At 39.2% G+C, this 72,089-nt stretch overlaps 1 protein-coding gene across 4 annotated transcripts; it reads right to left on the bottom strand.

Annotated features, from left to right (window-relative positions):
• Positions 1-14,674: 14,674 nt before the first annotated feature.
• On the bottom strand, positions 14,675-51,476 carry PARP11 (poly(ADP-ribose) polymerase family member 11). 4 transcript variants are annotated; one of them, XM_019756928.3, is made up of 9 exons: positions 51,297-51,476; positions 32,561-32,675; positions 30,240-30,362; positions 29,269-29,389; positions 26,895-26,970; positions 23,742-23,814; positions 23,532-23,662; positions 16,951-17,102; positions 14,675-15,431 (listed from the first exon to the last, which is right to left on the bottom strand). In XM_019756928.3, exons 3-9 carry the CDS (start codon positions 30,357-30,359, stop codon positions 15,115-15,117), a joined length of 990 nt encoding a protein of 329 aa, XP_019612487.2. In that variant the 5' UTR covers positions 30,360-30,362; positions 32,561-32,675; positions 51,297-51,476; the 3' UTR covers positions 14,675-15,114. The 4 variants fall into 4 exon arrangements, with proteins under 4 accessions (XP_019612487.2, XP_019612488.2, XP_019612486.2 ...); XM_019756929.3 differs by having other exon boundaries at positions 32,561-32,672; positions 51,297-51,475; XM_019756927.3 differs by lacking the exon at positions 32,561-32,675.
• Positions 51,477-72,089: the final 20,613 nt, after the last annotated feature.

The following is a 72,089-nucleotide window of genomic DNA, read 5'->3' as shown; positions in this document are numbered from 1 at the left end:
AATGGGAGATGGTTGGGGGGGCAGGATGAAAAAGGTAAAGGAATTAAGAAGTACAAATTTGTAATTACAAAATAGTCATGGGGATGTAAAGTAAAGCATAGAGAATACAGTCAATGATATGGTAATAAATATTGATAGTACTAGGTGGGTACCAGTCAAGGGGATCACTTCTGAAATTATATAAATGTCTAACCCTATGCTGTACACCTGAAATTAATGTAAAATAATATTGAATATCAACTGTAATTGAAAAATTTTGAAGGGGGGGGAAGTGAAGGTGAATAAGAGGTCCAAATTTCCAGGCATAGAACAAATAAGTCATGGGGATGTAATGTACAGCATGGGGAATATAGTCAATAATATTGATAGTATGGTAGAGTGTCAGATGGTTGCTGGACTTATCCTGGTGATCACTTCTTCAGATATATAAATGTTGACTAAATATGGGGTACCCCTGAAACTAATATAATATTGTCTGTTAGCTATATATTTAATAAAAATCTTTTAAAAAATAAAGAAGGCATCTCCATAACATAAAAGTGCAAGGTGAAGCATCAAATGCAGCAAGTTATTCACAAACATAGCTGAGATAATTAATGAAGGTGGCTACCTTCATTAAACAATTAAACAACAGATTTTCAATATAGGTGAAACAACCTTACATTGGAAGAAGATGCCATCGAGGACTTTCATGGCTGGAGAGAAGTCAATGCCTGGCTTCAAAGCTTCAAAGGACAGGCTGACTCTCTTGTTCAGAGCTAATGCAGCTGGTGACTTTGAGCCAATGCTCCTTTACCATTCTCAAAATCCTAGGGCCCTTAAGATTTATGCTACACCTACTCTGCCTGTGCTTTGTAAATGGAAAAGCAAAGCTGGATGACAGCACATCTGTTTACAACATGGTTTACTGAATATTTTAAGCCTATTGTTGAGGACTGTTGCTTGGAAAAAAAGATTTCCTTCAAAATATGACTGCTCATTGACAATGCACCTGGTCACCCAAGAGCTCTGATGGAGATGTACGAGGTTAGTGTTGTCTTCATGCCTGCTAACACAACATCCATTCTGCAGCCCATGGCTCAAGGAGTAATTTTGACTTTCAAGTCTTAATATTTAAGAAATACATTTCGTAAGACTATACCTGCCATAGACAGTGATTCCTCTGATAGATCTGGGCAAAGTAAATTGAAAACCTGCTGGAAAGGATTCACCATTCTGATGCCATTAAGAACGTTTATGATTCATGGAAAGACGTCAAAATAGGAACATTAACAGGAGTTTGAAAGAAGTAAATTTCAACCTTCATGGATGACTTTGAGGGGTTTAAGACTTCAGTGGAGGAAGTAATTGCAGATGTGGTAGAAATAGCAAGAGAGCTAGAATTAGAAGTAAAGCTGAAGATGTGGCTGACTTGCTGCAGTCTCCTGGTAAAACTTTAACAGATGAGGAGTTGTCTCTTATGGGAGCAAAGAAAATGGTTTCTTGAGATGGAATCTACTCCTGGTGAAGATGCTGTGAAAATTGTTGAAATGCCAACACAGGCTTGAGAATATTACATAAACTTAAACAAAGCAGCAGCAAGATTTGAGAGGACTGACTCCAATTTTGAAAGAACTTCTACTGTGGGTAAAATGTTACCAAGTAGCGTTGCATGCTACAGAGAATTCCTGAAAGGAAGAGTCAATCTATGCAGCAAACTTCATTGTTGTCTTATTTTAAGAAATTGCCACAGGCCCCCCACCCCGACCTTCTGCAACCACCACCCTGGTCAGCCATCAACATCGAGGCAAGACCCTCCATCAGCAAAAAGATTATGTATACATAAAGTATACATGTTAATAAACTTGTTTCCCTCTTGTTAATCTGTCTTTCATTACCAGAGTCTCAGCCAAGAACTCAGAAGGTAGAGGGGAAATTATTTTTACTTCCCCTACACTGACCATTAAACTTCGCTGTGTTTTGTTATTCTCTCTCAGTAGTTCAAATATCATATAGACATCAGATTTAAAGAGGTATTCATAAGGTAGATCATTAATTATTTCCCTGTCTAATGTTGTTAAGATAGATGGGTCTCTTCTCTCCTTCAAGAACTCTGAAAGAAAACTGGACTTTTGTTAAGTATATACAGTATTTACATGGTATGCAAATGTATCATCTTTTGCTATCATCAAAATGAAAAACATCCATGAACATGTATTGTGATTTCTCTGTCAGAATTTCCACTTTTCCTATTTTGTTTTTTTCTCTTACTGTCCATATTGTGTTGTCAGTGTTCCTCAACTTCCTTCTGAGGTTCTTTAAGATGAAAACATCTTTGTTCTAATCGACTTTCCTTCTGCTGCAGCTGAATCCAACAGTCCCTTGTTTGAATTACATCTTGTCTCCTGAGACTAGACTAACATGAGGAACTTCACATAAAGCAAATTCCATTTTCTAGACAGGGAAAGCAAGAGCCTTGGTTAAGTCATTTGGTCAAAATCACGTAATGAGTCACAAACTGAATTCAGAACGTTTGATTTCCACGCATCCAGTGGAAATCCTGGGCTATCAGATTCTTCCCAAAAGGTTTAATCCCAAGTCTGCCTAGATGGAAAGATGGATGAAACGATCTTTTAAGAAGCCTTCCAATCTGAATGTATTTTCTAATAATATATTGTTAGAGATTAACATAGTGATTAAATCATATATCCAGGTGGGTCTGGGTTACTGTGATTAAAAAATTCAGTGCATTCCTGGATATTTACTATAGCCCCCTATTGTTGCCCAACAGTACAAACACTTTCATCTCCTCTCTGGCAGATCAACTTTTGGATGACAAAAATTGTTGGGCAACAGAATTAGGATCGAAAATATTTCTTGAAGTTGGAAGGTAAATTAATACCAACCAGATTAAACTGAACAGAGACACGCCCCCCCGCCCCCTGAGTCCCAGTCCCTTTCCTAGTGGAAGGACTTTTAACAATTTATTACATATGGTTTCAATCCTGTGTTTTCCTGAACATATGCCATAAACACTTTCCTACATCATTAAATATGCTTTAGAAAGATCATTTTCACAGACACATGATATTCCATCTTATGTATGTACTATATTTAACATTTCCCCTATTTTTGACCAGGTATATTGTTTCCAATTATTTAACCTTATAAATAATGTTTATAATGATCATCCTTTCATATTAAAAATAATTTAACAGGGACAAATGTAACAGGCCTTTATTTAGGCTCAAATACAATCACATAATTATAGATTCTATTTGTCTAGTTTCCCAGCAATTTCTAGGGAAAAAGAAAAAAAGACCTAGGATGTTTTGGTTGTTCACAAGTGCAATGTGTCCCAACAGTGCAACCAGTATGGTGTTCGGATCAGGGAGGTATTTGTTCCACTCTGCTTTCTGCTAGGCACATTATATCTGAAATAATGTATCTGTCACAGATACCATCCTTCGCCCTTCCACAACACGGACCAACATTTAGAAGAGTTCAATAAAACCTGATAATTATCAGATGAGTAATAGCTGACAGATGTGAGAGATTTAACCCTGAAGAAGAGAAGCCCTAAGGTTCTGAGATCAGATTTCGAATGTAGGAAAGAGCATTTGGGGAAAGGAGAATTACTCCCATGCCTGAAAGCTACAGAGGCAGATTTCAGTAGATGTGGCCTAGAGCAGCTAAAGAAGAAAAAGTCAGCTAGTGACACCTTAATGGACTGTAACAGATTTCCTTCTCCCCACTGAAGACCATGGAATTGGAAGAGCTGGGTGAAATCAGAAAGGGCCTGACTGTGGAACAACAGCTGGCTCCTCCTCCTGTATACACTCTTAGATGCTGTCATTCTTCAAGGTTCCCTGCTTGGCCTTTAGTCACTTGTGACACGTTGGGCAAGCTCACCCACTTGCAGGGCTTTTACAACCACTTATCCAAACGTGGCTTTCAAATCTGTCTCTAGTCCTCACCTTTAAACTGTAATCCTTTAAACTGTAACGTATCGAGATCACAATTAATTATCCTCCTGTCTTCATTAGTCAGGACTCTTGGTTGCAAGTGTCAGAAACTCAACAATAACTATCTTAGGCAAAAATGATTCATTTATTGGTTCATGGTCACCAAACCATAGGATAGGCAAGAATTAAAGTAGCTTCAGGGGTACCTGGGGGGGAATTCCTCAAAATCTAGGTTCCCTATGAGGATGTTTCCTGCCTGTGGCTGTCAGGTAACCTGTGAGGCAGCAGAGGGAATACCTGAGAAGTGACATGCTAGATCTCATGGCCCCCAAATTCCTCTTATTAGAATAGACTAGATTCTCAAAGGTCATCTGGCAAGAGGATCAGCTTTCTCTAAAAGACCTCTGGCTGCACTAAAAATACCCCCAAGCTGCTGCTATTTTATCGTTTTTTATTTTAGTATGTTTTACTTATAATTTAGTTTTCTATCTACCATCCATTTTATGGTCCAAGTCTATTCTAAGATGGGAGAAGTTCAGAATTCATGTTATTTTCATTTATGGGAGCTTTGAGAGAGTAAAAGCTGTGTATTACGGGGAATGAGAGCTACAAGGGGCCACCCTCTCATTTTAGAGATGTGCAACTGAGGTCCAGAAGAAAGAAGCGACTTGCCAAGTTGGTGGAAGAGCCATAATTAGAGTCAGGTTAATGCAATTAATTATAAAACCAACAAATATAAATGTGGGTATTCACGGCATTGAGCTAGGTGCTGCCAGGAGAAAAGAGCAAATCACGACCTGTCCCTGAGGACTTGGCAGTCGATGATGGCAGGTTACTTAACTGCCTTCCGTGACAATCGAGGTATCGCCAAAGCTTTAGGTGCTATTGTTGCTATTTTTGACGGTGAAACGTACAAAAGGATTCTCAACAGAAAGTCATCAGATTGGAAGGGGTATTCAAAATCATGTTACGCTTATCTACAACCCTGCTCTACCCCAGCCCACCAGGGCCATTTGGAATAGACAAAACACAAATCTGTCTGGAAACCAGCGGATGGACGGTAAAAAATCCAACTCACAGATCTATTCTTATTTATGTTGCTTGCCTTTCTGTGCCTTGGTTTTTCTCTCCTTCATCCTGTTTCCTCTGCTTCCTGAGAGGTGATCTGTCATGCTGTGATCTGACACCTTATGACTTCTCCCAGACCATCCGGGCCTTGTACCATGACCTGCCTCTTAGAACAATTCAATTAATAATAATAATTGTATCTAAGTGTGGAGCAACTAGTATATGTCAGACCCTACGCTAAGTGCTTTTCATACTCACACAGTCTCAGGTAATTCTCACAACAGCTTTAAAATACAAGGAAATAGCAGTTCAGAAAAGTTGGGCAACTTCCCAAAGGCTACATGGCTAGAAAGTGGCAAAGCTGAGTCTGTAACCTAGGATGGCCTAACTCTAACACCTACGCTTTTCAAATGCAAAATGTTAAATCCATGACACATATGTTTTTAAAATGCTGATCCCAATATGTATGTGTATATATATGTAGATATATATGTATGCTAAAAAAATGTATACACGTTTTAAGAAAGGAAAAAGCTGTATTACAGTTGTAATACAATGAATGACGCTAGCTTTCATTGGATTAACGCCATCATTTGAGCGAACATCATACTACACATTGCTACCATAATTCAATTCAACTTCGAAAATACATAGATAACATCTCTTAAAATGTATACATTTTTTGGCACCCCCAGTGTGCGTGTGTGTGTGTGTGTGTGTGTGTGTGTGTGTGTGTGTAAATAACGGGTATCACTGCTAAGATCAGGCAAATACAGCCATATTGCAACAACGCTACAATAAAAGATAAATCACTGAACTGGACATTACAATGCCTGGAGTCCACGTCAGCACCGATGTTGAAACAGGATCTGAGGGAGTCAACTCTTGCTGTCCTCCACAGGGGCAAATTATTAGCTGACCCCACCTCAGTTTCATAGGAACAGTATGAAATTATACCTTTAAAAATTCTGTAGTGTACCAAGTACAACTCCTCAGATTTTGAGAGAAGTATTTCAGAAACATGTGTGTTGATATATCACAGATTTTAAGCTAAGTTTATGGCCCATCTTTTCTGACACACATTTTGTAAAGAGCATAGAATATGCTTGCTGTGTTCTAAGGTACTGTAGGAAACTCTTATCTGTGTCAAGGCGGATGGCGAAATTTTGGGTCCATGGCTTGAGAATGACAGAGCTACATAGATAGTTAAGAAACTGAAGAGTAAGGCAAGAAAGAAGTTAGAACATTAGAGATTTTTATTTTATTTTATGTCTGAAGAGATAAGGTTTAGAGAGCAACTACTTTGTGTTTATAGATTCAGAAAGTACCCAATATTTATTTGCTGGGTCAAATAAAACTTTCTATGAAAAAAGGAAAGAAAACAATATTAAATGATAGTAAATGAAAGAGTTGTTTAGGAAGAACTTTCAGACGGGCAAGATTCTAAAATGTCAGATGAGGTTACTACTGGAAAGGGACCCATTTTTCCTAGCAATTACTACAAATGGGATAAACACATAGCCAGGTGGATTTAACCAGGGCTGTCCCACCTGGTGGAAAATAAAATAATTAGACAATTTTGTCCTTTTATCCTGTTCTGTAAAATTTGGAGCGATGAACTCGGCTCCGGATTTGGTTATGCCAGTTCAGAAGGAAGATGCTGCCATCTAGTGTTTGCTGCTCTCACCCTCAATAGCATCTAATTGCCTGTACAGTTAGGTAAGCCCCCCAAAACGTGGTCTGTCATCTAGTCAGACAAAATAGACCTAAATAGCAAAGCCACATAGAAAACAGAATCAAAATTATTTGAGTTACAATATTTTTGAGAAAAATATGAGTAGTCAGTATGGCACTGAGACGTGAGGATCCCGAGTTCACTTCCACCTTCCACGTGTTGACTCTAGAGGTGCTACAGGGAACACGCAGAAACTGTGTGTGCCTCGCGGGGGTGGACAGAGGTCCACGTGGTAGAATATATGGGGACTACAGATCCAGGTAAGGGTGGGTTTTCCAACACTGAATCTCTAATACTGCCTAGTGGGGGCAGGGTTTGTTGTCATTGGGAGTCCAGACGTAGGCTGGAATACTCTTTGTGAGAAAACTGAAAAAGGCATTTAAACCAGAAAAATGGTTGACTGAAGCAGACAATCTTTAAATCTCTTCTTATGCTAGACTTCGAGCTCCTTGCAGGCAGGATTTTTACTGTTAGATCCTGTGTTTAGCATAGTGCCAGGTATGTAGTACACACGTACAGATACTTGGTGTTTTGTTGAATGAATGAATATATATTCACTTACCATTGCCCTGAAGGAAGAAAACTAGCCCAGATAAAACACTTACTTAACAAGTTAAGAAAGTAAAAATAAATAAATAAATAAACAAACAAATAAATAAATAAATAAAAAGCAGCCCCTGGCCTGGCACTCATGTTGTTCTCCTGTGGAACATAAATTCACAGAGTACCAACCTCAGACAAAGCTCCTTGGAGACTATGATAAAATGAGACAAAACAAGGCCACTTCATAATTTTGTCTAAGCACAGCCAAGAATCGGCTTACTGTGCCACCTACAGAATGCCAAGCACTCCAGCTCTTGGCCAAAACGAGCAACTGTTGCTTCCTTACAAACGACAGCTTATGCTCCAGTCTTTCCTTCCTATAGGTAAGATTCATTGAGATACCCAATAATAGCCTCGCTCTGCTTTCTGACCGCACCTAATCTAGGCAAAACCCCATTTCCTTAGACGCTACCCCAAATCACCCACCCAAAGCCCAATCCTATAGTAAGTTCTTTCTAACACCCTCTTACTAAGGCACTCCAGAGTTCCTGGCCTTTGCACTCCCTCACTATAACCCAGCTTGTTTAACTAGAGAGCTGCTACTGGTGGTCTTGGACTAAAGGGCATGGACCAGGTAAATGCTAAGGAAATAAAAAAAGGTACGCCCTGAACTGCAAGTGCAGTGTGAATCCTGCAAGAGGCTCAGATCTGTGAGGTTCGTATTAGGTACAGAACACTGCCTAAAAGGGCTCTTACATATTAATGCCCTGACATTTACGGAGGCTCACTCTGTGTCTTTCACAAGCATGATTTCATCACATGAGGTAGGCATTATCATCATCCCTCTTTACAGATGAGGGAACTGAAGCACAGAGAGAGTAAGTAATCTCTCAAGTTCAGACAGCTGGTTAGCAGGCGGGGGGGGGGGGGGGGAGGATTCAACCTGGTCACCTGACTGCCAAGCCCATACTTCAGAGAAACAGGACTTTGAAGGTACAAGGGAGGCATGTGAGTACGTGTTACGAGAGCAGGCAGCAAAGCATGAGCAAATGCACGGGGGTAGGAATGACCCCCTCCGTGTAACAAGCATCTTAATTCTTAGTAAGCTGTATAAACATCTCCACGATCCATGCTCCTCTCTCCACACACACCTTAGCGCTGGTCCTGGTTCCCTTCAGGCTGACCCCCAGGGCCAGGTGCAAGGGTTGGGGGTAACACATTCTAGTTCTTTCAGGGGCTTTGATTCTGTCACTTTCATTTTAATGATGAAAATATGCTCCAGCCTGCCTCCACACCACACCTAGCTTTCTTCATCTCCCCAAAACCTGATGTCGCATCTGGGTGTGGCCAGGGGGACTAAATTCAATCCTAATTAACATGTACTCATCTTTTAGGTCTCCACATTCACATGTCACTTCTGAGGGAGGCCTTCTCTAATTCCTAGGATGGATTAGATCCCTTCATCACAGGCGCTCACAGTGGCCTGAACATCCCCTTTGGTAAAGCCCATCACGCTTGTTCTGGTTCACTATGTGTCCTCCCTGCCTGCCTCTCAGTTCCATGGGGATGGAGGCCATGTCTGCCTTGTTCACTGCCTGGCACACTGTGGAAACTCAGAGTTGTGAACATGAAGGGGAAAGAGGGACTGAATGGTGGTAGAGATTTGGGAGGACCAGGTCAATTCCTTTCCCTTCCTACTCGAAACTCTCGCTTCATAATGCATCATGATCCCTGCTACTGTATTTCTTGACCCAAAATCAAAACCTATCCTCAGTCAGGTCAGATGTTACCTAGAGAAACAAAGCGAGCATGCTCTAGCACGTATTTTTCTTTTAACAAGAGTCTGATCAGTCTTTCATAAACTTCACCTTCGGGAAAGGAAACCGTACGCCTCTGGCAAGTTATCGAAGCTCACACTGAATCAAACAGCAAAGCCAGAAGTAAAACTCACATGCAGCAGTTCCAAGAAGGTAGTTGGTCTTAGAGGAATAAACAAGAGGAAACGGGCTTGAACACTGATTCCCTAAGAATGTCAATCAAATGTGGACTTATAATGCCTGCATCTAACAAGTGTTATCTAGGAGACATTAAAGCAGGAGCGCTTCAGGAAAAGGTCTTTTTAAAAAGGAACAGGAAAACACAAGTACAATCTGGATTTATAATTTATATTGCAAAAATAATTTGAATTAAATTCTGGATTGTGACTGGATTACCACAGTGAAGTGAGTTTAAGGCAGAGTCAGAATCGGCTTATTGTATAACGACTTCTTGGTAGAGGGCACAGCAAAGCCTTTTAGCTGCAGAAAACACAAATGTCTTTGGCATAACCCTGTTTAAGTCTCACTTAAAAATGAGTAAGACCTGCTAAATTCTTAGGGGCACAGCCACACAGTGAGAAAGTGCAAACAGAAGCCAAGTTCTTACCTGCTGCGCTGAAGAATGAAAGCCAAGCAATTAGAATTGAGAAAATGGATGACGTGATCTTACAGCAGGAGACTCCGATCAGTCAGAGCAAGGAAATGACCGTCTGGGTTTGGGAACAACCAAGACATCTTTTTACCTGGGATGGTTCAAGTACAGTTCAGTATCGCAAGGGTGGGTGAAGAGAGACTACATAAACCCCCAAAGCACCCCCCAGCCTGGGGTCTCTGAAAACATAAGAAGTAAACTATCTCTGCGAAGAAGTGAAGATTAATGGATGAACTGTGAGTGTTTTTTCTAAATATTTAGGGCTCACCTCACCGGGCAGTTACCAAATAATCATATACTTCCTATTTCTTTGAAATGTTCATTTTTTTCCACAAGTGTTGTCCCAAGCAACTTCATAAAATTATTACAGGAAGTGAGGCAGAGCAGCTTGTCTCACCAAACCTCTTCCTGCATATTAGGACAAAGGCGTAAACCTAAGTAAAATCACTTGGCTAAAATTTCTAATCAAAAATAGTTGTTGACAAGGCTTTTGTTTTTCCCTCCCTGCTATTTTCTCATTCCCTTTCACTTTTCACTTTTACAAGTACCGAATGTGTCATTTCTTCTAGAAATGGACTATCTCAGTTTTAAGGAAAACAAAATGAACTGACAAACATCCTTCCCCAAGGAGAGAGGACACTCCAGGAAGAAAGCACCACCAGGACCACTACTAGATTGTCTCCAGCGTCACTCCTGCAACCTGGCAGGTGACTTCCCATACCTCAGTGGGTTAGGAACAAAATTTGTAACAATGTCACATATCTCTATCATCAATCAGAGCCCTGTCGAATTTTCATCACAGTGAACCAAGAGCCCAACATTTAGACAGACTGGGACATGATTTCGGTGGATGAAATACTTGACTTGTTTTCACAGGTAAGCCTTAATCAATCATTCTGTCGCTCACTTCTCTCAGCTCTAAAATTAAGATATCTTTTGATACCTTCCTTTTTTGCTAATAGAAGCTTAAAGATTAAATGAAATGTCTCACTTGCTTCAAAAGGAACTGCTGTAGCCACGGCGGGCGGGGCTGGCTGGACGGGAAACACACTCCCCCGCAGAGCTGCTGCTCCGGGCCAGGGGACCACACCGAGAGCCAAGGATGCTGTCTGTGCACCAGGCCTTGACCTGCCTGGGAACTTTCAATGGCACAGAATAAATAATTTTCCTCACATGTTATCTACTAGGTTTGTTCAGGATCATTCAAACAGAACAAGAGACTTTCCCCATGTGCAAGTAGATTACATTAAGAGTTACAAGCAACAAACTCCTGAAGAGTCCATTAAGTTTGACCAGAAAACTTAGGTTTAAATAATGCAACGGGGAGGAGATAAGACACAGAAATCACAGAAACACAGAAACAAATATATGGCATACGCAGACAACCAAGACCTGCTACGGAAAGCTTTAATCACCACATGTAAAAATAATATTTTCATATTATCAAAAATGGGTCCAAATTCTTTATCATCATCACCATAGCAGTCTGGAAATGAAAGCTGCACTAATACAAAACCTCCCTGCTCATAACTGCAAGATTTATGAAACTGTTTCTCATAAACACATTTTCTTTTTCCTGAGGCTGATAACACCAAAGTGAAAAGGAAAAATTACTATCAGCTGGAATTGATTCAGCGCAGAATGTTTAAAATCATTTATTCTTTCATCTGGAATGTCTTCTCTTCACTCTTCCACCCATACCGTGTGATTACAAGAGGAAAAGATGAGAAATGGTTGTGTCCAGTCCAGTATATATACTGATTTTATGGTTCTCAACTCAATCTACTGATCAAAACAAAGAAATCGACTTTTAACATCAACTTGACACTATCACATCACAGCAAACTATTAAAATTCTTGTAACAGGAGAGTTAGTAGTAGATTCTCAGACAAGAACAACAGTACAGTTCTTTCTTACAATGTTTATTGCAGTGCACTCTACTTACATAGGAACCAACTGGTTAAGTTCGGGATTCCCTGCAAATCTCAGCTCTGGGCTCTTAGTCACCTTGAGATAAGATCTGCACATGTCTAAAAGAAAAATAACCCCCAAATACTACAACAGTTATTCCGCTCAACTGATGGAAGAGGCAATCAGGTTAAATTGGAAAAAAAGACAGTCATGTTGAAGTGGGGATTATTTTAACATTTTGGGCATGTAAATAAGAAATAAATAACACACACAGATTTTCAAAATCTGAATCCCTAATGCGTCTGACATTGTGTTTTGTGAATGAGGCTACAGCAAAGCTGTGCTATCTCCCAGAAGGAGGCCGAGGGACTTTCCCTCCAATGATTTCCATGATGATCTCTGCATATTTCTAAAATGTGTTCTTTTGGAATATTCACAGCACTTCATCAAAACCTGTGCAGGCTGTTAGTCGGCACCTCTGAGTCAGGAAATCTCTGTTGTCGCTTGGTTTCAAAGTATTAAAGGTGCAATTTCCTGTGTACTACTTACTTACTTTAAACGGCGCAATTAGGAGTATTCTGGGCTATAATAAACATGTGGGGATACATGGCAGTGGGAGAATTACCACTTCTAATCTTGTTCCACACTCTTCCTATTATTTCTCTAGATGCCTTCCCAATTCAAATGATTGAGCTGAACAACCCAGCCACGGGCATCTACTGGACTTTTCTCGAGAAGTTACCTTTCAGCCCAAACTAGGTCAGGATAACAGAGAGAGAATTCAGTATTAGACTGAATTAGAAAAAGGTTTTCTGGAAAGGCTTGATCTAAGTGCTCTTTTTTTCCTCAAGTAGAATCATGGAAAATCAAGGTTAGAAAAACTCTCCACGAATTGGATAGCCACGTGCAAAAGAATGAAACTGGACTGCTATTTGTCACCATGTACCAAAGTTAATTCAAAATGGATCAAAGACTTAAGCATAAGACCTGACACAATAAACTGCATAGAAGAAAACATAGGTACTAAACTTAATGGATCTTGGGTTCAAAGAGCATTTTATGAATTTGACTCCAAAGGCAATGGAAGTAAAAGCTAAAATAAACGAATGGGACTATATGAAACTTAAAAGCTTCTGCACAGCAAAAGAAACCATTGACAAAATAAAGAGGCCACCAACTGAATGGGAGAAGATTTTTGCAAACAGTGCCTCCGATAAGGGGCTAGTATCCAGAATATACAAGGAACTCATGCAACTCAACAACAAAAAAACAAACAACCCAATTGAAAAATGGGCAGAGGACTTGAAGAGACATTTCTCCAAAGAGGACATACAAATGGCAAATAGACATATGAAAAAATGCTCAACATCACTAATCATCAGAGAAATGCAAATAAAAACCACAATGAGATATCACCTCACCCCAGTTAGAATGGCTATCGTCAACAAGACAAATAGTAACAAGTGTTGGAGAGGCTGTGGAGAAAAAGGAACCCTCATACACTGTTGGTGGGAATGCAGACTGGTGCAGCCGTTACGGAAGGCGGTGTGGAGGTTCCTCAAAAAATTACGAATAGAATTGCCATATGACCCAGCAATCCCTCTCCTGGGTATCTACCCAAAAAATCTGAAAACATTTAGAGATAAAGACACGTGTGCTCCAATGTTCATTGCAGCTTTGTTTACGGTGGCCAAGACATGGAAACAACCAAAATGTCCTTCGATAGATGAATGGATAAAGAAGTTGTGGTATATATACACAATGGAATACTATTCGGCGGTAAGAAAAGATGATATAGGAACATTTGTGACAACATGGATGGATCTTGAGAGTGTAATGCTGAGCGAAATAAGTCAGACAGAAAAAGCAGAGAACCATGTGATTTCACTGATATGTGGTATATAAACCAAAAGCAACAAAAGAACAAGACAAACAAATGAGAAACAGAAACTCATAGACACAGACAATGGTTTGGTGGTTGCCAGAGGGTAAGGGGGGAGGGGGGTGGGGGGTGGGAGATGAGGGTAAGGGGGATCGAATATATGGTGATGGAAGGAGAACTGACTCTGGGTGATGAACACACAATGGGATTTATAGATGATGTAATACAGAATTGTACACCTGAAATCTGTGTAATTTTACTAACAATTGTCACCTCAATAAATTTAATAATAATAAAATAAAATAAAAAAAAGAAAAACTCTCCACAATCATCCGGCCAATTCCCCCAGCTAAGGCCTGAACTCCTACACAACGTCTCTGTCAAGCCGTAGTCCAGCATCTCTACCTTTAACGGCAGGAAACTGTTAAAGTTACGGCAGGATACTTGCTCCTCCTTAGAAGAGAACAGCAAACAAGATGGGACAGGTAAACAAATATCCACTAAGTATGATTATGAATTGTATCCAACTTTTCAAGAGAGTAGTAGATTGTCAATTGCTACTCAAAGGAATAAACCAGATTTGCTCCACGCAGCCTCCTGCTTTCTGCAATGATTCAAAATGGGGAGCTACAACTTAGAAATGTGAATTTTATAAATCACTGTTGAATAGCTGTGTGTGGTAGTGGGCAAGCACATAAAAATAGCTTAGAAGTAATCATTTTAGGGACCCGTAAACAAAGGGAAAATAAATGTTCTAATAAATAAAAGTTTCATTTTGAAGATGCAATAAATACTTTGGGCAGCAAGTCTCGGTACAAGAACTCTCAAGAGCCCTGGTGGATGAACCGTAGGCAAATTACAGTCTGAAGCATTTTGTCAATTCAGATGCAGGAGACAGGACAGTGACATGAACAAGTGTGAGGCTGCAGCCCACGACCCTAAGGCAATCGAAAGCAGGACCCTCTACCTCGATTTTCTCCTTCTGGCTTGTTTGGCAGCACTGCAAATAATTGTCTTATTTCTGACCTCTCTCAAGGTACACACCCCACTTCAAGGTTTTAAATCCCCCTTTCAGAAGACCAACAAAGCAACATATTGATTGGTAGACAAGAATATCAGAATTCAATTTACAGAGGATCAATTCCTCTGATGGGACACATTTATGTCTATATTTTTATTTTTAGAACATATATATGTATACGTCCATTTGAATTGAAAACATTTATCCTGATAACAACACATACAACTTTAAAAACTCTAAACGGCCATGTCAATCGAGACAGCGGATTCAATTTGGAGTGGCATCTTTCACCCTGAGGTGTTAAAATGGCAATGACACCGATCTTCAACAGATAAGACCATGAATAACAAGACAAAAACAAAACAACAAAAAAACCAACCTTAAAGTCAGTATTTCTTTTTATATGGAGGCCACTTTTTTTTTCCATATCTGTTTCAGAAGTACCAGATAATTACCATTTAGTGTCTAGATGACAGGAGAGCAAATCTTCCTGCAAAAACAGAATAAAACTTCCTTGACCACTGAGATTTGGAAGTGAAATCAATGAAAGTCTATTAAGTACTCAGGATAGATCTGGTTGGCATCAAACACCACAAAGATCTTTGGATTCCAGGTGTCATCCACACAGCTGTCATATAAATTCACATAGCTACCGTCTTTAGAAGGTGGTCGCATGTATTTGGAGTCTCCGTTTATGTAATCGCCAATCAGCACTCGAGCAAGAAACATAGATTTGTATGTTCTAAATAGATGCCGTTGTTGCAAGCTTACGCCATGAATTTGGAACGTGTTTCCATGTTTTATGTCATCTTTGCAGAAGCGACTGGAGTAAGCAGCATCTCTAGCAAAATAGGTTCCTTAAATTAAAAAGACCAAAACCAAAAAAAAAAAAAAAAAAAGCCAAGATTACTCTGAAGAATACAGGAAACACAAGCAAAAACATTCTCATTGTTAGGGGAGTAGACACATGGAGGTGTGTAACAAAAGTAGATGTGGAATTTCCTCATCTGTAGATCTTTAGGAAAAGAACAGAAATCCATCTATTATCGACAGCTGTGATTCAGACTGCCCTAGACATAGATCTGTTAGTATAGACCAGTCCCCACCACCATGCCATCCACCCCCACCAAAATATAGCTGCCAGACTTCTGTTTCAAAAGAAATCCAATATGTAAGATAGACACAAACTATGTTTGCGATTAACTGTATGGCAGGACCTGAGTTTTAACTGCTTGGACCTCCCTCCCTTTTCTACTTCCTTCCACCACTTTTCTCACCCCACTGTCCTGTCCAGCATCCATCAAAGCTCTGGAGAGAACAGTGAAAACTGCTGATCTACAGAGAGGATCACAAACCCTGAGAGGCCACATTTCTATGATACAGGGTAACAATTCAATAATATCTCTGGAAATAACAGAACGCTATGTCCAGGAAAAGATGTCTGGAGAGAATGCCACACAGTTCACATCTGAGCATCCCCAAAGACCAATTTCACTGGTTTGTTGCCTGAATATGAAAACTCAGTAAAGCATCCAACTGTTTCGAAAGGTAGGCATAGGAGATTGACATCATTATGGGAATACTTGCTCTACAAAATTTTGGAAAAGAATTGCAAAGTCTCATTATTACCCAATACTGATGGGATTTAGAAAACATTTTTCTGATCCTTTTACAGTTAAATAAATGAAATGGCCTTTACAGTAGTTACTTTAAAAACTGATTTACTTTTTAAAAATGTAGCACATACTGATCTTAAGTGGCAGTTCTAAGTGGAGGTAAGGTACAAAGTAAGGACCAGAACAATAAATGTCCATCCCTTACCTGTTCCCCTCATCTCTCTCCTTAATTTGCTTGAGGAGTGGGCATAAATTGGAGAACTTGGACTTTCGCAACATTAGAAAAAAGGTGAGGATTTCCCCCATTATTCCTTATTGCTCATTAATATTCTTACCTATCATTTTCTAAAAAACAAAACAAACAAAAAATACTAGTACCTAGACCTGTACACAATGTAATTAATTTATTTTATAGTTCTCTAAATATATGACATAAAACAGTGTAGTTTTATCCATAGAAAGGACTTGCACATAAAAATTAAAGTAACGCAAAAATCAGCTCATACGGATGTGACGCCCCATTTGAATGACTGGCAGTTGGAGGTCTCCTGTCTAATCGGGTAGAGGTGGGTGTAAAGGTCTTACTTCTACCTTGTACATGCAGGAAGTGGCTTTTCTGTGGCTCAGAAAGTCTGAGGGTGTGCCGGGAACCTAGTACAGAACTTAATGACTGTCAAACCCCTGAATTACAAAACAATTATCTCTCAAGAGAGAAGAGTCGCTCCTAGGACTTGATTGGACCTGGAATTCTGATAATTACCTTTTCCAAAGAGAGCACCATGTATGCCATTTATTCTCCAATCAAAGTTATGAATGCAGATTGCTTCCACAAATTCACTGCTGGTGCCATGAAACAGCATTTGTTCATTAATCTGAGGCACACCTCGTTTTTTCTTGAGCTGAGCCTTTTTCCTAAAAATAACACACACAGACACAAAACACACACAGAAATATACCATAAGTGGCATTTATTAATTTTTCAAGGAGCAAAATTCAATAGAAGGTGTGAAACAAAAAACATTTCTTTAATATAAATCATAAATGGACAAAGCAGCTATGAAAAAAAATTCCAAGTACTCTTGGACACATAATCTCATCAAAAATTATTATTATAATTAACATTGAGACCTAAGGTTGAAAATTATACCAAAAATTACAGATATTCCAAATGATGCCCCATTACAGTAGAGGTGATTGCCTAAACCGGCCAAGTTGTACAGATGCCTGAATAATGACACTACAAACAATTAAATAACGTGAAGGGCCCAGAGTCTTTAAACAGTGAATTCCTTGAGCAGGGATGAGGCCTGCATCTTTTCATCCCAAGATTGGAAAACATTGGTTGAATTGAACTAAATTTTGAATCTGAGGGCTGGAAGGGACATGAAGCCATCCAGTTTAAGCCCTTCCCAATGGACAAATCTCTTTTAACATGTAGGACTGATTGTAACAGTGAAAAACAAACTGAAAACAGCTGTAAGTTCTTTCATAGAAAAATGAATAAACAATTATATATTTATACATGAAAGTTAAATGTAATGAATTAGATCTCTATGTATTAATACAGACAACTCTTGAAAAATAATGTGGAATGTAAAAAGAATGTTGCAAAAAGAAACATATAACTCAACACAATACTGTACATTGTATACGTATACATACATAGGTAGTAAAACATAAAAACATAGGCAAGATATATAAAAAATTAAAAGTTTATGCTTTGATCTATTGGTGAAAATCTTTTCAGACCATGAAGCATGACATTAGAAGGATGTACATTAAACAAATATTTACTTCAGAAAAAGTCAGTGTGCTTTCACTAAAAACAAATTATGCCAACTTTCTGTTTTAGAACTTTATGTACCGACTGTTTGTTTGTTTTTTAACAATGCATAATGGTTACTTTTCTAACAAAGAAAAAAAAATTCTTTTCAAAAAAAGAAAAGATAATCATATTTGTTTTGACTCACTGTTTCAATCTTCCAAGGTCTTTCTGTCTCCTGATTCATTCACATGACAAATAAGCTATCCCTGCTAGAAGTTCTGAATCTTTCACGAGTGTGATAAGCAATCCTTCTACATTTTCACCCAAATTCCTGATAAAAATGTTGAAGGGGTCAGGAAGAAAGTGTGCATGCCATTCAAGTTACTCTTTGCATAAGATGTTACCGGGCATTAACTTTTCTCTTTCTACTTAATCACCTGGCACACATTTCCCTATCTTGTCTCCATCATAAGAAACTTTTTTAACTACTTTGTAGAAATCAAGCTATCCTGTCTAAGAGGCTCACCCACCTAATACTACGGTAATCCTCTTAGTTATCGGGCTTTAGCAAATCTATACTGTTGTTTCCTGAGTGAGCAGTTTAATATACATCCTTCTAACGTCAAGCTTCATAGTCTGTAATGACTAGAAATCCACTCTAAAATCAGGACATTTACTCATCACTACTTGTCAGGCACAGATTAGAATGAATTCTGGTTTGAAAATTCACTCAAGTCTCTCTTAGATATTATAAATGAAGTGTTGGTTAGCTCGAGCCAGGAGTTGGGGCACTAGAAATCTGCTGGGTCACTGGACTGGACAGAGCACACGTACCAGCTGAAGGCCGAGTGGAATGGGTGGTCCAGTGCTGCTAAGGCACCCATGAAATGGAGAGTCTCCTACAATGACCTTGGGGTTCCAGAAAGGCTAATGGTGAGCTCTACGGCTTCCTGGACTTCAAAATTGTGGGGAAAGTCATAGGATTTAAACTACACTGAGTTTTCCACAAATCTGTTCACCTTTGTGGGGTTCATTTCTGAACCCCACATTCATTTCTGAATTTGCTGAAAACACTGTACCACCCACTTCTCCAAGATGTCTTAGAATTACCTGCCCTCTCAGGGACTAAAGGGCCCAAAGGACTATACTGATATGTTACATATTCTGAACTGCAGCAAGAATATCTTCATGCTCTGGACGGAAATAAGTTTGCCTATGTTTAGACCAGTGGTTTTCCATCCTGACTGAACATCAGAGTCACTTGCAGAACTTTATTAACAACGTCAGAACGTGAGGTTCTGATTCAGTGGATCAGGGTGGGCGATAGATGTCTCTACTTATTAAAGGGCTCCCTGGGTGATTCTGATATGCAGCCAGGGCTGAGCATCTCTCGTCTCATTCCACATTCTGAATGAGACAGCAGCTTTCACTGCTGATTTCCTTGCTGCTTTATCCTTCCCAGCTCTGGATCAATCCAGCCATCTCGCCTCTCTGCTCTTAAATTTGGACGGCTGAAATAGATCAAACAACACCCCGATGGTTTCCACTACAACTGCACATATTCCAACTTTAGCTAAGCCCTTAGCACTAATGGAAATCCTGTAGTTCCCAAGTTAGCTCTTTCTCCCCCATTTTCCACAGTGGCCATTTTAAACCTTCCCTTTTCTATCTCCCCCTCTTATCCACACCTCCGTAACAGCTCTTTCTCTGCAGGTGACCTCACTTCTTATCTCACCAAGGAAACTGAAAGTAGGAACAGGAGTCAGGAAGGAACTCCCCTAACTCCTGTCCTCACGCCCTACCTCTACTTATCGATAACATAACTGGACCACCCTTGTCTATCTCCTTCTGACAGATGTTCTCTGAATTCCATCCAATCACTAGTCTTTAGGAGCCATAATCCACCAATTAACCTTCCTCTCTCTCTCTTCTTTTAAACTCTTCGTCTCCATAGGTTCTTTCCAATTATAATTTAAACATGCTCAGTCTCTCCCATCTTTAAATTCAAAAACCATAAAAAAGCAAAAACACCCTTCCCGACTCCACATTACCCATCTTCTCATGACTCTCATTCTCTTCACTGTCGAACTTGAGAGTTGTCAACATTTGCTGTAAATACAACATAGCGTTTACCAACATTGCTCACATCAAGGGAACCAATGGTCTCTTTGTTGCAAAATCCTAAGGATATTTTCAATATTTATCTTATTTGGAAACTCTTCCATATGTGACAGAGGATGACATCTACTTGTGGAAACTACTTTCTTCCTTTGGCTTCTGTGACCACATTCTATTGGTTTTCTTCCACCTTTTCTGGTTGTTACTTCTCAGTTTCTTCCTTGGGTTTTCTCTTCCTTTGCCTGTCCTTTCTAGAGTTCAGTCCTTGGCCCTCTTCTTTTCTTAATCTACATAAACTCCCTGGCCATCTTATCAATTTCTATGGCTGCTATTAACCCACATTATCTCTAGTCTACACCACTCGCCAAGCTCCCAACCCATATAATAACTATGACTCCCTCCCAATCCTCCCCAGACCAAAACCGGCTCCTATCCATTTTCCCTTAGTTAATTAAAACAAACAACTCGGAAACTTTGAAGTTATCTGTCCCATCTCCCTTACCCACCCCACTGCACACATGAAATCAAGGACCAAGCAATATCATCCTACATCTGCAATATCTCAAAAATGGTCCTCTTCGCTCCAACACAGCAGGTACCACTTTGGTTCAAGCCACCCAATGTATCTCAGTTTAATTACTGAAACAATTTCCTAAAATGGCCTCCCTGCTTCTGTCTTCCTTTCAAACTAGTTTCTCAACTTCAGCACTACGGACCTCTTGGGCTGGATATTTCTTCGTTGTGGGAAGCCATCTTGTGCCTTGTAGGATGTTTAGCACACCTCGCCTTTACCTAGTAGATGCCAGTAGTATCTCCCCATCTCACCACATGACAATAAAAAAGTCTCCACTCATTGCCAAATATCCCCTGGTGGGCAAAATCACTCCTAACTGAGAACAAGTGCTTTAAACCCCTTTCCACAGTATAGCCTGATGAGTTATTTTTCTAAAATGCAAATCAGATCAATCACACTTTTGCTTAAATTTGTACAATGGCTTCCCACTGTCCCAGGAAAAAACATCCAAATCCCTCCGTTTGGATTGTGAGGTCCTGCACACCCTGGCCCCTGCTAACACTCTCCCTCAGCTCTGGATCAGTCCAACTCAAGTGTGACTACTAAAGGAAATGACACAGCCACCCGGTGTTTGTGGACCTTTCTCTAACCATCCACCTATTTTCTGTTCTATTTGAAATCCTCTCAATTTGTGTATTCACTCATGTAATCAAACTTTGACCCAGGCTGCTCCCGATGGGACACCCTTCCCTTTTCCTATCGTGTTTCCCCGAAAATAAGACCTAGCTGGACCATCAGCTCTAATGTGTCTTTTTTAGCAAAAATTAATATAAGACCAGGTCTTATTTTACTATAAAGTAAGATTGGGTGTATAATATAATATAATATTACAATACAATACAATATAATACCGGGTCTTGTGTTAATTTTTGCTCCAAAAGACGCATTAGAGCTGATGGTCCGGCTAGGTCTCACTTTCGTGGAAACACGGTACCTACGTCTTGCTTAAATGACACCTGCTTTAGGAAATGGTTCTTGATACTCCCCACCCCTAACACATACCTACTTCTGTCAGCAAGGGTGAAGAGATGCCCTCACCGTGTGCTCCACGATGCCCTGCTGTGCTCCCTCTACAGTCTGTGGTTCAGTGGCCTGACTGCTTGACGACACTATGATCCTGTACACTGTTATATCCCAAGTACCTACAATAGTGCCTGTCACAAAGGAGGCGCTAAAACATATTGCTGGAGGAAGGCAGGAAGAAGGTCTGGACAACGTGCAAACTGATGCCTGATGGACTCACGTGGCCTCACTGCTTGGACAGTGAGTCATAGGTTATATGACAATGAGACTGACTTGGTTATTTCAGTTCTTCAGGGAGATGTCAAAATGATAGGCTGTCCTTACAATGAGACTTAGTATTTTCTACTGTCATAGCAGGTGGCAGATTCATTTACCATCACAGATTCCTGTACACTGACATTACATAAAATTACGAAGGGCATCGATAGAGTAAAACTGTTTCTAATGAAATTCTTAGTACAAAATGTTTTGAGATTCACGGGTACATTTTATCACTAGGATGTGAGTGAGGACTCAAATTATGAGGGAGACTCATAGGACTCTACTTCAGAAGCCTGATTGAAAATAATGAATAAGTTTTCATCACACCATTTGAAAAAACTTACTTTATTCACTAAGAGAATAAAATAAAAGCGAGAGAAGTTTCCATCTTCCTCTAAAAAAGAATCACCTAAACAAGAACTGAATAAAACCCACTAAACTCAGTTAAAACTCAATGTTGTCAGAAATAAAAGTTGGCTTGGTCCAAGGACTCAAGACTGTGAAGACTACACACTGAAAACCCCTTATTTTATAATATAAACTATTCTGAGGCTAAAACCTGGAATTTACTCAGGCCATACTAACTGACTTACCAGAAGCATGAAAGAATTTCATGTATCATTAATAAAAAAAAAAGTCAGCCTGATTTTCAAGTGGATGAGAATGAAATGAGTGAAGGTCTGGGTTTTGCTTTAAAATACTTCAGCAAGAACAATAACAACAAAAAAAAAAGGACAGAATATATGTGGTAAACCTTGATAAATGTTAAATCAGGATGATGGCTACATGGCGGTTCATTATATTAAACTCTATTATTTGAAAATTTCCTGAATAAATATTAAAGTTCTTCTTATATTAAAAAAATATTAGAAACCAAATCTCAAACACAAATTTAAATATTTTAGAAAACCAACCACTTATTTTAGGTAATACTTGTTATAAAAAATAATACAGCACAATAGGTTAATTTGGACAATACCTTTAAGTTTCCTGTAATGTGCTTTATTTTTAGGTTAACTGCACACTGAGCAATCCAATGGGTCATTTCCAACCTAAATTGAGTGATGACTTAAGATTTTAATTCTACAAGGTAAACTTTGGGCTAAACAGGAAATTTGCAGGTTTGTTTTACAATGTCCTTCAAAACTAACCAAGCAAATGACTGCAGGCAAGATAGTGTAATTGTTTAAAAAGAAATTCAACAATGTTTCCAGAGAGTTCTAATTCAACACAAAAGTCTGAGCCAACACAGTCATATCCACAAAACGAAAAAGCTCCCCAGGGCCCTTTGCAATGCTAATGAAGCCACTGCTGCGCCAAACCTGGCTGCAAACCTTGAAAGGAGTGAGGGCCCCCAGGAGTGCTAAGACTTTGACGTCTTCTAACATCGCACTACAGCGGCTGGCATTTACTTCTAGAGCAGCTCTCTTTTACTCCCTGAAGATGCTGAACAAGATTGCTGAGACAACAGGTCAAAATATAGCAAGAGAAAAACACAGCACCAGTTAAAATACAATTCAACATTCGTGCTTCACTATCTCTAAGATTATAAAAGTCTTCGAGGCCAAGGAGAGCGTTCAGATTAGAGACGGTCTCTCACCTGCAAAAGAACTCCCACAAGTCTAGGTTTTGAATTCTCTGAATTCTTTTAATTCTGTTGCGATCCATTGTTTTCCCAAAGAGACTAGCAACTTCATTATATTCATGTGTTTGATTCTGCAAAGGAATAAGCTGGAAAAAGAAGTGTGATAATTTTATTGGGGCCCTTTTCTGAGTCTTGCACAGCACAGTGGGTCAGCTCTGCTCTTACCTGATAGGGCACTTCAGTATTCACGTTCTCCCAGTGTGATGGCATGGGGATAGCCTCATTTTCACAGATATAACTTTAAATAGCAGAAGACATAACAAAACATTAGAAGCTGATTATAATTACTGTCAGTCATTTAAACTTATCTTCAAAGCTACATTGTCATGTTTGGGTCACTGCAACAAATGCAATTAAGTGTGGCCTTAGGTTTCTTTAGTTTAAAATGTTTGTTGGATATCTCCTCGTGTATCGCTTTTTAGGTGCTGAAACTGAGAACTTTGATGGAAAATATCTAACACCCCATAACATTACAATTTCAAAAACAGTTGTTTAATTTGGTCTTGTTTTTCTGAATTTTCCAGAATTTCTTTAAACTGCAAGGAAGACTTTAGGAAAAGAAATTTCCAAGAAGAAAATAAAATCCTTGATAAAAAAAACACTCTTTAACAAATTTATCCTGACTATTAAATAAAATCTAAACCCCTCAGCCACACATTCAATGTTCTTCCAGATCTAACTCAAACCTAAACCCTTCTCCGTTTAGGCCCACTATCGCTACACAATTCACATGAACTCACTTAGTGCAGTCAGTCAATTAAAAACAACAACTAGCTACCAAATTAAGCCCCTGGATGTGAACACAGAAAAAGATAGTGATCCTGGAATTCAATGGCAAAGGGCTGACACTGGCATAACTAATCCTCTCTGGTGACTGGAAGTTACCGGAAGAAATTCATAAATTTCAAAGAAGCTTAATTTTTTAAAACTCATTTCAACTTTGAAAAGATCATCCAATCATATGATTTCAAAACCAGTACGTATAAAAAGTAAACAGCAACCAGCTTCCCTCCCACTCCAGTCCTTGATCTGTCCAATTTTCACCACTTGCCTCAACTCAAAGTAATCACTGTCTTCAGTCTCTTGGGCATTCTTCTAGAATTTTTTTAGGTTAACACAAGCCAATCTCCCCCCCACTCCATACAAATGGTAGCATAAAACATGTCTTCTGCATTTCTTTTTTCTCTTACTCAATTCTTGGAGATCTTTGCCTATCAGCGGATAGAGAGTTTCCTCATTCCCAATCCCTACCACAGAGCCTGGCACATGGTGGACACTCCATAAATACGGCTGAATGAGTGAGTGCATTCTATCCCACAGAGGCATACGATTCCATTGTACGGCTATACCATCGTTTATATAAGTCCCCTACTGTTAATATTCAGCTTTCTCAACTTTTTGCTACTGTTAAGAACGTTGCTAAGACCTAGTTTATCAATTTGTCATTGTACATGTCCAAATCAATTTGTTGGATATCCTGGGATTTCTGGGATTGGATAAATGGCATTTCCAGGTCAAAGAATACATTTATGCATGATTTTGACAGATACGCCCAAATGCCCTCCTTGCAAGTGGTACTCATTGATATTCCCACCAGAAATGCAGAGAATGCATATTTTTCAACCTCTCCAAAAAGATATGTTATTAAACTTTTGAATTTTTGTCGATCTGATAGTAAAAACTAGTCTAACATAATTTTTATTTTTCTTATTATGAGTGAGGTTATATGAACTGTTCAAATTCTTTGCTCATTTTTCTAATGGGTTGTTGGCCTTCTACTTAGAGATTCATACAAGTACTTCATATACCACTGAGATGAACTCTTTGACTGTGACAATGAGTAACAATAGTTTACCCAGTTTCTTTTTTTAATTTTCCTGAAGTATCTTTTAGCTGTGGAAAAGTTTCTTGTTTTTTTTCTTTTTAATTTTTGTAGCCCATAGCCTTGATTAACTGTAAAATCCTTGCAAATGGGAAATACGTACTATTTACCTTGCGTGTAGTTAATGTTCAATATATCCCTTCAATAAAGAAACATTTCTATATCAGCATCCACTTGTCTTCTTCACTCTTCTGTGTCCTACCTACCTGATCTTCCTCTTTTACTATCTTGCTTATGATGCTCCGTTCCGGTTAGCTCTCTCCCTCCCCTGATTTGTTTTATGGTTTGTACCGTCTGTGAGAGAACAAAGTACTTGTCTGCCTCGTGTGTTTCATCTCCCCACCAAAGTATACCAGATGTAGTAACACGCCATCACAATAACAGTCGCCATTATTATGTCTCATTTTTTCCCAGGTTACATCTTCTTGGAAGATACGTAATTCCTTTATTACATTCCTTGTACTTAAGAATGAGGATATGATGTGGTTGGTATGGAAATAATATTTTCTACATTCCATAGAAGTACTAGAGCATTCCTTCTATAAGCACTTGAATAACTTTTAGATCATGATGCTAAACTATTAGCCAAAAGTCTCATGAAACAAACTGATAGAAACTTAAAAATGTTTCTTTCTTTACTCTGACCCTCTCAAAATACCTCCTTGGAAGGAACAAATAAGTATCCTTTACAATTCACATGGTAGCATTTTTCATTTGTTTCATTTTAAATTCTTTGAACAGCAAGAATTTTAATACTTGCTTGAAGAACTATTCCAGAAAATAGGAGACACACTGTAAGATTTTCCCCTTCAATTCCATTCATTGGAATACTAAATATTAACTCTCTTCTGGCATTTCTACCTCTCTTTTCAGGCTACATAAAGCCAGAGACAGGAAAAGGAAAACTTGCAATCCAGATCCAGGGATGAAACAGCTGTGCTGTTGTCTCATTGTATTCCCATCTTCCTTAGGTCCCCTTTAGTACTGCAGATTTGAAATTGCTTCTAGGATTTGCTCAATGGAGATCAGTCAAGGTGGAGACAACATGGGTAATTACTTAGGATTTATAGCCCAAATAACTGGGAGGTTCTGTGAGAGTATTTCCAAGGTAATTCAAACTTACCTCAGTAGGTGATTTTAAGGATTGATAGCAGAGACCATAAGGCTTTTTTTAACTACCATGAAAACTATTCTAAAGCATTGAAAAATACAAACATAAAAGGGGAAATTAAAAGGATAATAGGAAAGGAAACATGGGCAGAAAATAATATTGCTATTTCATCAACTAATGTGAAATTCAGTAATGAAAAAGGATCAATGTTAAGATCATTAAATAACCAAGCAAAATATTTTCAGTGTATTTGTTCTCCTGTCAAACAGTAAGAAAGAGGAGAGAGAAAAGGCCACTCTTTCTACCTCTACCCTCTTTACAGTACCTGAAAGCACTGATAGAAAAGGGGGCTCTTTTTATTAAGCGCTGTTTTCCAGTGGTGAGATTTACTTGCTTCATTTCTGTATACAAAGACAAAGATATTAGACAAGTCATAGACACATATTGTCATGAAGATTCGTAGCCACCCTACACTATGATCAGGAATCCTGGAGCGCTGGGAGCAGCCGACAAGCACAGGACAGTAAGGATCAGGATCCTAAAAGAGCTATTCAGGGAGCCCAGCCCCTTTCTGAGCTAAGCTCACACCTAAGAAAGCTTATCTCATACACTGCTCAGTATGCGGGGTTATTCCTTTCTTAGGGTAAATTGGCACAAAACTAGGAGAGTTCCCAACTTAGGAAAAGTAAGAGTACTGGAAAGAAAAATAAATTATAGCACTGAATCTTCCGGTTGGCTTATTAAGTGGAAAATATACTTTGATTTCTCCAAAAATTTTGGAAATGATTTAAAAACTACATTACCATTATAAAACTTACACAATTCACAGAATTTCAAAACTTTGTACATTTCTTGCCTTCTCTTTAAATTGTATACCTAAACCAAAAAAATAGAAAACCTAGCTAGACTCAATACATACTTATATAAGAGATTCTAGTGATAAAGGACTAATTACCTAAAGGCATCATTTTCTTTTTTCACCTGTGCCTCAGCATGACAATTTTTACCAGGCCCATTTCTTCATTCCCACAAAGTTAAGTACTAGGTCTTAATATGAGAGTCTAGTCAGTTCATCGTATCCAACTGGCATCATTCCATTCCAAAATAAAGGGATTCATCAGCAGGGCGAATGCTGTATAAAACACATTCTTCCCTCTGTATTCTCCTAGACTCTGCACAGATGGCCATTTCTACTGTGCAGGTAAAAAGCAGGATACCTCAGCACACGAAGTGAAACCTGTGGCATTCTGATTCCACAGCATTCTGAGTTACTTCTCACCACTTTTATAGGGGAGAATCTGAGCTGGCTTGTGGCAGAATGGTTGGGGCTAATTTTGCAAATGGTACGTATGAAATGCTAATATCTATACCTTTGAAACAGTACCATTATATGGAGGCTGGGGAACTTGAGTTATCATATGTGACTCGTATTCTTTAATTTAGAAAGTTTTTTAATAAACTGCATTGTCTGAGAGAAAGATTCAAAAAGTACAGTTTACTAGAAAGTATTCTTTCAGAAACATGTAGCTTGCCAAATTATCAATCAAATGCTTTGACAAATTCCATCTCTATATGAATCTGATGTCTATGCATACAATTAGGTCTCAGTATTGCTTCAAAACTGGCACTTGTACCCAAGACTGAAACATCTACCATACACCTCTGTCTAGACAAATGATAATAGGAAAGGATAGGACAGGATTAGGAAAGGATAGGATAGGATAATAGGAAAGACAAGGGAGGGCAACCTATTTGTCTAATAAAAAAAGTGATGGTTAGTCAGTAGTAAGAATCGAAAGGTTTCAACTCTTTATAATAAAAAACAAAATCTTTGGGGGGATAATAATCGTTAGAGATTTGATTGCATCAACCTCTTACTGGACAAATCGCCTTCCCCATTTCTGGGCCTTGACTCATCCAAGGAAATTTCCACCACAACACATACTAACTCTGTCATAAAGGTACTACTCGCAGAAACTGGGGCAGAACAGCTAGAGCACTGAGCTGTGAGGCAACCAAAATGCACTTTTATTAAGATGCTTCCCTACCCAGGTCTTGTTTGCCTCTAAAGCTGCAAACAGCTGTGCCCATAGCAGCTTGAAAGCGAAGGGGCTGAATCCAACAGGCTTTTCATGGAGTGCCTACAAATATGCCCACATATCATGGATGAAACCCAAAGTGCAGCTGATTTCTAGATTAGCCGGCTCATCTGTGAAAGAGCCAATGAAATCAGAAAATGGCAGGCGGCAGTGTTCATTAAAGAAAGTTTTCTGGCAAAGACATCAAGAGGTGGGTCATTCATCTGAACTCTGATCTTAAAACTATCACCAACTACCTCAGACTTTGTCACTTGACCTTTCAGAATGATCCTTAAAATAAAAAGGTTCCTATCTATTTCAAAAGAATAAAACAATAGTTTGAAAGTGTTTGTGTTCCTTTGAAGAGGATTCCATGAACACAGAGTACATGACAATCTCCAATATATTAGTACCTAGAGGCATGTAAGTACTCCTTTATAAAAGACAGTGTTGCTCAAGAAGCTTTTACATCTTGATTTTTTTATAGAGGTATTTTTATGTGTTATAAAAAAGATTTGCTTCACTGTTTACCAATGTAGCAACTAATTCTGATCTTCAGAACTGCAGATTTTACCATATCGATATGCTAAAAACACACAACTACTAGGGGAGAAATCATACCTGCAAAGTCTATCTTGTAGCTGAATTTGGAAGTAGTAAAACAAATGGAGCCACAAGGATTTGTTTTGAAGCTTTTTTCGATATCTTCACTGGTAATTGAACACTGAATGTTGGTATCCAGCTTTAAGACAAACCAGAAAGTTTCATTTACCAGCTGTTCACGTCAATGGCTTGGCCACAGAGGTGGTACTGTGGTCACAGAGACAGAGATGGTGGGACAAGGGACACTTACTAATCACCTCTGCTAGTTCCCAGCCCGACACACAGGGAGAATCACAGCTAAGCGAGCATGTTCAAAAGTTTAAGGCTTTCCAGCAAAGAAACATCAACAACTGGGTACAATGCCTTTTTCCAAATTATTAAAATTTTTACAAATTATTACATAATTACACTCACTAGGTGGCTCAAATTAAATCTTCTTTTAGTCATCTTGTAAGTAAAAAACAAAAATGCTTTTGAGTATAGGTTCAAATCTCAGCTTAACCATTAAGTAGCTGTGTGACTGGACAAATTACATTGTTTTCTGGGTTGCACTTTCTTTGACTGTGAGACAGTGTTACCATCGGCTTCAGAGTTGTTGTGAGGTTAAAGGAGAAAAATATGTACAGCACCTAACATAATACCTGGTGTACAGAAGGTGTTTAATATGGGCTTGTTCTCTTCCCTTTTTCTTTGTCCATCAAATCAAACTCGGAGTTGCTCAGAGGTACTGATACCATGCAACTCAGTGACAATCGCCCTCTGTACACACAGTAAACACATACTGCTTCTTCTAAATAAATTACTGTGAAAACCTAGGGGAAAGAAAAGGAAAAGGACTAGAAGAATTTCTAGTTTTTCTTTTCATTAAGCTATCTGATTTCCTTAAGGTTTGATTTCTCTCAGGTTTTGCTCTTACTCATTTTATCCATCAGCGAGACGATGCTAAGTGAACCTACATCCCGTCTGCTATATTCAAGGAAAGGAGATACCTGAAACATGTGCCACTTCCCACATTCTGCCAAGTAAAACCAGCCCCATTGGGTATCTGATGTGTCCATCTCATCCACCTCTGTCCTTTTGGGTAAGAATTCTTCTGCTTTGTGAAACATCTCCTGGAAAAGCAGAAAGAGGCAGAGGAAGAAATATTTTTCATACTAACCAATATATTTTTTTACAGATCACTTTTCCTCTTACAAAGATATTCTAAGAAGTGCCTTTCCCTCCATGACAATTCAAAAATGGCATTCTATCTGGCATATTGGCACTTACTTAAGATAAACATTTTTAAATGTTGACTATCATTTGCTTAACAAATAAGACAAAAAATGATGCACTTAGGTAGAATATATCAATACACATTCAAGCATTTAAGTAAACTACATCAAAATCTATAAGCACTCCAGACTTTCACTATAGTACCAAGAAATTTCTGTCTTTTCCTATGTTCATTCATGTATTTGGTCAAAAGGATCCATGCTATCATAAATAATTATGACCAAATACATCTAATTTTTGTATTAAACATTCATTATTTCATTTAATGACATGGAGAGATGTTTATAATATACAGTGTTCAGCACAAAGAAGGTTATAATAAATAGAAATAGTATAATCCAATTTTAATTAAAAAGTACATCTATATTTACCCACATGAATGTGTATGTACCTGTATATATACACATACATACAGAACAAAGTCTAGATGGACACAAAAATTTATCATAGTTTTTTTAGTATAAGGATAATAACAATAACCCTTATATTGGTCTTACTACGTGCCAAGCACTGTTCTAAGTACTGTACAGATAATAACTCATTTAGGCCTCACAACAACCCGATAAGATAGGTACTATTATATCAAATTTATAAACGAGGAAACTGAGGCACAGAGAGGCCATACAATGGGGAAGCTGGGATTCTAACCCCGGCAGTCTTGATGTGGGTTCTGTGTACTTCACCGCCATGGTATACGGCTTTATACTTCATTATCAATGATTTTTATCACCTTAACTATATCAAGTAACTCTTGTACACACTACCTTTGAAAACTTTTAAACATTCTTGGGTGGAGATTGTGATGAACAGGTCATCAAAAAAGGGGCAAAGGGGTTAGTCAAAGATACAACTTTATCTGGAATGTGGCTTTCTGTCCTCATTCTTTCAGGGATTTTTAATTACTAATTTATATAACTAATACATGAAAATATGCTCCTTGCAAAAAATTGGAACATTCGAGTTAAAGCTAAAGACATCACTTTCATTCCTGGTACCTTCTCACCTTCCATCTCCAGGGTTAACCGAGTATCAACTTACTATGTATCTTTCAGATCTCGCTCTCGCTCTCTGTCGCTCTCACTCTGTGTCCGTGTGTGTGTGTAATCATATACACACATACACACATATATGGTTATTGGTGATTTGATTTCCTATATATTTGATTTTTTTTTTTTTTTTTTACAAAAAATATGTACTTGAGTAATTTACAAAACAGTTTTTAATTTCATCATTTAAAATGTCCATCCTGGGGCCGGCCCGGTGGCTCAGGCGGTTAGAGCTCCGTGCTCCTGACTCCGAAGGCTGCCGGTTTGATTCCCACATGGGTCACTGGGCTCTCAACCACAAGGTTGCCGGTTCAACTCCTCGAGTCCCGCAAGGGATGGTGGGCTCCGCCCCCTGCAACTAAGGTTGAACACGACACCTTGAGCTTAGCTGCCTCCAGGATGGCTCAGTTGGTTGGAGCGTGGGCTCACAACCACAAGGTTGCCAGTTCAATTCCTCGACTCCCGCAAGGGATGGTGGGCTCTGCCCCCTGCAACTAAAATTGAACACAGCACCTTGAGCTGAGCTGCAGCTGAGCTCCCAGATGGCTCAGTTGGTTGGAGCGCATCCTCTCAACCACAAGGTTGCTGGTTGGACTCCCACAAGGGATGGTGGGCAGCGCCCCCTGCAACTAGCAACGGCAACTGGACCTGGAGCTGAGCTGCGCCTCCACAACTAAGACTGAAAGAACAACAACTTGAAGCTGAACAGTACCCTCCACAATTGAGATTGAAAGGACAACAACTTGACTTGGAAAAAAGGCCTGGAAGTACACACTGTTCCCCAATAAAGTCTTGTTCCCCTTCCCCAATAAAAAAAAAAAAAAAAAATGTCCGTCCTGTTCCCAGAAGCTGTGTAACCTGAGATAAGATTCCATTACCTTGTCTAGGCCACAGTTTCCTCTTCACAAAATGGAGATTAAAGGCTCCTTCCTCATTGGGTTGTGGTTAGAAATGAATGAGACAACACAGTAATGTACCAAGTACAGTACCTGAGCTCAGTGAAGGGGGCTTGTTACTTTTAATTCATGTTTTGAAACTCTCTCCAAGGAATGCTTTATGATTACTTTCTTGATTTTTCCTTCATGTTTTAAAGTTGACTGGCTGCTAAGAAATGAAAAATAGAACATCCTATGATCAAGAGCTTCAGCTGTAGGACCAACTATTTGCCTTATATATTTTAATCAGGTAATAAAGGCAATGATTTAAAATTTAAGATCAATTGTACAGGTTAACTATTCACAACTCCTGCTTCTTCCTTCTGTTGTTGTGCATGTCATTGGACCATTTTACTGTGAGAGAGAAAGAAAGCAACAGTGACCTAAATTCAGTTTTTCTTCTGAAAATAACCAGAAAAATTTGGAAGGATGAGTTTGAATGTAACACTTAAGATAAGTACGTGGAGTGCCACTCTGGGAAACGTTGGCCTCCGGGGATTCTACTACAGGGGAAGGGCATACCTTAAGGACAAAGAGCTCCACGTCTCTACATGAGGGGATGGACTTGATTTGGAACAGAAATTAGAAAACCTCATGCCTAAGAGCATTATAAAAAAAATGGAAATCTTGATGAAAAATGACTAATGGGAGGCCCGAAGCTCTGATACAAGCAGAAAGGCAGAGCAGGCAGCAGTTTGATATAGAGAACAAGGGACAGCCACCCGTCCTCCTGGGATTATGGTCAACCATGAGGCATGACCATATGATGCCATAAAACAAGTTTCAATAAATTTAAGAGGAATGAAACCATATAAAGTATGTTTTCTAACCAAAATGGAATTACAAAGCGACAACAGAAACTTTGGGAAATTCACAAATATGTGAAATTAAACCACACACTACTAAATGATGAATGGGTCAAAATATAAATCACAATGGAAATTAAGAAGTATGTTGAGATGAGTGAAAATTAAAATACAACATATCAAAACTTATGGGATGCATGCAGTTAAGCAGTGATCATTAAAAAAGAAGAAAAATCTCAAATGAAAAAATAACATTCCACTTTAAGTAACTAGATAGAGAAGAACAAACTAAACCCAAAAGAAACAGAAAGAAAATAATAAACGTTAGAGAAGGGGGAAAAAATGAAGTAGAGAATAGAAAACAAAAAATGAAGTAGAGAAAAAACAAAACAAAACAAAACTTGGTTTATTTGAAAAGGAAAACAAAACTGACAAAACTTTAAGTAGACTGACAAGGGGAAAAGAGAGAGGAGACTCAAATTACTAAAATAAGGAATGAAAGAGGGGACATCAGCACTGATCTTACAGAAATAAAAAGGCTTATAAGGGAATAGTATGAACAACTGTTTCGCAAGAATTTAGATAACTTAGATGAAATGAAAAAATTCCCAGACAAATACAAATCATTAAACTGACTCAAGAATAAATAGAAAATCTGAAAAGGACTACAGTAAATAATGAGACCAAATTAGTAGTTTAAAAATTTTCCACAAAGAAAAGTCTAGTCCCAGATGGCTTCACTGGTGAAATCTACCAAATATTTAATGAAAAACAAATACCAATGCTTCACAAAGTCTTTCAAAAAATGAAAGAGGAAGGAATACTTCTCAACTCATTCTATGAGACTGATACTACTCTGATTAAAGAAATAAAATAAAATAAAAGCAGAAAAAGACATCACAAGAAAACTAGAGACCAGTGTCCCTTACGAATACAGAAGAAAAAAAGTCTTCAACAAAATACAGTCAAACTGAAACTCTTCAACAAAATGCTGGCAAACTGAATCCAGAAACATATAAATTGTATATACCATGACCAAGTGAGATTTTTCCTGGGAATGAAGGTTGGCTTAGCATTTAAAAAAATCAATTAATGCAATACACCACATTAATAGAATAAAAATAAGTACAGTTTAGTACACAAAGAAAAAGAATCTGACAAAATCCAAAACCCTTTCATGACAAAAGTGGTCAACAAACTAGAATAGAAGGGAACTTTCTCAGTCTGATAAAGAACATCAACAAAAAACCCAATAGCTAACATCATACCTATTGTTGAAAGACTGAATGCTTTCTGGAAACAAGATGAGAATATCTGTTCTGACTATTTCTAGCTAACATTGTACTGGAGGTTCCAGCAAGGGCAACTATCCAAGAAAAAGAAATAAAAATGCATACATATTGGACAGAAGAGAGTAAAACTCTCTATTTGGAGATGACATCATTTTGTATAGAAAATTCTAAGGAATCTACTAAAGAACTACTAGAATTGATAAATGAGTTCTGTGAGCTTCAAGATATAAATATGTAAAACGCAATTATATTTCTATTAACAATGACTATTCAAAAAATGAAATTAAGAGAACAATTCCATTTACAATAGCACCAAAAAGAATACTTAGATGTAAGTTTAACAAGATGTGCAAGATGTGTACACTGAAAATTTCGTAACACTGTTGAAAAAAATTAAAGAAAATCTAAATAAATAAAGACATCCTATGTTCATGGATTGGAAGATGTAATATTGTTAGTATGGCAATACCTCCCAAATTGATTTATGGATTCAATGTAATCCCTAACAAAATTCTTTCTGACCTTTGCAGGAATTGACAAGCTGATCCTAAAATTTATATGGAAATGAAAAGGCCCCAGAATAGCCAAGCAATATTGAAAAAAGAACAAATTTGGAGGATTCACACTTTCTGATTTCAAAACTTAAAAGAAAGCCACAGTAAACAAGAAAGTGTACGACTAGCATGAGGACAGACATATAGATAAGTGAAACAAAACTGAGGGTCTAGAAATAAACCCTTCCATCTATGGTCAATTGATTTTCAACATAGGTGCCAAGACAATCCAATGGAGGAAAGAACAGGTTTTTCAACAGATTCTTTTGGGACAACTAAATATCCCAATGAAAAAGAATGAAGATGGGCCCCTACTTAACTCACATCATATACAAAAATCTTTGTGACCTTAGGTTAGGCAGTGGTTTCTGAGACATGATACCAAAAGCACAAGCAATAAAAGAAAAAAAAGATAAATTGGACTACATCAGAATTAAAATTTTTTGTACTACAAATTGTATCTTCAAGAAAGTGAAAAGACAATCCACAAAAAGGGAGAGAATAATTGCGAATCAGATATGATAAGGGACTTGTATCCAGAATACATAAAGAACATTTACAATGCAATAAAATATAGGCAAATAATCCCATTTAAAATGAACACAAAATACATTAGTGATTGCTGAGGTCTGGCAAAACGGTGGAATGGCTGCTAATGAAGAGGAGTTTTTTGGGGGGTGATAAAAATGTCCCAACGTTAATTTGTGGTAATAGTTGCAAGCCTGGGAATCTACTAAAAAATATTGGATTGTACACTTTCAGTGGGTAAATTGTATGGTACGTGAAGTGCATCTAAATAAAACTATTCCTTTTAAAAGCTAAGAAACAAACAATTGGACTCTTAAGAGCCAAGTATAAAATGATAATCTGAAAAGATGTTTCAAAGCAACCATTCTGAAGGAAAAAGATTCTAGAAGAGGTTAGAAACCTGAACAGAATGGTAGACAAAAAGAAAGTTCACAAGAAATTATGGTAAGTTACTTGAAAGGCTTTTCTTTACATACTGAAAAATCAGGATGCTAGGTGAAGTCTCTAGGGCAGCACAGAGTCAAGTCTCGGTCATAAGTTCCCTCATCTATTCCTGTTCTGCCAGGAATGCGTCTCCACTTGGTACCACAGTATCTCTTCCTTAGCACCAAACACCATGAAAGATTTTGCGGTTTTACTTTCTAGACTTTGTATTAGAAAATGATAGCTATCTTTATAAACAGCTTTATTGAGGTGTAATTGACAAACAATAAACTGCACATACTGAAAGTGTACAACTTGGCAAGTTTTGACACGGTATACTCATGAAACCATCACCATAATCAAGATGAGGAACATACCTATCACCCCCAAGTTTCTTCATGGCCATTCCCCTGCATCCAGGCAACCACTAACCTGCCTTCTGTCACTATAGGTTAGCTTGCCTTTTCTCAAGATGAGTATGAATGGAGTCATGTAATATGTACCCTTTTCTGTCTGGCTTCTTTCAGTCAGCATGAATATGTTGAGATTCATCCATGTTACTGTGTGTATCAAGAATTCCTTTTTCCTGCGGAGTAGTATTCCATTATAGAGATATATCTGTTTGGCCCTTTACCTGTTGACCACCTGGGCAGTTTCCAGGTTTTACTATTAAAAATAAAGCTGCTATAACTTTTATGTACGAGTCTTTGTATAAACATACGCTTTCTTTTCTCTTGGGTAAATACCTAGGAGTTCAATGGCTGATCATCTAATAGGTGTGTGCTTAAATTGCTAAGAAATTGCTAAACTTTAAAAAAGTGGATGCATGAATTTACATTCCCATCTGCAGTGTATGAGAGTTCTAGTTGTTCCACATCCTCACCAAGACTTTGTGTGGTCAGACTTTGTAATTTTAGACAATCTAATAGTATGTAGTGGTATCCCATTGTGGTTTTAATTTGCATTTCCCTAATGAATAATGATGTTGAGCATCTTTTCATGTATTGTCTTCTTTGGTGCAGTGTCTGTTCAAATCTTTAGCTCATTTTTATTTTGGATTTTTATTTTTACAGAGTTTGAGAGTTAATATATCTGGGTACAAGTCCTTTTTCAGATGTACGTTTTACAAAAAATTTCCCCAATCTGTGGTTTAGCTTTTCATTCTCCTAATTTAAACAGCAAAAGTTTTTAATTTTGATGAAGTCCAATTTATCAATTTGTTTTCTTTTATAGATGATGGATCTGGAGTCATATCTAAGAAATCACTGCCTAATCAATTGTTAACAAAGATTTTTCTCCTGTTTTTGTCTAGAAATTTATAGGTTTTTCCTATGCTTTCTTCTAGAAATTTACGTTATTTATAGCTGCATTTAGGTCTATGATCTATTTTTCATTTGCATATATATATATGAATGTGTGATGAAAAGTATGTATTGAGGTTCATTTTTTTGGCTTATGGATATTCAATTATTCCAGCACCATCATTGAAACAACTTTTTTTCTCCACTGAATCTTACCTTTACAAAAACTTGGTTGTCTATATGTTTGTAGGTCTATTTTTGGATTCTCTATTCTGTTCTAATAATCATTTTCTTATCTTGATGCCAATACTACACTGTTTTGATTACTATAGTTTCATACTGAATCTTTAAATCAGGTAGTGCTAGCACTCCAAATTTCTTCTTCATTTTCAGAATTGCTTTGACTATTCTAGACCCTTTCAATTTTGATTGGGATTGCATAACGATCTGTCTGGAAAGAATTGGCATCTTAACAATATTGAGTACTTCAACCCATGAATGAGGTATATCTCTTGACTTATTGAGGTCTTTCACTTTTTTCAGTAATATTTTATAGATTTCAGTGTACAGATCTTGAATATCATTTATGCAAGATTCATGCCTAAGTATTTCTTATACTATTGTAAATAAAATTGCATTTTAAATTTCAATTTCTGAATGAAAGTTGCTAGCACATAGAGCTACACTGATTTTTGTATATGGACCCTGTACCCAGCAACTTCTCAGTTCTGGGAGATTTTTGCACATCCCATCTGATTTTACATACTTCTTATTGCACTGGATATAATCTCCAATACAATGTTAAATACATAATGGGCATCATTTCCTTGTTTCTAATCTTAGGGAGAAAGTATTCAGTCTTTCACTATCAAGTTTCATGTTAGCTATAGGTGTTAAAGGTGTTTTGTAGATGCCGCTTGTGTCAGAGGTCCCCAGGATCACCCTCACACTTACAGAAGAACTCACAGGACTCAGAAGTTGTTCTACTCATTACAGTTTATTACAGTAAAAGTATACAGAGTGAAATAAACACAGGGAAAAAGCACACGGGTGAAGTCTGAGGAAAACAGGTACAAGCTTCTAACTGTCCCCTCCCAGTAGAGCGACACAGGAAACATTTCATTCTCCAGCAACCACGTATGACAGCTAGTGCAAAGTGCTGCCAATCAGAGATGCTAACCTGAGCCTAGGTGTCCCGGGATTTTTATTGGGAGTTAGTCATGTGAACATATAGCACCTGTGTGACTGACTTTGGCTGCTGAAGTTCCAGATCTCCAGAGGGAAAGCATTCACCATAAATCACACTGTTACAATAAACTACCTGGACAAACTGGTATAGCATGGCTCACGGTCTCAGGCACGCAAATACATTCATCAGACAAACCATTCCAAGAGCTCAGTTCCCTGGAGCTGGGCAAAGAACAGTCACGGAAACAGGTCTTCCTTGAGAATGTGCAGGGTTTGAACAACCCAGGCATGCCGAGTTTACACTTTTCCACACATCCCTTATCCGGGTTGAGCAAGTTCTCTTCTATTCCTAGGTTGTTTTTATCTGGATTCTGTCAAATGTTTTTTCTGCATGCATCGAAATGGTCATATGGTTTGTCACTTTAGTTTGTTTTTATGGCAAATTATATTAACTGCTATTCAAATATTAAGACAACCTTGCATTTTTTGGGAAAACACCATTTGATAATGAAACCTTAACCTTCTTACATATTGTTATACTCGGTTTGCTAAAAGTTTGTTTAGAATTCTTGCACTTATGTTCATTAGGGATATTGGTCTGTAGTTTTCCTATAATGTCTTCGATTTGTTTCAGTATCAGGATAATTACAGCTTCATAAAATGAGTTGTGAACTATAACCTTATCTTTAATTTTTTGAATGTTTATGCAGAATTGGTATTATTTCTTCCTTAAATGTTTGTTACAATTCACCATAAAACCATCTAGGCCTGGAGTTTTCTTTGTGGGTAGGCTTTTTCTACAAATTCAAATTCTTTAATAGATAGTGGGTTATTCATTTTATTTCTTGAGGTAGCTTATTGTAGTTTGTATCTTAGACATGTCCATTTTATCTAAGTTGTCATGTTGATTGACATTAAGTTGTTCATAACATTCTCTTATTATCCTTTAATGTTTGTAGAACATGTAGTGATGTTACCTCTCCTTCTTAATATTGGTAATTTGTATTCTCTTTTTTTCCTGATCTGTCTGGCTAGAGGTTTATCAATTGTACTGATGTTTCCCAAAAAAGAGCTTTTCGTGTCACTGATTTTCTCTGTTACTTTCCATTTCAATGATTCCCACTCTAAAGTTTATTTTCTTGTTCCTGCTGAGTTTAATTTGCTTTTCCTTTTTGGATTCTTACGGAGGAAGTGGAAGCTGTGATCATTGATTTCTGACATTTCTTCTTTTCTAACAGGCATTTATCTAGCTATAAGTTTCCCTTTAAGTACTGCTTTAGCAGCATTGTACAAATTTCATATGTTGTTTTCATACTTTCTATTTTCCCTTTTTTATTTCTTTGACCAATGGGTTAAAGTATGTTATTATTTAACAAATGCTTGGAGATTTTAAAGATCTTTCCTTTATTGATTTCTAATTTAATTCCATTTTGATCAAATAGCACACTTTATATGACTTGGTTTCTTTTAAATTTATTGAGACTTCTTTTATGTCCCAGAGTATGGTCCATCTTGTTAAATGTTCTCCACAAAGTTGAAAAAAAGGTGTATTTAGCTGTTGTTGAGTGCCATGGTCTATAAACGTCAGTTAGGTCAAGTTGGTCAATAGCGTTGCTATTGTGTCATAGTCAGCTATATCCTTGCTCGTTTCTATCCATTATTGAGAGAATCAACATCTCCAACTAGAATGAGATTTGTCTGTTGGTCCTTACACTTCTATTAGTTTTACTTGGTGTATTTTGAAGCTCTATTATTAGGCATGCAAATGTTTAGGTTTGCCTTTATCATTAGGAGATGATGTTTTTTTGCCCCTGATAATATCATCATCTTTGAAATCTACTTTAATGTTAATATACCAACTCAAGTCTTCTCTTCATTAGTGTTAGCACTGTGTACCTCCTTCCATTTATTTTTATCTTATTTTGTCTTTCTGTTCAAAGTATGTTTCTTGGAGACAACTTATAGTTGGGTCTTGCTTTTTAAACCAATCTGACAATCTGCCTTCTAATTGAGATGTGCTGAGCATTTATTGTGGTATAATTATTGATATAGTTAGGTTTAAGTTTATCATTTTGCTATTTGTTTTTTATTTGCCATCTGTTCTTTGTTCCCTTTTTCATCTTTTTCTATCTTCTTTTGGATTGAGTACTTTTAAAATTTCATTTTCTTTTCTTTGGTGGCTTATTAACTATAACTGTTTGTCTATACACACTGTGTTTATTTCTTCACTTTCCATGCAATTTATTTCCTTCCCATAGAAAGAAAGAAAGAAAGAAAGAAAGAAAGAAAGAAAGAAAGAAAGAAAGAAAGAAAGAAAGAAAGAAAGAGGGAGGGAGGGAGGGAGGGAGGGAGGGAGGGAGGGAGGGAGGGAGGGAGGGAGGGAAGGAAGGAAGGAGGGAGGGAAAGAGGGAAAGAGGGAAAGGAGGAGGAGGGAGAGAGGAAGAAGGAAAGGAAAGGGTACTTGTGAGGATCTCCAATGAGCTTCACATTGCTAAACCTTACACACTTTTATCAGTTCTCATCTTACTTGACCTCTCTGTAACATTCCACATCATTTACCCATTGTCCTGAATTACTCTTTTTTGGGTTTCATGAAATCATACTCCCCAGATCATCTTAGATATTTGGCCACAAATTCTCAGTGTCCTTTGTGCCTTGACTTCTATTCAGCCTGTAATTTTCAGGGCTCCTCAGGCTCAGTCACAGGCCCTTTTCTAGTCTTTCTCAGCATCTTCAAAACGTGGTCTTCAAGAATTATGAAGTAATTCACAAGCATATTCACTAGAAAATTTACTGAAAGATATTTGTTCACATACATTTTGCAAAGGTAAATATAAGATTAATTACGACTTTCATGAAAAGCCCTTTATTTTCCTTAAAGTTACCAGCTCACTATACTATCTCATTATATCCAGTCTGTTTTGATCAGTTCGTATCAGGTAGTATTCAACGAATATGGTGTTGTAAAGCCAAGAAAACTTTCACATCAGTTTCAAACAAAGCCCAGGCAACCTGCTTTGTTGGCAAGGTCGGAGACGAGATGAAACTAGGGGCGCTCCTCAGCTGAACCGGGCGTAGTCCTGACACTGCTGAGGAGCTCGTCAATCCAAACTTTACGCCTGATTTTACTGTGAGAAAAAACAAGCTAATGACAAAATTTATTTATTAAATGACTCTGTTGGAAGTCATATAATATCAATGGCACATGACATGGAAGAGCAATTATTATCACAAGAGTGTTTTTCAGCATTATGTTTTAAAATTGAACAAACTACTTGTGAAGAAAATATGAATCAATTCTTGTAGTATATACGAGGTGTGATCAAACAACACAGTGAATGTTTAAATAAAAAATTTATTACAGTAAAAGACACATTGTCATTAATCACCACTCAAAATAGTACCCCCTCACTTCGAACACACTTACCCCATTGTTCTTGCCACTTTCTGAAGCAGTTCTGGACGTCCTCTTTCGTGAGTGTCTTTAGTTGCACTGTCATGGCTGCGTCGTTGTCCTAAATCATTTTGACTTTGGGGAAGAACCAGAAGTCTCACGGTGCCAGATCCAGTGAATAAGGTGGATGAGGACACACTGTAATGTTTTTATTTGACAGAAACTGCTGTACCAGAAGCGATGTGTGACGCAGAGCGTTGTCATGATGGAGGACGATTTACAGCACACTTTAAATCACACCTTCTCTTAACCGTAGCTCATACCTGACTGACTGCACGCAACAAGTTGAAACTTGTCACACACTGTTACTAAGGTTCGAGGGGCCACTTTCAATATTGAAGACCCCTGCCTTTCTGTTGGATGGCACTTGGCAGCAGCATTCACTGTACTTTCCATCACAACAGAAAGGCTCTGTGTCACACATCGCTTCTGGTATATGGCAATTTCTGTCCAATAAAACCATCACAGTGTGTCCTTATCAACCTTATTCATTGGATCTGGCACCGTGTGACTTCTGGCTCTTCCCCAAAGTCAAAATGATTCAGGACATTGAGGCAACCACGACAGCGCAACTAAAGATACTCATGAAAGAGGACTTCCAGAACTGCTTCAGAAAGTGGCAAGAATGACGGGATAAGTGTGTTTGAAGAGGCGAGGGGTGGTATTTTGAGAGGGATTAATAGCACTGGGTATTTTACTGTGATAAATTTGTTTTTATTTAAACATTCACTATATTTCTTTATCATACCTCGTATGGTATGTAATGAGGTAGATGTACTCAACAATGTTTTGTTCTGCTTATCCACAAAAACCCAGGGTAGTTTTCATTTTTCATTTAGACAATAATGCTCCTGTAAGCTGAAAAAGGTGCAACATGTTCAAAACAGCACAAGCTATACAAATAGCAAGAAAAGGTGTGCTGTATTACTACAAGATGTTATAAACATATAACAGTTATAAGTCAACAACATGCCTCCTAATTATAATCGAGTGTTGAAGGAAATAATGAAAAATGAATATCAGCAAATCTTGACTACTCAGAGTATGTGCTCTCAGATGTAGTAGGGAAAAATGGCAGTGTTTGCAATATTACTCTTCCCACTCAAGTTTTAACTCGCTGTTAAGGGAAAAAATGCTGACAGAAGTTTCTGAAAGGAGGGATGAGATAAAAACATTTCTTCATGACACTAATAATACCAGTAAAGTCATTCTTGATATCCAGAGGCCTGCTTAAGTGTATGGCTGAAATATATTCAGCATCTGAAATAACCGAAACCTACGACTTCAAGGTCAAAAAACACCCCGATTTTTAATGCTGATTATAAGATACCAAATTTTTCAGTCACCAAACTATGCTGCAAATGGCTCAACTGCTACAGTGTGATTCCTTCCCAGAATCTGATGGTTTTCTTTACTCATCAGAGAATGAGACTAATTTTATTGTTGTGGATATACAAAGAACACACCCACATGTTACAACAAAACATGAACAGGTACTTTCCAGAGACGGAAGTAATCAGAGTGACTAAGAATCCATTTGCTCCCATCTTCCAAACACTCAGGTTGATTGAAATAAATATCCCTACAGTTACTTAGTATTGTAAGTGTGTCGATTTGGCAACTAGGTAAAGCTGTAGGAATAGTCGTCAGGGAGAAATCTTCTCCTAACTTCCCAGTCTGTATTTGATCTTGATATGCCATAACATCTGATAGCCAGCAAATACCAGCTGCAAATCTTGACAATCTATAATTATGGCATAGGGTTTCCTAATTTAGTAGAAATATAGCGTAAAAAAAAAAATCAAAGTGCTGGGTCTAACCTACATTTCAAGCTATCTATCATCAACTTACATATTTTCTAAGAGGCTGCAAAAAATATCATCCTTTTCAATGATAATACAAACATTATTTTTAAAAATATTGTATTATTGTTTAAAATTGGTGGTCTGAGTGGGTGCTGACAGGTGAGAAACACAGTCGTAGGGATCTCGCCTACTCTCATGATCTTAAAAGCCATCTATAAAGGCTGAGGCCCAAATTGCAATTTCTAGCCCAGCCTTCTCCTCTGAGCTCCAGAATCACCTATCCAATTGCCTCTTTGACTGATAAATACTTGAATGTCTCATAGACACATTAAAGCTATAATAGACCCCCAAACTCTGATCTCCACCATCTCTCTCCCTTTTCCAATCTCCCCATCTCAGTGAAAACATTTCCTTCCGGGCTGCCTGGCCACAAACCTAGCATTCATCATTCAAACTGCAGCCTTTGAATTGATCCACTTCTCTCTCCACTACCACCCACTTAGTCCACGTCACCTTCATCTCCACCCTGGATTACACTATAGCTTTTTAAAGTGGTTTTCCAACAGCCTTTCTGATGCCCCTCTATATTAGTTTTCAATTGCTGCTGGAACAAATTACTGCAAACTTAAACAACACAGATGTATTCTCTTATAGTTCTGTAGAAGTCTGACATGGGACCCACTAAGCTAAAACCAAGGTGGACTTGTTGCCTTTCTGGAGATTGTATGGAATCTATTTCCTTGGCCTTCCAGCTTCTAGAAGCTAACCACATGCCTTGCTTTGTGGCCCCCTTACTTTATCTCCAACACCAGCAACATTGTATCTCTTTGACTATTCTTTCATAGTCACATCTGCCTCTGACTCATTTCTGTCCCCATCTTCCACTTTTAAGGACCCTCTTGATTACATTGGGCCCACTTGGATGACCCAAACTAATCACCCTATCATAAGGTCAGCTGATTAGCAACCTTAATTCCCCTTTCCTTTGTAACTTCACATACTCATAGCTCCCGGGGATTAGGATATGGCTAGCTTTGGGAGGCCATTATTCTGCCTACCACACTCATTTTCCAAAGCAGCCAGAATGATCTTTTTTAAAACACAAATATGTTCATGTCACTTCCTATTTAAAATCCTTCCATGGCTTCTAACTCCCCTAAGAAGAGCCACAGATAGCCTAGTCCCTACCTACATACTGGCCTCGTCTCCTGTTCAGGTTCCCACCACACACAGCTACTTTCTGTTCCTCAAACACCAAGCTCCTTTCTGCCTCAGGGTATTTCCTCACACTATTTCTGCTGTCTGAACAGCCCTCTTTGCCTCCCATCTGACCTGTATTTGGCTAACTCTTGCTCAATCCTTCAGATCTTTGTAAAAGTGACACGCACAGGTGGCCTTACCTGATCTCCCAATCTTGTACTAGCCCCTCCTATTACACAGCAACATTGTTCTTTTTCTGTTAGAGCTCTCATGACAAGTGGAGTGAAATGTTCTTTGTGTAATTACTGGCTTAATGTCTGCCTCCCTGCACCAGACTGCAAAGCTATGATGGCTGGGTCTCGTCTGTTCTGTTCACCACTGTATAAACCCTGGGACTTCGAATTGACTGGCTAAGAGTAGATGCTCAACAAATAAATGAGTGTCATCCGACGTTATTTCAAAAGCAGGTCTGAGAGAGTGAGCTGCATAAGCCGAAGACCTCAACATTCCACGAGGCATTTTAGGCCAGGTGGGTCACACTCTACATACTTTCACCCCATTCTTTCAAACCTCTATTACAAGCATGTGCATCTGGCCTTATCCTGCACTGCTTACCTCCCTGACACCATAAACTATTAGACTAATTTCCTTGGCCTTGTGTTGTATCTGCCATGCCAATCATGGGAAGGCCACCTTACTTCTCTACCCCTGCTCAGGTTTTGGACCACTAGAAACAAGTTCTGAAACATGGAAGTTGGTGTCACAAAAAGGTCATAATTTCCTGCAGCTCGGAAATCCTTCCTTTATCTCTGGCTCCCTGTGACTTTCCTCACAGGTCCTTTTCTACTCACTTTAAATCCTATATCTTAAGTTAGGACTGGAAAGAGTATGTGTTCTGGAGCCAGGAAGTTCTAGATTTAAAACCTGGCTCTGCCCTTATTCAAAAAGTTCACCAAACTTTGAGCCTTAGTATTGTCACTAAAAAAATGAGGTTAATATTTTATTAATTCCTGTCTTAAGTAAGTATTGGATAACCTAAGTGTGGGCACACTTCGTTTGGTACTGCCCCCAGCCACCAAACACTGACACGTCACACTGCTCTCTGAGCTTAGCTAACTCCAAGGTTAGAACAATGACAAAGAACGCCAAGAAGATATCAGTATATGAGCCCCTGATGTAGGTTGATCCTGGGAACACATCTTCATAGCTACTATGTTCTCTACAGAACTTCCATTTCAAGGAACACATTCTACCTCCATCCACCCCCCCAGCCTGTGGATCTATAAAATACGCACCTGACTCAGAAGAAGCATTATTACACAGATGTTAGTTACCAACACCCACAACCCCTCCCTCGCGCTCTGACGATGCCCATTCTGAGACTTTACCCATCAGATATGTACCTTCTCCACTTCACTGCACTTTGTCTAAACTGTCCCTGCCATTCTCTTTCACTTTTGTGGGGTGCGGTCATTTTGCTTCCCTTGACCTTCCCCTAAGACTACTTCTGTAACTTGACACCTAGCTCAAATGTAACCTACTTCAATAAACCTTCCTAGTCCCCCAGGCTCTCTCTGGTACCACTTTCTCCCCCCAAAGTAGACTGCAACACCCCTGAGGGGCAGGTCCTGCCTTGACCCTGTTTGTAATCCCCCTCCCTAGTGTCTAGAATGGTGTTTTAGGTGTAGTAGATACTTGACTAAACATTTTGTTGACTGACTGAAACAATAAATGAATGTCTGAGTAAGTCTGGTTTAGACATACTAACTTTGAACTAACCGAGTGACGTCACAGAGCTGTCCATCATCCAGCTCAAGAAAGGGGTCAGGACTAAAGATGCACATTTGACAGGAATGTTCGCTAGAGTGATACCTGAAGCCGTGAGCTCAGCGAAACAGAAGGTGCTGGGGGCGGGGGGAGGTTACAGTAGGACACTTCAGGGATAAAAGAAGGCAGTTCAGCCAAGTCCAGATTATGATCCAATGATAAATCACAGAGAGGAGAAATCCAAAGGAGTACAGTCTCAGGAAACCCAGAAAGGAGAGCTTTGAGAGACACCTCTAATGGTGTGCATGTCGCAGAAAGACAGAAGTTGAGGACAGGAAGGCTGCCACTGGATGTGGTGATTCCGAAGTTCCTGGTGCCCTCCTAGCAGGTAAGGTGCTACGGGCAGAAGTGGGGCTGGGGGAGCTGCGGGACGAGTAAGAATGACCAAAAGTATTCAGACTATTCTTTCAAGAAGTTTGACAGAAAAAGGAGATAGAATCATAGTACCAAGGGAATTTGGAAGCAGCTGTGAAGATAAAATAGAGAAAAAGGTGGCTTAGTGAGTAAAGCATGGCACCAGCATACAACTGTCATCGTGGCTGCCACCAAGCAACAGAATGGGGTGCAAGAGGACACGGGTACTGATCTAATTCTGTTGCTTACTCTCCTGTGTGGTCTTGGGAAAATCATTTTCCCCTCCCTTAGCTAACACATCAGATTATTTTAATAGTATGAGTGAATAAATACAAGGGTATTTTAGAGGAGTCTAGCCCTTTCTATAAAGGTCTTATTACTGTAATAGTTGGTTTATAACCTTGAACAGATGTTTGTCATTTTTTTTAGTTCCCCTCATCAATGCGACAGAAAGAAGCTGAAACTCCCTCATATGTAATACTGATCTACTTATTCTAATCCCAGCAAAGAGGGATACGACAACGGCCAAGAAAGAGACAGAAAAAGGCAGGATACAGTCAGGGTATATAGAGTCAAGACAGTGATGGCAATACTTCCAACTCCCTTTTACAGATTTTGCCACTTTCCTAAACTGGGGGACATGAGTCATGAGCTGCCCCCACAACTCCCCAGGTGGGTGAACTACTAGGAGCTCCTATCCGAGTGTCTGCTGCTTTTGCCAGCCTGGTCTGCCTTGGGCGGGACACCTGCTCCCCTCAAGGGGCCTCGTCAGTGATAGGCTTCAGCACAATCGTCACTGACCTCATGACTGGATTGAAAAATAAATTGTGTACCTAAATACGTTTTTGTAGCTCCTGGGTTATCTTGTTTTGGGTTTTTCCCCCTAAGGAAATGCTGCAAGCTCAGTGGTGATTTTCCACTCAAACCATGTCATGGAGACTTTTCACCTGGAAGGGGCAGCTACCTCTGAATATTACTGGGTCAGTGTAAACATGTCCGGTAGTTTTGTTGTAAACATCTGTGCGGCGAACATTTCGCCACAAGCATTTCACAGCACAACTAATTGACAATAAGGCAATTTCTCCATAAAAGATAAAAGAATGAAAAATTAAAGAGAAATATTAAAAAGTACACAATAAAACATGGAAAAATTAATCAGAAAATTGAAAAGACTTTACTGCAAAAAATGGAAATATATTGTCTCCGAAGTCTTGTGCTCATACATTTTTTGTTTGCGTGCTGATTTGTCTCCTCGTTCAGCACTGCACTTCTTTTCTTTGTCACTAACTTCATTAAGAGAGGTATGAGTTTCTAACTAAAGAAGAGATAATGCTAAGACTGCTGTGAATTAGTCGCCGCCTCTTTTATGTTTAATATCTTGGCAAACTTGATTTTGATGGGTGGGAGGGCTGACTGTGCTCACTGAAGGACCTGCAAAAACTGGCATGTGACCGTTTTCTAGTATAGTACGCAATCTGGCCAAGATTCATGTAATATAAAAATGGGAGTACTGTGAGGACGTTGTCAGTGGAGAAACGAAACCAAACTGACAGCTGGCTTAAATACATTAAGTCTGAAAGCAAGTGATTCATCAGTGGAGAAATGAAACCAAACTGTCAACCAGTTATTTAAATCTTTTATAGAGAAAATGCCTTATCGCCAATTAGTTGTGTGGTTAAAATGTTTGCTGTGAAAATGCTTGCAACAAAAACATTTCTGGCAAAGATGTTTACGGTGAAACTACCTAGAACCCAGCGTAGTATTTCCTCAAAACACTTGTGAGTGGAATACAGTATCACACAGAAGGTATATTTGCAACAGTAGGTATATTTGCATATCTTAAGGTCACGGATGGTAACAAAAAGATACAGGGAGAAACTAGGCAGAAATCTTCAATTAAAGCAGTTTAGAATGACTTTCCTTCACAGAGAATTTATTCTCTCATTCAATGGAAAGAAATGATAAACAATGATTTAAATTGGTGGGGAATCCAAAAGTCATCTGCATTTATCTTTAGGATCATTGTGGGTTTTTTTTTATTTCACCAATGGTGTTTGGCTTACAGAAACATTAAAATTAATTTTCATTCCATGAGCATAGCTGGACAGACTATCTAGATGCCTCTTCTATGAAAAGAAACTAACAAATTACTTTGAGATATCCACATGCAGAATGTTGACTGTAATTTTAAAAACTAAACTGTCTTTATTGACAGCATTCATATGCTCATAGGAAGAAAAACAGTATTAGTAAGTAAATAAAGTAGCATTAAGACATTAGGGTGGTATGAGGGTTAAAAGAAATGGGATTGTACGTGGAAGGTTCACCACTATTAACAAAAGCCAGTATACTCTACTGAAATCAAGGAAAATCGTTAAAGAGTGATTTCGGAGAAAACAGCATTTCTTACAAAGAAATGAGATAATGATATAACAAACCAAATATGAGAAATTCACTAATCCTTTATAATCCTCACAAACACACAAATGATCCAATAACAAATGCTGATGTATAAGTGATGGAAGAGGGAGACTCAACAGTGGGAGCAAAGGACTCTTTCTAGTACTAATCCAATCACCTTTGTTAATGCAACAATATTTACAGAGTGCCTACTAGCTGTGCCAGGCTCCACTCTCTAGTCTGAGGATACCATAGTAAACAAAGACAAAAACCCCTGCCAATTATGGAGCTTAGAATATAGTGAATGATTTAAAACATGTAACTGAGCAAGACATGTATTTGGGTGACTAGAAGGTTATGGAGAAACCAAGACGAGAAAGACTGCCAATACAAAGTGCACGCACACACGCACACACACCAAAATGAAGACTGTTGTTGACAAATAGTGAAAGTACATATATAAGCAGAAAGCACATTCTCATAATTCTAAATTATTTTGGCTGAAATCAAATACTAGCAACCACTTTCCTCTGATGTGGCCTGATATTAGAGGATTATAGGTATGAACAACAAAATAAATAAATGAATAAATAAATCTTAGATGATGACCACTGTTAGATGATGTACTGAGATGGAACCGCAATGGGAAACCAACAAATGCATACCAACAGACTAGTTTCTATTGGATAAAAACTAACAGAATTAACTGATAAACTCTCTAATTTATCTGGAAATATATTCCAGACATGGAAGAAGTGTTGATTACATCAAAGGATTTTTTGCAAGTATGCAAGCAGAATTATAAAATAAATTTAGGCAGATATCTCAGTATATCGGGTAGTTCCACATATTTAGTCCAACAATTTGCTGAAATGTGGTTCTGTCACTTTTCCAGTCAACTCATAAAGCGTAAATAGTGTACAGTTGCCATGTTACTAAGCGATGTTGACTCTACCAAGAGATTATTGGAATAGTCTTGGCAAACATATTCCACTCTTTGAGGGCTGCACATTAAATAAATAAATGTATAAAAGCAAAACAGACAAAAAATACATGCAGACACAATGCATATACCGGAATCAAACAAGGAGGGAGACAAGACTTGCAGCTGAAATGTTCCAGGTCATCAGTTCTGTCCACTGAAAAAGAAACATCTAAGAACTTCACCAGTCTAGAAGCTTAGAACATACACTCGGTCCCCCAAGTTTTAAATGGCTGTCACCAAGAGGGGAAAAGGAGTACTGACGGTTCCTCTTAGGCCCATTCAAGACACGGGGGTCCAATCCCCTAGCTTTAGATGGGTGGGGCTGGCAGGTACACCTAAGGCAGAGGAGTAACAGGTCCGAAGCCCAGTAACTCCAATTAGAAAACAAAACACAAAGTTTAAAAAGGTGAAGGGAGGGAGGCGGAGAAACCACCGCAAGCAAAATAAATAACTAACGGTAAGAAAACAATCCAAAGTCGGAGAACCCCCCGAGCCATCTCCACCATTCAAACAGGCAGAGGACGGGAGAAGCCGCAAGGGCCGGGATCCTCGAGCCCGGAATTCAACATCCAGCCTGAAGCGGGTGAGGGGGAGCAGGTCCGGGGAACCCCCTCCCGCCCCTGTCCCATCAACCCCGCCCATTGGGTCCGCCCCGTCCCGCCCGGCTACTCACCGGATTCGCTTCCCACATAACGGTGGCGAAATCGAGCGGAGAGAGCCTAGGGGAAGGGGCTAGCCGCGGGGTCGGGGTGTTGGGGTTTGTCCCGAGGGTGCCCGGGAGCGAAGTGATGGAGAGGAACCCTTACGCAGGCCCTCCTTCTTCGCCTCTGTCACAAGCCAGCGTCTGCGGACCACTTAACCTCCGACTTCCGCCCGCAGCCGGCCAACCAGCGCTGGCCCCGCCCCGCCCCCGGAAACTCGCCCCGCCCCCTGCCCGTTTCCGGGCTCCGCCGGCCCGACGGAAAGCCCCGGGCGTGCGAGTGTCTGGGTTGTGATGGGGTTTAAAGAGCTTCTAGTGCAACCACCCTTCTAGCGCTAAATCCCCACCGCAGCCTCCCACCCAGGGATCCTCGAGCCACAGTTGGTTGTGTTTCCTCAAATGTTTATTGATTACCGTGTAATGTGTGTAAGCGGCCAAGAGGCAGACAGGCCTGGGAATTGATCCCAACGCAACCAGTGGCATTTGGGATAAGCTTCACAATCTCACTCTCAGTTTCCTCATCTTCAGAATGGAGATGATAATAGTATTTACCTAAGGGTGTAGTGACATCATTTAAAGCACTTAGCACAGTTTTCAGCATTTATTAAGCGCTCGATAAGTGACAATTACTTGCCAGACACTGCTAGGCTCTGGCTGGAGTGAACAAGATTGATCCGTACGGAGTCCGTGCCCTCATGGAGCTTAGAGTCCAAAGGAAAAAGCAACAAGTAAGTAATTTAGATCAACAAAAAGGTGCAGTATGGTTTAAGGGTACTATGGCAAGTACACAGGACTCCACGAGAGCCTGCTCACCTAGGATAGGTGTCTGCTTTCCCCCCCTTCTCCCTAAGAAGTTCAAGCTAAGACCTCAAGGATGTACTCCTATCGAAGTTACCTGGGGAAAGAGAGCTGAGAGGGGAGGAATCTTCTAGGCAAAGAGCTAGAATCTACCCATGGGAAATGAAAAACTGTTTGCTACAGATCCTTCTGGGCTTTAATATACCTTCACACATCAAAACAAAAATTGATCAATGAATACCTACAGATTTAAAACCTGATATTTTCACTTAACATGATGTGGATTTTCTTTATTCCAATACATATACGAGTAAATCTATTTCATCATTTTAAAGTCATCGTTCTACAGTCTCATGGCATTCCATGGTTTGTATGTATGTTACACATTTGAAATAATCCATTGTGATAGACATTTAAGTGTTTTTCAATTTTCTATTCCAAAAAAAAAGCAATATTCTTTTTTTTTAGGTTTTTAAAATAACATTTATTTTTTAAAAGTTAACTATGCATATAATAGGAAACTAGAAATCACAAGAAGCAAAGAACAAGGTCATCCATAATCACAAGCAGGTTACAGTTTGACATGTCCTTCTAGGTCCCCTGTGTGTATTTATACAACGAAGCTTCCATTATTAAGTAATTAAGATCATACAGTTATGTATCAAGCCTTTTCACACATCATGAATATTTACCATTTCAAAGTCCCAAAGCTATATGAGTATTCTGATAACCAAGAATATACTACACCAACTAAATCTGGAAGAGAAAAAAAATGTAATCCTGCCTTTCTTGGCAACAAAAATTTCATAAACGACAAAATACTGCATTCCTTTAACGTTCAATTAAAAATGAGACATAAAGCAACAAAGTACAAAAAGTATAATGCTTCTAAGAGAATTCATTATGATCTATACTTTTAAAATAGTAGCAAGGAGGCAAGTTTCCACTGAAATACTTAACAATGTATTCCTAGAGTCCAGCTAAAAGAGATGCACACACATCAATGGTTATCATTACAATATAAATATGAGTACATCCACACACTTCCCTCCCTCTATCCTTCCTTCTGCCCCTCTGCCACCAACCTAATGAACAAGTCCTGACGTCCATTTCTCAGATATGGTTTAACAGTTCCACATGCAAGATGCCTCTTTCTATCAATTATAACAAAAAGATATTTACAAATTAGTTAATTCACTAGGTCTACTTTTTATCATAGTCATCTCAGGACATCTTAAAAACCTCAGATGTTGCAAAATAAAGAATGAAGCTTTATTCTTTATTGTCCACAGTAAATGTAGGTACTAGAATTAAATATATATACTTATAGTCATGCGATGAGGAGCACAGTATAGGGAATAGAGTCAATGGAATTGTAACAGCTACATACGATGTCAGAGGGGTAGTAGATTGGGCGTGGAGAGTTATCACTTTGTGAGGGGTGTAAATGTCTATTTCACCTGAAATTAATAAAAAAATAAAAAATAAATGTAGGTGCTTTCCAAAATGCACGTAGGTACTTTACCAAAATATAGACCTATGGTTATAACTTAAAACTATCTTTTAGATATGGAGATACTAACAAAGAGCCCTTCCCTTCACCTTTCCTTTTCTCTTTCCTCCACCATTTCAATGATAAACATTCTTGTACTAACATTTCTGTACATTTGTCCATTTACCTCCTTAGACTTAGTTCTAAGAAACGGAATTGCTCAATGAGAGATTATGGAAATTTCAAATTTTGATACATATTGCCCAACTACACTAAAAAATAATGTGTAAATTTGCACTCTCTATTCTTATAAATGGTTGAGATAGGGATCTTCACTTTACTTTTTTTCACTTTATTTTTTGCCAAATGATTAGCCAGTTGCACCAATATCACTTATCTAATAATCTATTATTTTCCCACTACCTTAAAGTGCCACACTAATCAAAAACTAAATTTGTGTGTGTGTGTGTATCTGTTTCTGAACATTCTTGTCTATTCTATTAGCTATCTGCTTATTCCTGTGCTATGCCACACTTATAATTACTCTAGCTTTGTAATACATTTGCTCTCTTATAAACCAAGTCCTCTCCCAATTCGCTTTCAAATTTTTCAAAATCATGAGTTGTCTTATTCAGGAACTCATCTCTTCATGTCTTTTATATCCATATATATATATATATATATATGTATATATATATATATATATGTATATATATATATATATACATACATATATATATATATAAATTTAGATATATAAATTTCACATAGATTTGCATAATTCTTGTGGTTTGTTCCTAGATATTTTATAGTTTTTGTTGTTATTGTGAATGAGATACTTTTCATTGCTCTAAGTTAGGAAAACTGTTGGTTTTTCTGTCTTTATCTTATATCCTACTACACCGTAAAAATGTATTATTGGTTCTAATAGCTTGTTAGCTGACGATGTCTCTGAATTTTTATGTTGACAATCATATCACCTACAGAAAATGCAGTTTTTTTTATCTTCCTATTGCATTCCTCAGAACATTTTTGAAGAATACAGAACAAGATAATGAGCATTCAGTCTTGACTGCAGTAAGACAAACATTTGCCCTTAGTTGGTGCTAGATATTCTTTAAATACACCACCATCTTTAAAGAAATTTCCTTTGATTCCTAGTTTACTGTGAGCTTTTAGTTGGAAAGGGATGTTAAATTTTATCAACTGTCTCGTAAACTCTATTACTATATTCAGTTTTTACTCTGACTTTTAATATAATGAAATATAGTAGTAGATTTCCTAATGTTCAAGCCATGCATACATTCTTGAAATAAACTCTGCTTCATCATGTATTCATTATTCTCTGAATACACTACTGGGTTCAATTCATTAATTCTTTTTCAATTCATTAATCTTTTAATTAGGATTAAAATTTATTTATAGCTAATGAAATTGCTCCATTGTTAATGATGATTTTTTTATTATTGTCTTTAGCAAGTTTTGTTGATGAACAATAGCAATTTAAGTAATTTAGGAATTAGCTCTTCATCAAAGATGGAGTGGACTTCTAAAAGCAAATGCAACTGAAAAGATTAGGACCAGCTCCTCAACCTTTTGTGAGGTTGGACTATTCTTCATTTCCTTGAAGCCTTGAGTTGCCTAAGCTGGTGGTCAGAGAATGGGATGGAGCGAACACAACTGCTTTAGATATACCAGGTCTGACAATTAAGTTTGAGAACTTGTTGCAACGATGTTACTGACCTTTTTTGATATCAGAGGGATTATTCATTATACATTTGTAACAACTGGACAAACAGTTAACCAAGTTTACTGTTTAGAAGTGCTGAAAAGGCTGCATGAAAAAGTTAGGCAACCTGAACTTTTCACCAACAATTCATGGCTCTTACATCACGACAATGCACCCGCTCAAGTGGCATTATCTGCGAGGGAATTTTTAGCCAGTAAACAAATAACTGTATTGGAACACCCTCCCACCTCACCTGACCTGGCCCCAATTACTTCTTTCTTCACCCAAAGATAAAGGAAATTTTGAAAGGAAGACAGCTCTGATGGCCATTCCAGAAAAAGAGTTCCAAAATTGCTTTGAAGGGTATACTAGGCACTGGCATCAATGCACAGCTTCCCAAGGGGAGTACTTTAAAGGTGACCATAGTGATATTCACCAATGAGGTATGTAGCACTTTTTCCAGGATGAGGTCAGACCTCGTATGTCAGATGGATAAGCTTTTGAAATATACCGCTGTATCCCAAAGTAATATGGTGGGAGCATATTTCATAAACTGAAAATAGCTGTGCAAACTTTAGTAATAAGTTTTCTCTTATTATACTTGATTTATAACCACTTAGAGAGCAAGTATGGGAAACAACCTTAATGATTATTTAGGCTTGGGGTAGCAAACTGATAGCTAGTGAGCTTTAGCATACACAGAGTATTTAAAATTTTTAATAAATGATCCACATTTTAAAACTGGGAAATTTCACATTAAATAATGTGGATTTCCAGCTTCCCTTCAACACTGTATTCGTATATGCCAACAAGTGGCCAAATCCTGCTGTCCCATTTAGACTGGGAATGGGCTGTCAGGTTTACCTGAGCTACCAGGTCACTATCTCCGCCTCATGTAAATGAACTACCTGGGTTCTGGTGGTATGTGGGTTTGTACAAAATATAATCCACCTTTTATTTTGCTGAGGAAATGTAATGGATCTGGGGCTTCTAAAATATACTTATGGAACACACCTTCACTCTCCCATACCTTTTTCAAGGGTGGACTCAATCACAGGCTCAACTTCTCACAGTCTTTCAATAGGTTACTCTCTGCATGCAATGCTTGAAACTTCGTTACACAGCCTGGCACTGGAATGCTTCTCCCTGCATCATAATTCCAGGCAAAGTGCCACAGAGTACAAATGATGCATATTGACCGTGGTCGCTGGTTTTCTCAGGAGGACCAAACAAATGGAAGACAGTTTACTTTATCTTTCATGTTTTCTGCGTGTATTCAGATGGAGATGTCTTCAACAGTGCTAAACCCAGTCCTGAGTGATTACAGACCCCTCCCACCTGGTGGAGTTTATTAGATCTTTGAGTGCCAGGAGGGGCAGGAGGAAATGCCCCAGCGGAAAGATTAGAAGAGGAGCAAAGGAAACCTTTCACTGGAAAGCATGAAAATAATCAGAAAATACAATGTTTCCGCAAAAACAAGACCTAGCCGGACAGTCATCTCTAATGCATCTTTTGGAGCAAAAATTAATATAAAACCTGGTCTTATTTTACTATAAGACTGGGTATAATATAATATAATATAATATAATGTAATGTAATATAATATAATACAATATAATACCCGGTCTTATATAATATAAGACCGGGTCTTATATTAATTTTTGCTCCAAAAGATGCATTAGAGCTGATTGTCTGTGTAAGTCTTATTTTCGGGGAAACACGGTGAGGTAGTCTAGCAGCAAGGTAAATTTGGGAGTGGGGGAGGGGGATAATCTCCCATGAAAATGAGAAGAAAAGAGAACCAAGTAAATGGTGAGATGCAAGATATAGTACATATTACCTATTTTATTTTAGTGCTATTTTCATAATTGTTTTTATTTTTAAAGGCCACATTTACAGCCAGAAATGGGGGAGCACTAGGAATGCATATGGAAGACAGGCTGGATTCAACAGAAAGGAGGAAGAGGAGACCTGAAGAAGGTGCAAGAGGAGAGATGAGGGGCCATCGGAGGGTACCAGCGTAAGGGAGAGAAAGCTGCATTTGTGCCCATCAGCCTCGAATAGAAAGACCCAGCCTCAGTCTGAAAACCAGCCTGCAGTGAGGCCGCCCAGAATCAGCCCTGCTGCTGAAGTCCGACTTGTTAACAACCCAGCAGGCATGTCGAAGTGAAATCAGCAGATGAAACATTTGCTGAAGCCCAGATAGGCATTTCCTGGGAAGGAATTTTTAAAAAAATCAAAATGAATCCTGTAAATCTTCCTAATTAGGAAACATGACAAGGAATTAAATGCAACTACAAAAAGGAAAAGTGCTAAATAACTCATGCACACTAAATGGAAAGGCTCTATTGAAAGTACCGCTGAGTATTAGTGTTAGCTGCCCAGGGAAATTACCTAGGCACAATGACGGGCATCAGCATGCAGGTCACAGCAGCCGTCCACAGCGGCAGCTGAGATGTGCGGCCACCCTAATTAGAGGATGGAGCTTTCTCAAAGGGCTCTGGGCTTTCCTTCTAGGAATGCCACATTCGGCTTTTGGTCATCACATTGTAGAAAAGGACTTAATAAGAATTATCCGGAAAGGAACAACAGAAATGACTTGGAAAAGAGTGTGAGAAGCTTTGAGGTTAAAAGCAGAAAGCCGGAAAACACTTCCAGAAGAAATCATTTCGAAATGAAGAGAGAGAGAGGCAAGTAAAAGCCTAAGGTGGTGGAAAGGGTAGCCAGTGCACTGCCTGCACTTAGGTCATTCCAGACACATGGGGATTTCCGAGGAGAACGTCCGGGGAGGTCAAGAAATTACAGCGGATTATCTGATATGAATTACTCTTCCAATCTTCATTTGACAAATATTTAGTAAGCACTTTCCAGGTTCCAGGCACTGTCTCTAGCCTCTTAGGATATATCAGTGAAGAAAATAGAGAAAAATCCCTGCCCTTGTGAAATTTACATGCTGGGGGGAACAGATAATGTAACATAACAAATTAAGTATATGATATAGTGTGTTACATGGTAATAACTATAGAAATAAAATAGATCAGGGAAAGGGATATGAGAGTAGTCAGGATGACCCTCACTGAGAAGGTAAAAATTGAGGAACAATCTGGAGAAGGGAAGGGAGCAAGCTTAACGGGTGCCTGGGCAAAGAGTGTCCATGCAGAGACATCAGCTGATGCCAAGTTCCTAAGGAGTGTGTGTGTGTGTATGTGTAGAGAGAGGGGAGCAGAGATGTGTAGATTGAACAGGGCCTGGTAGAATAGTACCAATTAGCAAATAGTTACACTGCACAAAGTATGTGCCTGACAATGTAATAAGCTCTCTATATATTAACAAATAAAATTCTCACAGCAACCCTATAAAATAAGTACTCTTATTACCCCCTTTTATATGTAAGGGAACGTTTAATTAAGGCTCAGCGATTAATTATTATAACTTGGCCAAAGAGCAAAGATCCAAACCCAGATGCCTGGCTTCCAAGCCCGCATCACTACTCTATGCCATCTCTCAGGGTGGTTTCAACACTTCTACTTCCAATATCAGCCATGACTACCCAACTGCAATTGCAATTCAAGTACTCTCCTAGGATAAATTCATGTTGTTTTAAAAAATGCAGTGTTGCTCATTGCTTTATCACCTCTGACCCTTGCCCTGGCCCTGTGCTCCCTTCCCCCACAACTCAAGAACTGCCCTTTACTGCAAATTCATCTCTGAGGTTAGTTGCTTCTGCCCAGCAAACCAAGTATATGTCTATGGACAGAGCTTTGATTCAGTTTGGGAGGTAAAGCTGGGGTTGCAATGGAGAGGTGTGTCTGTGGATCACTAATGCCCTACAGATCACTAAGAGGCAGGACAGAGCATAAATTGCATTTAAAAACTAGGTATCGCCTTTCCTTCAGCTCCAAAACACGCTGTTTGTAACACAGTGCTCACCAGCTCTTCTCATGTCCTCTCAAGCCATTGAATTACACACGTTAAATGGAGGGATAGTGCGGTATGTGAATTATAGCTTAATAATGCTGTTAAAACAATTCTTCTTTTAAACAGATAGGACCTCGGCTTCTCCTCCTTTGTTTACCTCCTTCTGCCTCTTTCCTCCTTCACGTAACTTCAGGGGGCCCAGAACTGTGCTTAGCAAAGCTGTTCACCATTCCTAAGCCCCAAAGTAACAACTTTATCCTGAATCCAGGGTTAATAGCTTTATGCCAAAGAAAATAAATGACTCTTCCCCATTATATCTTCAGTACCAATTTTCCTTATTAGAAAAAAAAAATCTAACATTTTAATGTTAAAAAGCCCCATCTATATGATGGAGTAGAAGGCAATACTCACGTACCCGAGAAGGCAGTATTCACACACTGTTTGAAACAGTTTCTTGCTTGCGGCTGCCTTCTTCCAGTCGGAGGTAGGGAGGTGCAAGTTCCCTGCCATCATGGGAGAGAAGCCTGAGATGCCATGTTAATGTCAAGAACAGTCAGGAGACTCAGGGGCTGATCCAAGTTCCGGTCCTAACTGGCTGAGTGATATTCAGGATGTCACATCCCATTTTGGGGCCTCAGTTTCACATAAAAAAGATGAGACAATTGGACTCGGTGATCTCCACGGTCGATGCCAGAGCTCACAGTCCAGGACTGATGTCATAATGAGCCAAATCTGATGCTGGGCTCAGAGATGTTAGCGCCAAGATGCCTAGAGATACAAGGGGCAAAAGATCAACTCCTTGCCTTTGAGAGACTTTTCATTTACCAGAGGGAACTAAAAAAAGAGCCACGTGTAGGACCTGACAAAGATATAAAGTAAATATGCAAGCCATCCAAAGAATGCAAGGGGCAGGAAGCAACTGAGAATGATGAATGACGAGATCTCTGGTCCAGATCACCGTGCTTTGACTCACCTGCGGAACTAAAAAGACAGGCGTCTCTCACTCTACCAACCTCTGTGTCCTTTGTGCAGGTCCCCCTGACACAAAGACAGTCCTTACTGATCCTATGGATGACCTAATCACAGACTAAGAAACTCTCAGAAGCGAAAGGGGATCTTAGCAATCATCCCATCCAAACCCCTCCGTCTGTGTTTAGGGAGATGATGCTTGTCTCATGCTTATAATATTTTCATTTGATAGAATATTCTTACCATTGTCCCCAATCCCGAATAACCCTAAAATTGGAACAGGAATGCATATAATATATTTCTCTTAAAAGTGCAGTGGATTAAATACGGAATGGTTTTAAGACAAGTCTGATAATTAGCATGGAGTTGAACAAGACCTGCCCAATTGAATGACGTCTCAAAAATAATTGCCCTGAAAAAAAATTAAGTTCCCACCCTCTATAGTTGGGTACTTGTGTGTTTTCCTGTCTTATCCTTTCATTTCAGATCCATTCCCACCAGCTAAAGCTATTTCTGAGCATTTCCACAGGTCTCCAGTCACATGCCTTGCATGTCTTAACCTGCCACGAGTTCTAAAAAGAAGGGAAACTAAAAGAAATAAAAAGGAAAAAATCACTGTGATCCTTCCCATTTAATTCATTCCTTTCCATTTGTCTTGGGAGGATTTAATTTCATTAATGGAGGAGGATTTCAGCCCCAGCCTCTTGTATTAATGCTTACTGTGGGAACTAAACTAAAAATCGGTATCTCTGCGTAGGATCTTGGGGAAGACCTTCCTGAATTATATAGAGATATTAAATATTTGCTCCCCCCCCGGAGGGGGGCGTTCTTCCAATCCAAATATTCTGGGGTGCAGAAAGAAGTGGTGTGGCATCGATTGTTGGCAACTGGGTTTTTCTCCCTTGCCAGAATATGTGCTCATTTCATCACTAGATGGCGCTGACACACAGGCAAGAAAGGCTCTGATTAAAAAAAAAAAAATGTGAGCACAAACTTTCTAATAAGCCAAAGAATTCCTTTGTCTTCAGAATAGCTTCCTGGAGTAGCAATCACCTAATTGTACCGCTTTACCCCAAATCAACTAAACGGTCAAGACTGAATGAAAGCAGTATATTAACTTAGAAGTAAAGGTACTTATAGGGAACTATAATAAATCTCTTAACTACGTAGTGTCAAAAAACAGAGCTAAGTGATCAGGAGATTTAACTGCGTACTATAACCAAAGGTGATTAAGTTTTAAATTCTTATTCTGGTATGGATCGGTCTTTGCCAATTAGATCCAATTAGATCATGCAGATGTGAATTCAGGTAGCTTCAAATTAAATTAGGAATTAAAGTAGAAACTCTCCCCTACTTCCCAACAAACCATATTGCTTTAACATATTTGGATCTGTTTGAGGATTATTTGATAGAATTTTAATGAATAATTCACTATTCTATAACCACTACCCACATTCTGATAAGCTAACATCTAAGTTGAGTATTCACATTTTGGATCTGAAAAAGAGCTTACATGGCCTCTGTCTTCCTCCCAGCTCCCACGGAATTCTCTTCCCCATTAACAGGGGCTCATCCAGGCTGTTTAAACTTGTGTAACAACAGCAAACTGACCACGCTGAGAAGCGGCCCATTATATTTCTAGACAGTTCCAGTAGTTAGAAAGTTCTTCCCTAGATTGAGCCAAAGTGTGGCTTTTCATGTCTTCTACCACATATCCCTATTCTTCCTCTTAGAAGTTATTCCTGCAGAATAAACTGTTTTGTTTTGTTTTTATATGACTGCTACTTAAATATGTGATGCTTTAGGCCTTCTTAGACTAAAATAGCATCAGTTTCTTTATCCATTTTTCATATAATATGGTTTCTGGATCTATCTTGGTTAACTTTCTCTGATTTACCTTAAAATGTGTTCTGATCAGACAGCCAGCAGACTGTTAGCTGTCTTGATCTAAACACTATGTGTCCATGAATAGAGCCAACATTTGATTAACTCTCTTCATTGTTTTCTCTTTGGAGCCTGTGGTCAACTAAAGTTCCCAGGTCATTCACGTGGATGTGGTAGATTAGATAGCCCCATCCTCGTCTGTGCAATAGAATTACAGTGCACGTGTTAAGCCCTATGATATCATGTGGATTTAAGCTCACAGCTGTGTCCTGTCAAAATTACTTAGATACTTAGAATCCTTTAGTTCAGACTCTGGTGCCAGACATACCTGGATTTAGAATTGTATCCCTCCACCCACATGAGCTGTGTATATCTTGGGCAAATGACTTGATCTCTTAAAACATCAGTTTCTTCATCTCTAAAATGGAGCTAACATTACCACCTCCCTCATAGGGCGGTACAATTGAAATGGGATGATTTTGTGGGGAAAAAGTATATTTAACACAATTCATGCCACATGGCAAGTGCTCAGTGTTTGTGGTTATTAGTAGTAATATTACCCTAGCATCCTTCATATCAGCTCTCCTTCATTCTCTGTGTCATATGAGAATCTGAGAAGCATCTCCTCTAAGACACAAACAAAAATCCTATCAGGGAACTGTAAAAGAGAGATCTCCATGGCTCACCACCATAGCTTCTCTTCAAGTTGATGTAGGCACTAATGAGTGCTCTCTGGGTATAGGTCTGACCCTCCATGGTTGTACCCATGAGCCGTCAGCCAGTTCACGTCCCAGCCACGAGGTGATTATGACAGATCTTGTCAAACACCATGCTGAAAGCAAGTGTGGTTTGGATGCCTCTTCTTTCTACCAGTCTGATATCCCCGTCCAGAAAGGAATAAATGAAGACATGTTTTGTTTTCTGAGATTTCGGGTTGGCACTGAGTGATCTCTGCTTTTCTAAAGACTGACAAAGAGTCTACTTAATAATCTGTTCAGTTGATGGATTAAAGTGGTGAAATTGTGGGTTATTTCCCCCTTCGTTTCTATTATTATAATAATGTTTGTGGAGTAAATAGCTTTTTAAAATTCTGTTCTAGAATTCTGCCAGGGATAATTGTCAAGCTGACTGGCTTATAGTTCTTGTAATATGCCCTTTTCCCCCTTTTTGAGAATCAGGACAACTCTGTCCTTCTCTTGTCTGGTAACAGTTCTCCTATTCTCCGTGCTTTTTCAAAGTATTGACAATGGTTCTGCGAGTTCTTTGAGCAACCTGGGATGTGATTTGTCTAAGTCTGGAAATTTGAATTTATTAAGGGGGGTGAAAAGAACACCACACTAATTTCTAGCTTTGGCTTTGCCGTTTACTTAGCATAGTGAGCCATGGGCAGATTTTAATTTTATTTTAGCTTAAATTTCCCCATCTGTGAAATAAGGCATTTGGACAAGATGAAGTTGAAGGTCTAATGTCTGTGTCTCAAGTATTCCAACATTTTCTTACTGACTTTTCTCATTTATCTTGGCTTTCAGTTTCCTCTCAATAAAATTTGTTCTGTTCTGCCCTTTCTAAATATTTTTTTTCAGTTACAGTTTACATTCAATATTATTTTATATTAGTTTCAGGTGCACAGCATGGTGGTTACACATTTATATAATTTATGCAGTAACCCCCTGATTAGTCTACTACCTGGCACTATACATAGTTGTTGCAAGACTACTGACTATATTTTCTATGCCGTACATTACATCCCCGTGACTATTTTGTAACTACAAATTTGTATTTCTTAATACCTTCACCTCTTTCACCCAGTTCCCCAACCCCCTCTCCTCTGGCAACCATCAGTTTATTCTCTGTATCTATGAGTCTGTTTCTGTTTTGTTTGTCTGTTTATTTTATTCTTTAAATTCCACATATAAGTGAGATCATATGGTATTTGTCTTTCTCTATTTGACTTATTTCACTTAACATAATACCCTTTAGGTCCATCCATGTTGTCACAAATGGTAACATTTCATTCTTTTTTTATGGCCCAGTAATAGTCCATTGTATATATGTACCACATCTTCTTTATCCAGTTGCCTATTGATGGCCACTTAGGTTACCTCCATATCTTGGCTATTGTAAATAATGCTACAGTGAACATAGGGATGCATATATCTTTTTGAATTAGTATTTTTAATTTCTTAGGATAAATACCCAGAAGTGGAATTGCTGGGTCATAAGGTCGATACATGCAAAGAAAAGAAAAGAAAAGAAAAAAAGAAACTGGGCCTTCTTCTTACACCATGTATAAGAATAAACTCAAAATGGATTAAAGATTTAAATATAAGACCCCAAACCATAAAACTTCTAGAAGAAAACTTAGGCAGTAAACTATGTGACATCGCTCTTAGTAATAATTTTTCTGATATGTCTCCTCGGGCAAGGGAAACAAAAGAAAAAATGAACAAATGGGACTACATCAAATTGAAAAGTTTTTGCACAGCAAAGGAAACCACCAACAAAATCAAAAGACAGCCTACTGGATGGGAGAAGATATTCACCAATGGTACATCTGGTAAGGAGTTAATATCCAAAATGTATAAAGAACTCATACAAATCGATGCCAAAAAAACAACAATCCAACTAAAAAATGGGCAGAGAACCTGAATAGACATTTCTCGAAAGAGGACATACACATGGCCAATAGACATATGAAAAGAGGCTCATCATCACTAATCATCAGAGAAATGCAAATTAAAACCACAATGAGATATCACCTCACTCCTGTCAGAACAGCCATCATCAGTAAATCAACAACCAAGTGCTAACGAGGATGTGGAGAAAAGGGAACCCTCATGCACTGTTGGTGGGGTTGCAAAGTGAGGCAGCCACTATGAAAAACGACTTGCAGTTTCCTCAAAAAATTAAAAACAGAACTACCCTTTCTAAATTCTTAAGATACATTTTGGTTTAGACTTCCAAACACGTTACTGTGGCACTCAGAGCCCAAAACTATCTGGCCAAGACTGGCTAGACATTTCATCTCAACTTTATTTCCTGCTCCTCCCAGGTGCATATCTTCTCTTCCTTCAGATTGACCTAGTCAGTCTTCCCTGTGCTCCTGTCTGTCCTTGTGCTAAGGTCACTGCCCTAAGGTGGAATATTATCCCAGACACATCTCAGCCAGATTCTACCCTCCTCAAAGGCCCAGTTCAGATACCAGTTCTTTTGGACTCCCAGACGCAGTGTGCTCCTTTCTCTACATTTCTGATGCATGCAGTGCAGATTATCTGACACTTAATCTTGTGGCATTTGGGTGTGTTGTTGAACTGTATTGTTACTGATTTAAATGTCTAGGGTCCCTCCCTCCTGCCCTCTTCCCCTCCCCTCATCGAGCACCGCCTGTCCAGAGGATGTTCAATAAATCTGATGGGATGTTAAACGAATTCCAAGGTGTTATCAACTTTTCCTAATCAGAACATTTAGGTAACTGTCTAATACGCGGAAGTTTCTTTTTCTTCTTAGGAGTCATAAAAAGATGAGCTCAGGCAGCTTAATACCAGAAAGCATTTTATTTTAAGACAAGAAAAGGATTTGAGTATACAATTGGTAAGAAGCTGAAACAACCTCACTTTCCTCCCTATGCTAGCACAGATAAGAGATGTGAAAAAAGTTGCCGAATATACAAAATTACTAATTGGCTCAGGACCAAGTCTGGCTCATGAAGCCTATCCTATCCTAATTTAATCTTTCCTGTATTGGCCAACACAGCCTGAAGCTTTGGGTTGGAGGCCAGGCTTATATTTTATCAAATGAACGGCATATCTACATTTTTTAATAACGGAAAAATTACTTTGTGTGTCCTATATCCTACCCAGTGTACATGCCAACAAACATGGATTGTATAGATATGTTAGCACATGGAAAGGGAGGGTTGGCTTCCTCACCCCCAACATTTGTGAAATACTTGTTCACATTAAGTTATAAGTTTTAATGAGCAATATTAACAGAACAGTTAAAAATCAGACCACTATCATAAAAGTACTATAGAGAAAGTACTATGAGAGAGACTTGTGATAAGATTGTAACAGAAGAAAAATAGTCTTTCCCAAAATGAGCTGTTCACAAGCTCACAAAGCATATCAGAAACGGAGGTGAGAAAAGAAGGCATTCATTCATTCAACATGCACTGAGAATCTGCTATGAACCAGACCCTGTTGGGAACAGGCATTAGGGGTGTGGAGATACAGAAAGGATATACAGACCTGCCCAGAAGAAGCTCACAGACTTGGGGAAGAGATTACCCAATAACAGATGACGATTGTATGATCTGAGAAGTGCTGTAACAGCAATTTGTGCGTCCACTGCCACCAGGGGTGATGCCCATGCAGCCTTTAGGAGGAAGCGAACGTCCTGTTATAATGAAAGCTGCACATTAACAAGTCACTCCCAGGCTTGTAAGGCAGTGTTTGTACAGCTCTTTCATTGTCCTGGTTGGGGTGATAAGTACAAATTTCCCCCAACCATAAGGCAAATATAAGTAAAGCCAGTGCTTAGTAAGCTCGTAATAAATGGGGGTGTTTATAACTGTTAAACATAATGATAACACTGGACTCCTTACAGGAAAGCAAAAGTAAAAGTGTGTGAAGAAACAGCCCAGCTACATGCACTGCTGGATGTATCATCAGTCGTGGGAACATAGACCCCCCCGCCCCCCAGCTTCACTGAAGTAAGAGTCATCCAGAAATTGCATTACCTAAGCCACATCTCCTTTTTCCCCCAAAAAAACATTATCTAACCTTGTCATTCCGAGTCAAGAGAGCACTTTCCCTGGGAAATCCTATGCCTGTGAAGCCAACCTTATCTTTCACATGCTTGAACCCTTGACCCATAGCCTCCCTGCCCCCAGCCTTCATCCGGTTGTAAATTCCAGGCCAGGCCATTGCCTGGCCCATGGCTGCCCCACAACTTCTCCTCCCTTCCAGTCTGGTCTCTGATGACTGCGGTGGGACCTCTTTGCTCCCCTTCCCCTGCTGAAACCCCCAGGGAAAAGGAAGAGATCACACCCTCTTTCCATCTGAGAAGTGGAGGCCCAGGTTGTCCAGTCACTTCTCCAAGATTATACTTCTAGTGAGGGCCCCTGTGAACCTGGAGCAGGAAGTGTGACCCAGGCCTGCTTTGTGAGCCTCCGAGCCAGCCATCTGCACACCCTGCCTCCCCACACCAGGAGGAGGGGCCTCCATTTCTGCCTCTGCTTCCTGCCCCACAGAGGTTCTCAGTGCCCTGGGGAATGCGGACATGTCCAAGTTCCCTTAGTGCTGTGGCATCATTGGCCCAGGAGGAAAAGGGATGGGTTGGAGGATTTCCCAAAGGTCTTCCTGCTCCTGGGAAACCCCTCACCACAGGCAGAGGTGGCGGGTGGGTGTTAGGCAGCCATGTGAAAAAAAAGTGCTCATTAAATAGAGGATCCCAGTGGTGTGGAAACGTGTTCAGTGGAGCAGATTGGGAATTGGGCGAGACTCTGCCATTCACCAGCTCCTGGTCTTGGGCCCGTGAATGTCTCTGAGCCTCCCTTTCTGCATCTATAAAGAGGGAACAGTAAATACCTACCTCGTCAATTTGTTTTGGAGATAAATCTGATAATACAGCTTCAGCACGTGGCACAGTGACTGGCTTATTTCAAGTACTTGGCAATATCTGCTTTATTACATGAAAATGACTTTGCCTTAAGTGAAGAGGTGATTTCTTTAAATGTTATTTTCTGCACTTAAATGTATTGATGAATAAGTTTATTAACGTATTAATAATTACATGTATCTTTAAAGTGTACGGAAAAAAAATAGAAGTTCTTTCCAGAGTAAAAGTTTTCACGGGCGCTTTATCTCTGAAGGCTTAATGAGACCTTCTTTAAGCGCATCCGAGTTGTAAATGGTGGGAAAGGGGGCTTGAATCTGTTGTCTTCTACTGTGGCTGAAGTTTGGGGCTCTGAGTGTCCTCGAAGGCCTTTGTAACACGGTAGTAGGAAGATGTTTTAGGACCCAAAGCACAATGCTTTATTATTCCCCAAATGTTGTAGGGTCCATCCCGGAACACACCATCCCCAAGAGAAAATTCTTGGACTTCTCACGTTGACTAGAGCCCTGTCAGAACACCCCGCAGAGACACACATTTACATCCAGACTTAGAGGCATGTGGAAAAGTAAGTAAGAAAGCGAATGAGGAAAGCAACATAAGACTCAGTATGTCCATCTTCTGCTTCCAAGGTCTCCTCCTAGCTGTGGGAGCCTTTAGGACAAAATCCATCTCACTTTCCCATTTCCCTGCTGTGTATAATCTTGCCAGGAGGTTGTGAGACAAATGAAAATCTTGAGATGTCCTTTGCCTGCCCATGGAGCTTCCGGCCATGCTACAAGGAAGCGTAGACAGAAGCCCTGTGAGAAGTGCACAGGCACCCCCCCCATCTCCAGGCCTCTTGCTCCTTCCTCTCTGGGATCTCAGTGTCATCCCAGAACTCGCTTAAAACGTGTTGCTTGGTCCTTAGAGGCATTCTGCATTTTTTTCATTTCTTTAAGCACATCTTAAGCTCTTGCGATTGGGCATCTGCCCAACTTTCTCTATGGTAACTGTTCTCTGGAAAGAGACCAGAGACCTTCAATCTGATGACTTTATTAAGCCCCCAACCCCTTTGGCCTCCTTGAGGCTGGTGGCCCAGCTGATGACTCCTTCCTTCAGGAAGGCACTCTCCATTCCAACCCCTCTTGCCTGCTCAGTTGTCTTCACTTCTTTGTGCAAGGAAGTAGGCATGAACTGACAATGAAAGCAATGGTCTTCTTCTGTCTATGCTGCTTCCCCCACCCCAGTACGCATGCACACATACACACATGCTCCCTGGGTGTGGGTGTCTTGTAGGTCCTCTCCGTGGCCTCTTTGCTCCCTCTCTCTCTCAGTGAATTCATCCAATCTCATGATTTTTTGCCACAGGCAGTGAGGGCAGCTCCCACAGTCTTCATTTCTAATTGTGGCTTTCAGGTCTCCTCTGTCTTGTGGTTTAAAAGGTGGCTCTACTTGGTGTCCTCTCAGATTCAGTTATTGGAACTAAACACATCTACCCCAGACCAACCTCTCTATGGGCCCTGGGACATGGATCCCTGAGTTCTCCCCTTCTCCCCCACCCCTTTTCAGCGTGCTGACAAGATCAGCTATATCTATAAGCTTCTGTCACTCTGGGTATTGACCTGTCTGCATCTCCCCTTTATACCATTACCATGGATGAGCTGGGCCTGCTCTTTGCAAGTGTGACCCTGTCCACATGTTCACCAGATCCCACCCCTCAAATTCACTTAGACAATGTCACACTTAGACATTGTCACATAGACAGCTATTCTCGCCTCTCTCCTGAATCATTAGTTCTCCTCTCCTGACTGGATCTGTCCCATGAACATTCAGACATGTTCCCATCTTACACACACACACACACACACACACACACACACACACACACACACACGAAATCTCTTCTAACCTTACCTCCTCCTCCAGCTACTATCCCATTTCTCTCCTTCTCTACACAGCAAAACACCTTTAAACAGTTGTTTGTACTCACAGTCTCTGATCTCTCTTCTGCCATATTCCCTGTTAAACTCATGCTAATTAGAATTTCATAGCCCCCCACCCCACCCCCACTCCTTCCCACACACATGTCACTATTACCAAAGCTGTTCTTATCAAGATCACCAGTGATCGCTTCATCCTATGGTCATTTCTCAGTCCTCCACATCCTGTACCCTCAGCAGCACTGGACAGAGTTGATCACCGCATTCTGCTTTAATTTACTTCCTTAACTTGTTTCTTTTTTTTTCTTTCTTTCTTCCTGGACACTCCTTCTCAGTTTCCTTCCATCTTATTCCCCACTTCTTAATGTTGGAATGCCTAGGGCCTCCCTCTTGGACCTCTCCTCTTTTTTTTTTCTTTTTAAATTTATTTTCAATTACAGTTGACATTCAATGTTATTTTATATTAGCTTCAGGTGTACAGCATAATGGTTAGACATTTATATAATTTATGAAGTGATCCCCCAATTAGTCTAGTACCCACCTGGCGCTATATATCGTTATTACTATATTATACGCTATATTCCCTATGCTGTACTTTATATCCCCGTGACTATTTTATAACTACCAATTTGTAATTCTTAATCCCTTCACCTTTTTCACCCATCTTCCCAAGCCCCCTCCCATCCAGCAACCATCAGTTTGTTCTCAGTATTTATGAGTCTGTTTTGTTTGTTTATTTTGTTCTTTAGATTTCACATATAGTGAGATCATATGGTATTTGTTTCTCTGTGGTTGTCGTTTCTCTGTTTGACTTATTTCACTTAGTATAATACCTTCTATGTCCATCAATGGTGTCGCAAATTGTAAGATTTCATTCTTTTTATGGCCAAGTAATATTTCATTATATATATATATATCTAGATCTATATGTCTATATCTATATGTATCTATAGCTATATCTATCTATATCTATATCACATCTTCTTAATCAAATTATCTATTGATGGGCACTTAGGTTGCTTCCATATCTTGGCTATTGTGCTGCAATGAACATAGGGGTGCATTGTATCTTTTTGAATTAGTGTTTTCAATTTCTTCGGATAAATACGCAGGAGTAGAATTGCTGGGTCATAAGGCAGTTCTATTTTTAATTTCTTGAGGAACCTCCATACTGTTTTCCATAGTGGCTGCACCAGTTTGCAATCCCACCAACAATGCACAAGGGAATCTCCTTTTTTCTAAACGCTCTCTCTTCCTTGGTGATCTCATCCAGTCTGTTTTTTACTCTAGTCAATACACTTATGATGCCTTCAATTATAATTACCTGTGTATATACCAACTGCCTATTCACCATCTCTCTTTCAGTGTTTAATAGGCATGTGAATGTACCCCAGACTGAACTTCTAGACTTAACACCAAAAGCTGCTCTTCCCACAGCCGTCCTCACTCAGCTGGTGGCTTCTGGCTGTTCAGGGTCGAGTCTTTACCTTCGGAATATGTACACAAGATAAGCACATCTCGTCCCTGCCAAGTCTACCTCCTTAGTCCACCCCCATGTAACAGCCTCCTAACTGGTCTCCCTACTTCTACTCTTGCTGCCTACGAGCTGTTCTCACCAGAGCTCTCAGAGCCATCCCGTTAAGTGCAAGTGTGACCATGTCACTTCCCTGCCTCCATGGCGATAACAGCACAAATCAAAGTGTTTACAACAACCTGCAAGTCCCTCGAGGTCTGGGGCCTCGGTGCCCGTGCATCCGCATTTCCCACTGCTCTAACCCTTGTCCACTCCCCTGCGGCCACACTGGCCCCTGCTCCGTGTCACACACGCTGGGCGTGGCGCCACCTCTGCCTGAATGCTCTTCCGGTAACATCTACCTGGCTCACTTCCTTACCTCCTCTCACCTCCTTCAGGTCACTATTCAAATGTCACCTTCCCGGTGAAGAGGCTTCAATTACTCTCTGTAAATATCCTCCTCTTCTAGTCTCAAAGCTCCCTAACCCCTCACCTGGATTGAATGCTACATTTTTATTATTTTTTGTAATGGTCTGTCTTTCCCTACTAAAATGTAAGCTCCATGATGGCAGGGAGTTTTGTCTGTCTTGTTCACTTCCAAATTCTCATTTTAGTATCTCAGACACATAATAAGTATATGTTGAATGATTGACCGACAGACTGACTGGATTTCTCTCTTCAAAATGATTTTTAGCGTCCCCCTGTAGTTTTCATTCTTACTACCAGTCTTAGTTTTGGACTTACCTCCCCAGGTCCGTATTACTATAATATTATTCTAGGCACTGGTCTTTATAGTAACAGAACTCAGACTAAGAGGCAGGTTTCCTGTTTCTCAGCCTACGTTCTTCCACTCTAGGGTCCATTCTATATATTTTTAATGTTTGCTAGAAGTGTCCAGCCAGGATGGCAGGCTTAGCTGGAGATTCTG

This window comes from Rhinolophus sinicus, chromosome 1 (assembly GCF_057876585.1).
Source record: "Rhinolophus sinicus isolate RSI-liver-muscle chromosome 1, RSI-T2T, whole genome shotgun sequence".
Taxonomy (NCBI): domain Eukaryota; kingdom Metazoa; phylum Chordata; class Mammalia; order Chiroptera; family Rhinolophidae; genus Rhinolophus; species Rhinolophus sinicus.
The sequence above is the reverse complement of the archived record's forward strand: the minus strand, read 5'-3'. Positions and strand labels throughout refer to the sequence as shown.

What these genes read in the sequence shown, in the direction of transcription:
- PARP11 (XM_019756927.3), bottom strand. An exon ending in GGAAGTGGCACATGTTTCAG is followed by an intron (nt 29,390 to 30,239) that starts GTATCTCCTTTC and finishes TTTGTCTTAAAG; the next exon opens with CTGGATACCAACATTCAGTG. An exon ending in ATACTGAAGTGCCCTATCAG is followed by an intron (nt 23,663 to 23,741) that starts GTAAGAGCAGAG and finishes TTCTTTTTCCAG; the next exon opens with CTTATTCCTTTGCAGAATCA.